The 72089-nt window shown below is 37.5% G+C and overlaps 2 protein-coding genes across 4 annotated transcripts in view; one reads left to right on the forward strand and one right to left on the reverse strand.

Annotated features, from left to right (window-relative positions):
• Window positions 1-34620: 34620 nt before the first annotated feature.
• Window positions 34621-60040, forward strand: LOC105035492 (dnaJ protein ERDJ2). Its single transcript, XM_010911065.4, has 11 exons — window positions 34621-34789; window positions 39008-39235; window positions 39327-39422; window positions 40838-40958; window positions 41055-41161; window positions 41301-41518; window positions 47053-47230; window positions 47571-47690; window positions 53326-53412; window positions 56000-56110; window positions 59079-60040. Exons 2-11 carry the CDS (start codon window positions 39050-39052, stop codon window positions 59898-59900), a joined length of 2046 nt encoding a protein of 681 aa, XP_010909367.2. The 5' UTR covers window positions 34621-34789; window positions 39008-39049; the 3' UTR covers window positions 59901-60040.
• Window positions 60041-68574: 8534 nt separating this feature from the next.
• LOC105035481 (probable transcription factor At3g04930) overlaps window positions 68575-72089 on the reverse strand; it is a 3667-nt gene continuing 152 nt past the window's right edge. Inside the window, exons 1-2 of one of the 3 annotated variants that reach the window (XM_029262275.2) lie at window positions 70678-72089; window positions 68575-68886 (exon numbers count right to left, since the gene is read on the reverse strand). The exon at window positions 70678-72089 is cut by the window's right edge and continues 152 nt beyond it. In XM_029262275.2, coding sequence (XP_029118108.2) covers window positions 70684-72089 — 1406 coding nt within the window. In that variant the 3' untranslated portion in view covers window positions 68575-68886; window positions 70678-70683. Of the gene's footprint in view, window positions 68894-70677 lie in introns of all 3 variants that reach the window. The other 2 variants (XM_029262273.2, XM_010911052.4) reach the window with 2 other exon arrangements.

The following is a 72089-nucleotide window of genomic DNA, read 5'->3' on the forward strand; positions in this document are numbered from 1 at the left end:
TACAAATTTTTAATAATTATGTCTTAAATCATAATTACTAAATAGTAGTGTGTCACTTGTAACATTGATAATGGATTAAACTGACTTAACTCATGTAACCTATTTAATAATTGAATTAGATTAAATTAAATAAAAAACTTTAATGCATCAAAAATTTTAGTTAAAAATATAATATATAATCAATTTTATTAATTTTACTAGCTCTCTCTTAACCAATAAGCATTTAAGATTCTTTTTTCACCATAGTAAGTACAATATATTAATTATGTACCCTTCTATATTAATAAATTAATTGTAATGCATCATTGGTGATTCAGTAATCATTAATGTATATAAAACTATGGTATCATAGATTTAAAAACTCAAACCAAACCCAATCTATACTTCTCTTACTATTTATCTGACATGATCGACCACGTAACTATTTAGTAAATAGGATTGGCCAAATGAAGTTTAAAATAATATATTTAACTTATTAAAAAAATGTTAAATATAAATAGGATATATAACAATCAATGTGTCTAGCTGAAACCTCGTTACTTTTAAAATTTATTAGATATACATAATATTTATTTTTAAAAACTTACATGCATATTTAGTGATTAAATATTATCATTGCAAAAAATCTAAATCAGCTTACAACAACATAATTTATCATAAAAGAAGTTATAAATAATTAGAAATGAAAACTATTAGTTATACAATAATGTATGAATAGTAAAATTTATTTCATTGATTGTTGGGTGGATGTCTGGCCAGGACACCATCTCCCAAGATCCTTTCAGTACCACGCGATGCAGCAGGAAGAAAGAAGAAACAAAACAAAAGGAAAAACAATCAAAATACGTGGATCAGCCACAAAATGGCTCGCCTCCACGGGGCATGCAAACTTCACTATGAAAAAGAAATTTTACAAGAGGAGACCTCACCCTCAACCCTTGTACACCCAATTCTCTCTCACCTGAATTCCCTCACAAAAGCTCTCTCTCTCTTGGAGACCCCCCTGAACCCCTGAAGAGCCTGGCGACCGCTGTCCAGGAGCCTCCTGCTCCTCTCTCACAGCGCTCTCGCCCTTCTCTCTCTCTTCTCGGTTCGTACGGCGGCGAGAAACCGAACCCCACCCTCTTCTGTTCGTTCTCAGGACCTTTTAAAGGCTTAAACATAAGTTAAAACTTGATTAGAGAGTGATTAGGAGTCCTAAACAAAGCCAAAAACCCCGTGGACCGTCGGATCAAGATCGGGAGCCCTCTGGACCGTTGGATCGCGCTCCGATCCACGGAATAGTACCGTGAACCGCGAGAAACGCATGGGAAACGCCCATGCGGTCCACAGACCGCTCCATGGACCACCCGGTCCACGGTGGACCGGGGCAAGGGGCCAGCAGGCCGCTGGGTCGCGCGTCCCGCCGGGCCTGGGCCTGAGTCGAGCGTCCCGTGCAGGCCTGGGTCGCGCGTCCAGCGCGGCCTGGGTCCCGCGTCCCACGCGGGCCTGGGACGCGCGTCCCGCGCGCCGCCGCTGCGGCCGCGCCGCCCGCCGCCGGTCGCCGACGGTCCTCCGCCGCCTCGATTCTCGTGCCGACTTCATAAGCTCGTATCTCCTCCATCCGAGCTTCGTTTCAGGTGATCTTGGTCTCGTTGGACTCCATTTTTCACCGCGAACCTCGCTGTGGGCTCAATGTGGGCTGAATCTCGAGGCGTCAAATCCTAACAATCTCCACCTCGACTCGATATTCGGCCTCCTCCAAACTCTGAGAGCTTCTGGATCTCCTCGCCCTCATGCCCTGGGGCAATCGCCTGCTGATCATGGATGGGCAAACATGGGAGTCGAGCCAGGCTGCTCGATCCCATCTCCGTCGTATGCTGTGCTCCTCCTGACCTGAGACCTGCTCGGGGCATCATCCTGCGGCAATAGGAATCTTACCTTGCGACGTCGCCTCTCGTCCTCCCGAGTCTCCTGTCTCGTGCCCGATCCACTTCCTGGAGCTCCACCTCGCTCTGGGCTCCACCTGGCTCCCGATGCTCCACCTCGCACTGGGCTCCCTGTCAGGTAATAATATCCTCTGCTCCCCTTCTTCCCCTCCAGCACAATCCTATCGTCGCGTAGTACCCTCAGGATTCCTCCACCAGCTACCGTCCTGTAGCCTCTCGAATCCAGTCTGCTAAGTGAGATAAGATTCCGTCTGAAATCGGGTATGTATCGGACCTCCCCCAATCTCCTCACTGCACCATCATGTGTCCTCCAGCTGACCGTCCCAATGCCTCTGATCGCACAGCTCGATCCATCCGGCAGATATACAATGCTCTCACTGTTCTCCAGGGAGTCAAACTGCTCCTCTCTGCAACACACATGATAGGGGCATGCAGAATCTAATATCCACTGCTGGGAAGAAGCAGATATCTCGTCAGATATCTCAAAGACATCTCCATCTAAATCACTGCCAGCTGTCGCTACAGCAGCCACCGTCCGATTTTTCAGTTGAGGGCAATCTCTGGCTAGATGCCCCAACTCCTCACACCGGTAACACCTGATTTTGCTTAAGTCCCTCTTGGACTTAGACCGCCCTCGTTGCGATCTCCTGTCGCTTCGTCTATCGCCTCCTGCACCTCCAGAAGCCACCAAAGCTGAGCTATTGACACCTGAGCTCGAAGCTGGGTTCTCCCTCCTGAGAACCTCGTTCTGGAGTATCGCCGCAGTGACCTCGTCCATCTTGATAGTGCTCTTCCCCACTAGAAGAGCAGTCACCAAGGACTCGTACGAAGAAGGAAGCGACGCCAGCAAAACCAGCGCCCTGGTCTTCTCCTCAACGTTCTCGCCAACGCTGAGAAGGTCGGTGAGGATCTTCTGGAAGTGGCTAAGATGCTCCTGCACGCTCTGTCCCTCAGTCATTCGCAGTTGGTAAAACTGCCTCCAGAGGAAAAGAGTGTTGGTGAGAGACTTCGCCATGTATAACTCTTCGAGCTTCGACCACAGCACCGTCCGGAAAGTCTCGCTCAGCACATGGATCACCACCTCATCTGCCAGGTACATGCGGATGGTACTCACCGCCTGCATCTGTAGCCGTTTTCAATCCCGCACCTCCATGGTGGTCGGCTTCTCATCGCACAAGAGAGCATCGATCAACCCCCATTGGATGAGTACGACATTCACCCTTGCCTGCCACAAGAGAAATTGCTCTTACCATCAAACTGGTTGATCTCCATCTTGATTGTTCCTGTTTTCTCCATCTTCAGTCTTGCTCACCACCACTGCAATCTGCGTCCTTGTACCGCCTTGCTCTGATACCACTTGTTGGGTGGATGTCTGGCCAGGACACCACCTCCCAAGATCCTTTCAGTACCACGCGATGCAGCAGGAAGAAAGAAGAAACAAAATAAAAGGAAAAACAATCAAAATACGTGGATCAGCCACAAAAGGGCTCGCCTCCACGGGGCATGCAAACTTCACTATGAAAAAAAAATTTTACAAGAGGAGACCTCACCCTCAACTCTTGTACACCCAATTCTCTCTCACCTGAAGTTCCCCTCACAAAAGCTCTCTCTCTCTTGGAGACCCCCCTGAACCCCTGAAGAGCCTGGCGACCGCTATCCAGGAGCCTCCTGCTCCTCTCTCACAGCGCTCTCGCCCTTCTCTCTCTCTTCTCGGTTCGTACGGCAGCGAGAAACTGAACCCCACCCTCTTCTGTTCGTTCTCAGGGCCTTTTAAAGGCTTAAACATAGGTTAAAACTTGATTAGAGAGTGATTATGAGTCCTAAACAAAGCCAAAAACTCCCGTGGACCGTCGGATCAAGACCGGGAGCACTCTGGGCGTTGGATCGTGCTTCGATCCACGAATAGTACCGTGGACCGCGAGAAATGCGTGGGAAACGCCCACGCGGTCCACAGACCGCTCCGTGGACCACCCGGTCCACGGTGGACCGGGCAGGGCCAGCAGGCCGCTGGGTCGCGCGTCCCGCGCGGGCCTGGGTCGCGCGTCCCGCACGGGCCTGGGTCGCGCGTCCCGCGTGGGCCTGGATCCCGCATCCCACGTGGGCCTGGGACGCGCGTCCCGCGTGCCGCCGCTTGCGGCCACGCCGCTGCCGCCCGCCGCCGGTCGCCGGCGGTCCTCCGCTGCCTCGATTCTCGTGCCGACTTCATAAGCTCGTATCTCCTCCATCCGAGCTCCGTTTCAGATGATCTTGATCTCGTTGGACTCCGTTTTTCGCCGCGAACCTCGCTGTGGGCTCATTGTGGGCTGAATCTCGAGGCGTCAAATCCTAACAATGATAAATAGTCAGTATTCTACTAGAAAACTATATATTACTAATTAATTACTATTTAATCAGAAAATATTATCCTCATAAGGTACTATCATAACATAAAAAATTTTAATAATATTCACAAATAATTTTTATAATATTATATATTTTTTATGATAACTTTTAAAGTGTTAGAAAATCAGATAAGATGTATGCATAGATTTCAAAAATTTTTTGAATAGCAGCGAAAAGAAATCGGATTAAATCCTTTAACCCCACATGCATTAGATCATATCTAATCCTATCCGAGCTCAGAAATAAAAATATGCATATAATCTAAAAATAAAATAAAAGATGAGAGTGAATCTCTATACATTTATGTAGGTTAAAATTCATCACTATCGATGATCTTAGATCCGAAAGTTCTTGAGCCGTACACGTGTTTGGCCTCTACAGATATCCACTAAGATCAACCTTGAATCTTTCTTTCCATGGTAGATCTTTCTTCTCTAAGTAAGATCTTGACCTCTTTGAATTTTGATCAACTATTGATCTTGACTGCAACTTCAACCCTTGAACTGCAGCCTTTTTCTCTTTGTTCTTTACTGTAGAAGAAAACCTTCTCAACTTAGACATGTGGAAGATGGATGCCCAACCCTTGGGCATAGGAAAGAGAAGAAGGAGAAAGGATGAGGCATGGAGATATGGCAGGACGAGTTTAGAATTCTTAAAATTCAATCTTTTAGAATCCTAAGAGACCATCTTCTTAAATAGGCCTTTCTTGATTCCAAATCATTATCCAATCAGGCTAAAAAGATTAGATCTTATCTCATAAATTCTCTTACCTTTTAATCTAATTTTCTTCGAAAAAATAAGACCTAATTAAAAAATCTATTATTAGTTTGGCAAGCAGATGGAGTGCCCCAGTCAGATAAGCAGACTGAGTGGGCGTCTCTCATAAAAGAGGACAGATAGTTGGGGTGCCTAACACTTGACGCCCTCTTAGGATTTTCATGCAAGAGAGAAGGGGCATGGCCCCTCTTTCTTTCTCTTTCTATGCCAATACAAGAGAGGGGTTGGGCCTCTCTCTCTTCCTCATGCCAATCAAAGGTTGGTGCCCCTTGGACTTTCCAAAAGAGAGGCATAGTACCATCTTTTCTTTCCTATAATTCCACACATAATATTAGAAAATAAATAAAAAGATAATGAAGAGATAATTTAACCAACTAATTAACTTAATCCAATCCTCTTGGGCTGACAATTAGGTGTCCAGTTAAATCCAAATAGTTTTAGGTTAGGTTCAAGACTATGGACTTGATCCAATCGAAGTTCAGAGAAGAATTAAATTTAATGATGTACTAGTATGGTTCTCCTAAACCTAATAGGATTTCAATAAATTCTAACCCAATTACAACTTCACAAGTCTAATTGATAAATTCAAGATTAAATCTCTTAATGTGTGACCCCATAGGTTCCATTCTATCTAGTAGTAAGACATATTGTAATCTCCGTCACAATATCATCGAAACTCTTTTTGATAGATTGAAATAATTTTAACTCTATTCTTTGAGGGTCATCGATCATCAAGATGACATCCGATGAGTCCCATAATCCATCAGTGACACCTAGCAGTATGTAGTGACAATTCAATAAAATAAAAGTGTGAACTCGTAGGTGCAGTTATCGTACAATTCAATCCTTCTATCATGAGTCCTGACTCATAGAGATCATAAAAAATTCGTCAGACCTCATCATCAGTCATATGCAAGATTGGCTCGAGTCGAGTTCATTTGTGAATTCTGTAAAAAAATTTTCAGTATTCACACTTGCTTTGGTCAGAGACTTTTTGAACTCAATCTCGCAAATTGTATAGGACTTCTTATTTTCTATCAAGATCGATAAATTTTATCTAGGTACATCTTACTCCAAACAGCAAACCTGAACCTACTGTAGTCAATATATACAGCAAGAATCCGAATGGCTAGAGACCAAGAAAACGTACAGTCAAACTCAGTAACCTTGCTGTGAATAGCCGATGACACCATAGGTCAAAAGACTACTCACACCACTGCAACATCGAGATAACACTGACAAGTGAGTAGACATCCAAATGATTTTTCATATTGATCACGCTCAGTGCAAGTTGTTCCCTAACAACCACTGGCCTGCACTCTCATCCCAGTGTCTCTACACCGCAGATCTGAGACTTATCTATCCGAAAGAAAGATGATCCATGCATCAATCTCAAATAGATTGATCACTATCCCTATGACGATTCTTTAATTGAGAGCATTTAGAAACTAACCATTAATTAATGCATGTCTCAAATTCTCAACATCTTGAGAATATACAAAAATTATTTTTATTAATTTTTAAGACAAATCATGGACACATAAATATAATTGAAATAAAAATTATTTTTTATTAATAATAAAAAATTTATAAGTATAAAGTTTTGTTCTGAAATTAAAAATGTGTCAACCAACAATTAGCTTCTAGAGCACATATCTAACATAAAATTTTTAGCATACAATTTTATAGGAGTTATAAGATGCCATCACTATATAACAATATTTAAAAACACTTTTGATCAAACATTGTTATATTATATATTTTTTATAATATTTCTTTAAACTATTATAAGAAAGTGTTAGAGTAATAGATGCTCTTGAGTGTTACTAACATTCTATTGCTATAAACTTCATTTATTTTAGTGATATTTGCAATTCAAGTGGGTCTACTTTCCTTCTCTCAGTGGGAAAAATTTTGGTAGATCTTAAATGGTAATTTCAAAAATAATAGGAAGTCTTTATCAAGTTTGACCAAAATCTTAACTAGATAAGTATTGACCATAAGATATTTGATAAAAAATTTATGCTTTATATTATGTTTGCCCTACCTTTGAATATGATTTACACCCTAACTAAGCTAAACTCAGAGATTTTTAACTACTTTTTATAGCACTAAATTGGGTCCATCTAGATTTAATAGGGTCAAAATCCATTTTGATGTGATTCATACTTAACCTAGTTTGAGATTGGTTCTTAATTTAAATATATATCTAACTCATACATCTTTCTTTGGAAGTTGGCTAAACACAAATCAAATAGGTACCAATAATTTTTTTTTTTGTTTTTGTTTTGATATATTTTTACCTATTTTAATTTTCTTTTCTTTAATATACTATATTGTCTTTTATTGCATTTGAACTTTTATAATTATATGTATAAGGCAAGCGGCCATTTGGTATTTTTATATTTTTATATTTTCAAAATAAAAATATTTTTTTATTTTAAAATATAAATATTTGGTATACTAGATTATTTGTAGAAAATAGAAATATTTATTCACAACAATCCGAGATCTTATCCCAAAAAGCTATCTTGAGGGTCTTATTTGGGCTATTCTACCTTGCATAGATATTCACAACCTATCCAATACATGATTTATGTGGAACTAAACACACTACCGTGCAGTCTCTCTCTCTCTCTCCCCCCCCTCACACACACATATAGTATTAAACTATTTTTAGAAATTAAAGATTGATGAAATCACAAGTATTGGGCAAATACTTCTTTTTGATATAACCATCTACTTTTTTAAAAATATTTTTTTTTCTTTTTGATGTAACCATGTGCTTTTTTCCTAAAAAATATATTTTACATGTATGAAAAATGTCTTCACTTATCGATCTATTAATCCCATATATTGTACCTATTTTAACTCTACCTTAAGTAATACAGGTACGATGATTGTGTATCAAGATCCTGTTAGGGGCGAGCTCAACAAATGCGATCAACCACCATGTTTATCTCATAGGCATCATTGTGAGAATTATGGAGAAATTAATGTCCTATCCATTTGTAGACCAAAGTTCAATTTTTAATCCCTATTGACCCAACTTATAACTCTTGGTCCATTACAAATGAAGTTTTAACTTTAAGTCCCTTAATAAGACCAAAATGCCCTCAAATTGAATACTCCTATTTCGTGGCTTCTCTTCAATTTCTTTCTTCCCGACAAAAGCCTCGGAGAGAGCATGGTAATGCCAATCATCACCCTCTTCTCCTCCCAAGCAACTACCTACGATGGCCCCCCTCCCTTCCCAGTGACTACCCGCGATAGCCTCCTCTCGCCACTTGGACCGATGATTTCATGTTCTTTTTTTTTGGCGAACGGAGGGGGTAAACGAAGAAGATGACCGAGGGCAGCTGGAGGCGGCGTGGGCAGCTGGAGGCGGCATGGGCAGCCAGGCGGTTGGGGTGCGGTGCGGTGGCACAAAGCAGCAGTCGAAAGGCGGTGCAGGTGGCCAAAAGGTAGCCCAAGTGACCGGAGAGGGGGCGATGAAGGTCTCCAGGGGCAGCACAGGCGGTGCGGGTGTCCAGGGGGCAGCGTCGAGGGCTGCAAGGGGCTGCCGTGTGGTGCCGGAGGTGCGACGAGGGGTGGCATGCATGGAGGAGCCCGGTGCCGTCAGGGGGGAGGGGGGAGTTTGTGGCATGTGGGGGAAGGAGAAGGAATGAAAATAATAATAATAAAATAATAAAAATAAAAATAAGTATTAAATAATAATAATAATATTTTATTTATTTATTTACTTATATTTTTAAAATATTTCTAGTGAGTCATCCTTTCAAAAAAATATTTTATATATTTTATATATTTTATATATTTATTTATATTTTTTATTTATATTTTTTAAAATTAATAATTTATTCATAAATAATTCTTTCTAAAAATAATCTTAAAAATAATTTCTAAAAATACTTTTTAAAATAACTAAAAATAAAAAAATAAAATGATAAAATAAAATAAAATATTTAAAAATATTTAAAAATAAATTTTTTTTATAATAAAAATAATTATATTTTTAAAATAATGATAAAATATTATTTTTAAAAAAATAGTTTTGAAAAATATGCGGGGGGGCACTAGAGAGCTGTGGCCTATACTTTTAAAATTATTTTTCAAAATTAATATTTTTGACTCTAATTTTTACAGTAATTTCTGTTTAGTCAATTTGGTGAGGAGTTGATGCCACATAAGAGAGACATAAATACATCAGGCATCTTAGTCCATAATGAGTTTGAGTCTGCTCCCGTAACTCTATATCGAACGCCCACAACCCCTCTCCAGTGTCAAAGTCTGAGTCCCCTCCTTCAATGATTTTAATAATAAATAAAAATTATTTTTTAATTATTTTTTAAAAATAATAATAAATTAACTATTGTTGCTCCTAGATTGATTTTGATGATTACAAAGCAGATTGAAGGGATACAAATAATTTTAAATTGAAAAAGTCCTTATGCTCTTCAGGGCAAAATCATAATTTCACTAAAATCCTAATTTGATAGTATCATTTGGTAGAACAAATGGTTAGTAATCTATTGGTGAAAATTTCATTGTGTTTGGACTTATATTTTTGAAGTTATGAAGGTTTGGAGTGCATGAGTCGACTCATGAGTCAACTCATGGCACTATGAGCTGATTGGCACGCAAAAATTTTCCTTGGCACGCTAGTTTTCTGACTTGGCACGACCTGTGAGTCGACTCATGAGTCGACCCCCAGGCATGAGTCGACCCTCATGAGTCGACCCCTGCTGATTTGAGCCAAGAATTTCCAGAAACTTATTCTCTGGTCTTTGCAACAGAAGTCGACTCATGAGTCGACTCCTGAAGCATGAGTCGACTCATGAGTCGACCCCTGTGACGGAAAATATCAGCAACGGCTATTTTTTTGCCTATTTTAATTGCCTTTTATGCTTCCTAAAATTGCTCTAACGGCTCTTTATCTGCCTAAATTGTTTTCTCCTGTTTCTTATTGCTATAAAATGCTTCAAATGGTGAAAAAAATTGCAGATCAAAAAGGAGAGATCAAACCTATATACAAAAGGATCCAAAATCTATACAAGAAAGCCTGAGATCAACGAAATATCCAAAAGAAAAGAGAGAGGATCCACAATATACAAGAGAGATTGTGAAAGAGAAAAGCAAGAGCATTCAAAGAGAGGATCTTTCAAGCCTATTGTTCAACCTTGATCAAGAGATCTTTCAAAGCCTTCAAGAAGTCTTCAATCAAAGATCATCCTCTTCTCAAGCATTCATTCAAGCGTTCATCCACCTTGAAAAATCCAAAAAGATTTCTTCATTTGAGTAAAGTATTTTTATTGTTATATTCGCTCATTTAAGGAGCTGTTATTGTATTAATTTGTGCTCTAAATTTTCTTACTCTTTGTAAGTAATTGTTCTTATTTTTGGAGGATTTCAAAATAAGGAAAGGTTGATCCGAACCTGAAATCGGAGTGTTTTGGGTTGACTTGTACCCGGAAACAAGTAGACTAGCTTGGGATAGCTAGTGTCGGAGTTTTCGATGTTTTTATTCGGGTTGAATACAAGTATAGTGGATTGAAATTCCCAAGTAGAACTTGGGGAGTGGATGTAGGTGCAAGGTTGGCACCGAACCACTATAAATCCTTGTGTTTGTGGTGTGCCTTATTGTTTCTCTTTATTTCTTTATTACATCCTTGCATTCCTGCCTTTGGTAATTAATATTGAATTAAAGTCTTTGTTTTGTTCATCATAAGTAATTAATTAAGCCTAAAATTTTTAGAAACCCAATTCACCCCCCCTCTTGGGTTGCATAGCTGGGCAACAAGTGGTATCAGAGCCCGATACTCTAGCCCTTCTTTGATCTAACAATCAAAGAGCCAAAGATCTATGGCAACCCATATCGGTACTTCTCTAGCCGAGGGCAATCAACAAACCGACCTCCACTTTTTAATGGGTCTAATTACACCTATTGGAAAGCTCGGATGAAGATATTCATACAAGCACTCGACTATGATATGTGGAGTATCATAGTGAACGGTCCTCACACACCCACCAAAATTATAGATGGTGAGGAGTCAACCAAACTGAGAAAGAATGGGATGAGTTGATAAGAAATTGGCACAATTAAATGCCAAAGCCATGAATGTTCTTTATTGTGCACTAGATGCAAGTGAATTTAATCGCATTTCTATTTGTGCATCTGCTAAAGAAATATGGGATAGGTTAGAAGTAACCCATGAGGGAACAAATCAAGTAAAAGAGTCTAAAATAAACATGCTTGTACATAAATATGAATTGTTCAAAATAGAGCATGATGAGTCCATAACTGCTATGTTTACTCGGTTTACTGATATAATTAATGGTTTGAAGAGTCTTGGCAAATCTTATACTAATAGTGAGCTTGTAAGAAAGATTCTCAGGTCATTGCCAAGAACTTGGGAAGCCAAGGTGACCGCCATCCAAGAAGCAAAGGACTTGAACACTCTACCTCTAGAAGAGCTTCTTGGATCCTTGATGACTCATGAACTTAGCATGAAGCAACATCAAGAGAATGAAGTCAAAAAGAAAAGAACATTGCCCTCAAATCCACAACTTCGCCTGATTATGAAACGGATGATACTGAAGATGAAGAACAGGATGAAGAGATGGCACTCATCACCCGGAAATTTAAGAAGTTTCTAAGAAAAAGAAACAGGGGATGAGAAAGAAGTTCACAAAAGGGGAACAAAGCAAAGAGAAAGAGAAAGATCAACCCCTTATATGCTACGAGTGCAAGAAGCGGGACATTTCAGATCCGAATGCCCACAACTGAAGAAAGGTCCCAAAAAGTTCAAAAAGAAAGCAATGATGGCGACTTGGAGTGCGAGTGATGACTCAAGCTCCGACGAGGAAACCTCAACAGAACAAGCCAACCTTGCCTTATGGCACACAAAATGAGGTAACTTCTGAATCCACTAGTGAATTTACTTTTGAAGAATTGCATGAAGCATTCTATGATTCAATTGATGAATTAAAGAAACTAGGGAAAAAAATAAAGAACTGAAATTGGAAAATCAGTCCTTAGTGAAACAAGCTGAAAACCTTTCAGTTGAAAAATCCACCTTAATTCAAGAGAATCAAAACCTAAAGAATGAAATTAACAAGCTGAAACCTATAGTAGATAAGTTCACCTTAAGTTCAAACAAATTAAATATGATCTTGATAATCAGAAAGCTATATATGATAAGGCTGGACTTGGCTATAAACCTCTGAAGAAACAAAAATTTCTGAAGGATATGTATGTAAATTATTCAAGTAACAAGTCACAAATATTACTTGTTTCAAATGTGGAAGAATAGGACATAAATCATACACATGTCTTATTAACAAATATGCAAACACAAAGAAAATATGGGTTCCAAAAGGAACCATTTTGACTAACCTAAAAGGACCCAAGAAAGCTTGGGTACCTAAGACAGAAACTTGACCTTTGCTTGCAGGTGTGTCTAGCATCCCAAGAAGGAAACAGGAAATGGTATCTTGACAGTGGATGCTCGAGACACATGACTGGTGATGAATCACAATTCATCACGCTTGATGCTAAGGATGGAGGGATGGTCACCTTTGGAGATAATGCAAAGGAAAGATCATCGGTTAGGTAACATTGGTATCACTCCCTCCAAATACATTGAGAATTTTTATTAGTTAAAGGTTTAAAGCATAACTTACTTAGCATTAGTCAATTCTGTGATAAAGGGTATAAAGTAGTTTTTGAATCATCTGTTTGCATTGTGACTAGTCCTATTAACGATGGCATTAAAGTTATAGGACATAGGCATGGCAATGTTTATATGGTAGATTTGAATGACTTAGCCAAATTAGACATGCAATGCCTAGTATCCTTGAATGCTAAAATTAATGAGACTAGTTGGCTGTGGCATCGTAGACTTGCACATATTAGCATGCATTCTCTTTCAAAATTAATTAAAAAGAATTAGTTCTCGGTTTGCCAAAATTGAATTTTGAAAAGGATAGAATTTGTAATGCATGCCAATTAGGTAAACAAACTAGAGTTTCATTTAAATCCAAAAATACTGTTTCAACTTCTAGACCTTTAGAGCTCTTACATATGGACTTATTTGGACCAACTAGAACCACTAGTCTAGGAGGAAAATAATATGGCTTTATAATTATAGATGATTACTCTCGTTTTACTTGGGTTTTCTTTTTGGCACACAAAAATGAAACTTTTCATATTTTTACTAAATTTCATCGAAAAGTCACTAATGAAAAAGGATTTTCAATTCAAAATATTAGAAGTGATCATGGAACTGAATTTGAAAATCAAGATTTTGAAAATTTTTGTGATGAAAATGAATTGGCCATAACTTCTCTGCTCCTAGAACACCCCAACAGAATGGGGTAGTTGAAAGGAAAAACAGAACCTTAGAAGAAATGGCCCGTACCATGCTTTGTGAAAGCAACCTTCCAAGATATTTTTGGGCGGAAGCAATTAACACAGCATGTTACATTTTAAATCGTGCTTTAATTAGACAATTTTTAAAGAAAACCCCCTATGAACTTTGGAAAGGAAGAAAACCAAATATTGCATATTTTCATGTCTTTGGTTGCCGATATTTTGTATTAAATAATGGCAAAGAAAAACTTGATAAATTTGATGCAAAATCAGATGAAGCAATCTTTCTAGGTTACTCCTCCACTAGTAAAACATTTAGAGTTTTCAACAAAAGAACTTTAATAGTTGAGGAGTCCATACATGTTGTCTTTGATGAATCTAACGATCTTCCTTCAAGGAAGAATGAGGGTGTTGATGATGCAGATCCACTAATAGAAGGTTTGAAGGAGATCACTCTGAAAGATTCAGCAACTCCAGAAGACAAGGATCAAGAAGACGAACAAAATGAGAGAGGTGAAGAAACTCAAGAACAACCTCAAGGTACAAATGACCTACCCAAGGAATGGAGGTATGTTCACAACCACCCTAAGGAGTTAATTATTGGTGATCCTATGCATGGGGTAAAAACCCGTTCTTCACTTAGAGATGTAGTTAATCATTGTGCTTTTGTATCTCATCTTGAACCTAAAACTTTTGAAGAAGCTGAAAATGATCATAATTGGATTAATGCTATGCAAGAGGAACTTAATCAATTTGAAAGAAATAATGTTTGGACCTTAGTAACAAGACCTAAAGATTATTCAATAATTGGCACAAAATGGGTCTTTAGAAACAAATTAGATGAGCATGGAAATGTAATTAGAAATAAAGCAAGACTGGTTGCTAAGGGATAAAATCAAGAAGAAGGAATTGATTTTGATGAAACCTTTGCACCTGTTGCTAGATTAGAAGCTATTAGACTTCTACTTGCATATGCTTGCTTTATAAAATTCAAGTTATTTCAAATGGATGTTAAAAGTGCATTTTTAAATGGATATATTGCTGAAGAAGTATATGTAGAACAACCCCCTGGATTTAAAAATCATGCTTTTCCTAATCATGTCTTTAGATTAAATAAAGCTTTATATGGATTAAAACAAGCACCTAGAGCATGGTATGAAAGGCTAAGCAAATTTCTACTAAATAATGGTTTTACAAGAGGAAATATAGATACAACCCTATTTATTAAAAAAAATCAAAATGATATGCTAATTATACAAATTTATGTTGATGACATAATTTTTGGGTCTACTAATGAATCCCTTTGTCAAGACTTTGCTAAGCTTATGCAGGGAGAGTTCGAGATGAGCATGATGGGAGAACTCACCTTCTTCCTCGGACTACAAATCAAACAATCAAAAGAGGAATCTCCATCACCCAAAGCAAGTACACCAAGGAACTACTCAAAAGATTTGGAATGGAGAACTGCAAACCAATTGGCACACCAATGAGTCCCTCATGTAAGCTTGACAAGGATGATGAAGGTAAATGTGTAGATTTAAAATACTATAGAGGTATGATCGGCTCATTATTATATTTAACTGCAAGTAGGCCTGATATCATGTTCAGTGTTTGTTTATGTGCTAGATATCAATCTAATCCTAAAGAATCTCATTTGAATGCTGTTAAAAGAATCCTTAGATACTTAAATGGTACTCAAACTCTAGGGTTATGGTACTCTAAGGACTCACAAATTAATTTATTAGGATATTCAGATGCTGATTTTGCTGGATGTAAATTAGATAGAAAAAGCACAAGTGGAACTTGCCAATTTCTTGGAGTTAACCTAATCTTATGGTTTAGCAAGAAACAAAATTCGGTGGCACTGTCTACGGCTGAGGCCGAATACATTGCAGCCGGAAGCTGTTGTGCTCAAATCTTATGGATTAAGCAACAACTCGAAGACTTTGGAATCAAACTTAATGAAACACCAATAAGATGTGACAACACAAGTGCCATAAATCTATCTAAAAATTCAATTCAACACTCAAGATCCAAACATATTGAAATAAGACATCATTTTATAAGAGAACATGTTCAAAACAAAAATATTATTCTTGAATATGTTTGCACTGAAAACCAATTAGCTGATATCTTTACAAAGGCCCTTAGTGAGGATAGATTCTATGAAATTAAGAGAAATCTAGAATTCTAGATCCATATGCCTAAATTTTCTCTCAATTTCAAGAATTGATGTCAAATATTCTTAGAGCTCAATTTCTAACATCTATCCTGGTCCCAAAAGCTCAAATTTATCATTCTAAAAATTGATCATTGAGCAAAATTCCTTCACTCAAAATTTAAATTTTTCTGGAATTTATTCATATTTTTTCTAATTTTTGAACCTCATGAGTCGACCCCCATGAGTGACTCAATGGCAAACTTGTAAATCCCACCAACTTCCCACGGGTTCATTGTTTTTAAACTGGAACCCTGTTCGTGAGACGACTCATCTTCTCATCGTCTCCTTCCAAAAGCCATCTTCTCCAACTCTTTTTGCTCCAAATCCAAGGATTTATTTCGAGGCAATTCTCCCCTCCTCTCCACCAAAAATTGCCACCTTAGAAAGGGATTTTTTGTGCTTTCTCGCATTGCTTGGTGCGGTTGGAACGTGCCCTAGCACTTCACCGATCTTCCAAAATCCACTTCTTTTATCCACCAAAATCCTTCTTTACTCTCTTATGATCCCTCCTCCACTCAATTCAAGTCTCCTTGCCGCTACTATAGTGGATATGGCTCCGAAGATGAAACTTTCCCAAAGAAGAAAGTCAATCCGTGAGCCTGAAGAAATTGTCTGAAAGAAAAGGCATGCTCAGTCTTCCACTGATCCCACTCCAGCTTCAGTATCTACTCAAGGTCCCTCTCAATCCTCCCTAAGCCCCAGTAAGAATCCTCTTTCTGATAGAAAAGTTGAAACCGGGAAGAATATAGATTTTCGGTTCTTTGAGAAAAAGGTTTTACTTTTGCAAGTAAAATTAAAAACAAGGATGGAAATTCTACTGCTCCCTTAAGGAAGTCACCTATGTTGACCTAGTTAGAGAATTCTACCAGAACCTACATTATGGAAATGGGTCAGTGACTTCAACAGTCAAGGGAATTGATATCTGCTTGGATTCTAGGATATTGGGAGAAATACTTCAGTTGCCAAGTAAAGGTTACTCTTATATGGAACTCCCAATTAAAGAAGAGGGAATCAGAATTATTCTAGGAGAAACTTATTCAGGGAGTTTAAACAAATTGGAAGCAAAGATTTTGTCCATTGAGATGAGGGTCCTGCATCAGATGGTAACAAAGCTCTTCTTTCCTAGGAGTGGTAGGCATGATCTACTGTCTGGCAGAGATGTATGTATCATGTTTCATGTCATCACTCAGACCCCCCTGAACCTCCCTGCACTTATGATAGAGGCCATGAGAGAAACTTTGAACAGATCCAAGGCACACTTGCCTTATGGTATGGCCCTTACTAGAGTATTTAGGAGGTTTGGAGTTAGCTGTGAGGGGGAGGCACCTACCAAGCTATCTCATGTGGACACTTTCAACCAACACAGCCTGCACCGAATGGGATTTACAAAGACTGATGGTGGTTGGATCAAGGGCTCTGAAGAAAGAGCTGAGGATAGAGCTGAAACAAGAGCTGAAGACAGAACTGAAGGCAGAGTAGAAGAAGAAGGTCCATCTTCTCCTGTACATGACTTCAGGGCAGCATCACCAGATACCCAGTTCTTTCTGATACAGAGGCTGGCCCTTCAGAGTTTACTAGGATGCCCACACCAGTGTATCAGCCAGAGAGCAGAGCACCTCATTCAGAGTTCAGACTGGCTGACGATCAGATCGAGCATATATCACAGCGTGTGGCTTCTTTGCTGTCTAGTCAGTGGGGTAGTACTACTTTTGCACCAGGAGACACCTCTTCTGATCAGACCATTACTCCTCACATCTCCACTGTGTTTCAGATGATATCAGATCAGTCCATCCGGATCCAGCAGCTTGAGGACACAGTCTGGAGATTGACTGGCAGAGTTCTTGACTTGCAGGGGCAAGTCCTTGCTTTGGCCCATCCCAAGCCACAGGAGTCAACTATTGAGGTCACAGACCTCACTGCAGAGGCTGGCAGGCTCAGAGGAGCACTAGAAGGTGGATATGAATTACTGAGGAAAGAGATCCGAGGATCGAGTGAGCATGCAACCACTCAGTTCACTGCTCTACTTCAATCTGTTTTCAGAGCACTGAACGTACTTGATTCTATCAGACTCACCCTTTCTGTTCAGTCCTTAGCATCTCAGCGTACTCAGCCTCCAGTTCATCTCGTTCTCCTGCTCGTGCCAGAGGCAGACGGGGTAGAGGACGCACTTCTGATCCATCAGCTTCTCATACCATATCTGATGACTCCGATCCATGACTTGTCTTGATCATTATTAGATCCTAGGTGTTAGTGTCTTGTTCTAGGATCTGTATTTTGGGGCCATGTATTGACAATTAGCTGGTTGATTATTATAATATGAACTACGTATTGAAACAATTATGATTTTAATGGAATCATCTTTTACTTATATTTCTACCTTTTGTAATGATGTTGATCATATTTTGGTTATATATATTCTCCTTGTTGAAATATTGTCTTCTCTTTGTTGTTGTTTGCTGTTAATAATTGCTGTATTAAGGGGGAGCAAACATCTGTGATTAACTCTAAAGGGGGAGAAATTAAAGAATGTTTCAGAAAAAGGAGAAGTTAACCATGTCTGATGATGTCAAAAAGGGGGAGAAATTAAACAAAAAGCAACTCATTAAAAGCAAAACCCTAAATTATGAGAAAAAGGGGGAGAAATTAAACAAAAAGCAACTCATCAAAAGCAAAACCTAAAAGCAAAACCCTAAATTATGAGAAATTTGGCATCAAACAAAATTAAACAAAAAGCAATTCAATTATGAGCAATTAAAGAAAAAGCAACCCATCAAAAGCAAAACTACAAATTATGAGAAATTAATTGAAGAATTTAAAGAACAATATCAAAAGTACAATGCTAAGTACAATGCAATTATGTAACTTTTAAATTACTTCCTTACATATGCTCTGATTTACTTTAAAAATTTAAATATGCTCTGATATACTTCACAATTCCAACTTACTCTGATACATCTTAAATTTTTTTTTAACTTGCTCTGATACGTCATAAAATTTGTTCTGATACATTATAAAATTTTTCTGATACATTGTAAAATTTTCTCTGATACATTGTAAAATTATTTTCTTGCTCCGATACATTGCAAAATTTATTTTTTTCTTGCTCTGATATATCTTAAACTCAAAATGAGCTAATACACTTTTAAAATCAACTCTTAAACATGTTTGGCACACATAATTATTTTTTTTGTATCAAAAGCAATTAAAGCACATAATTAATTTTTGCTCTGATGCTAAAACTAAAATCAAATGAAAATGAGCAAATTTTCAAAATACAACTTGCTCTGATAACAAAAAAAGTTTTCTGCTCTAACACCAAAATCACATATTCCAATGAGCATATCTTCAAATCTTTAAGAAGATGGACAAACTATTTTTGTATATGATCATTTATATTACATGCCAAAAGAATCTTACTCTTTTCAAGAATATAAATGTATAATGCATTCTTTTGAAATTATTGATTCACATAAATCTTTTGTTCAAATTTTTGTCATCATCAAAAAGGGGAGATTGTTGCTCCTAGATTGATTTTGATGATTACAAAGCAGATTGAAGGGATACAAATAATTTTAAATTGAAAAAGTCTTATACTCTTCAGGAGCAAAATCATAATTTCACTAAAATCCTAATTTGATAGTATCATTTGGTAGAAAAATGATTAGTAATCTATTGGTGAAAATTTATTATGTTTGGACTTATATTTTTGAAGTTATGAAGGTTTGGAGTGCATGAGTCGACTCATGAGTCAACTCATGGCACTATGAGCTGATTGGACGCAAAAATTCTCCTTGGCACGCTAGTTTTCTGGCTTGGCACGACTGTGAGTCGACTCATGAGTCGACCCCAGGCATGAGTCGACCTCATGATCGCCCTGATTTGAGCCAAAAATTTCCAGAAACTCATTCTCTGGTCTTTGCAACAGAAGTCGACTCATGAGTCGACTCCTGAAGCATGAGTCGACTCATGAGTCGACCCCTGCGACGGAAAATGTCAGCAACGGCTATTTTTTTGCCCATTTTATTGCCTTTTATGCTTCCTAAAATTGCTCTAACGGCTCTTTATCTGCCTAAATTTTTTCTCCTGTTTCTTATTGCTATAAAATGCTTCAAATGGTGAAAGAAATTGCAGATCAAAAAGGAGAGATCAAACCTATATACAAAAGGATCCAAAATCTACACGAGAAAGCCTGAGATCAACGAAATACCCAAAAGAAAAGGAGAGAGGATCCACAATATACAAGAGAGATTGTGAAAGAGAAAAGCAAGAGCATTCAAAGAGAGGATCTTTCAAGCCTATTGTTCAACCTTGATCAAGAGATCTTTTAAAGCCTTCAAGAAGTCTTCAATCAAAGATCATCCTCTTCTCAAGCATTCATTCAAGCGTTCATCCACCTTGAGAAAATCAAAAAGGGTTTCTTCATTTGAGTAAAGTGTTTTTATTGTTATATTCGCTCATTTAAGGAGCTGTTATTGTATTAATTTGTGCTCTAAATTTTCTTACTCTTTGTAAGTAATTGTTCTTGTTTTTGGAGGATTTTCAAAACAAAGAAAGGTTGATCCGAACCTGAAATCGGAGTGTTTTGGGTTGACTTGTACCCGAGAAATAAGTAGACTAGCTTGGGATAGCTAGTGTCGGAGTTTCGACGTTTTGTATTCGGGTTGAATACAATATAGTGGATTGAAATTCCCAAGTAGGAACTTGGGAGTGGATGTAGGTGCAAGGTTGGCACCGAACCACTATAAATCCTTGTGTTTGTGGTGTGCTTTATTGTTTCTCTTTATTTCTTTATTACATCCTTGCATTCCTGCCTTTGGTAATTAATATTGAATTAAAGTCTTTGTTTTGTTCATCATAAGTAATTAATTAAGCCTAAAATTTTTAGAAACCCAATTCACCCTCCCTCTTGGGTTGCATAGCTGGGCAACAACTATGTATAGTCTTAATTAAATGAACTCTGCATAGTTAATTTAACACTGCACATAGTTGATTTAACTATATGTAGTGTTAAATCAACTATGTGAAGGATTCATTTAACTGTGTGTAGTGTTAAATTAACTGTATGCAATGTTAAATTAATTATGTGCATAGTTTATTTAACTGTGTGCAGTATTAAATTAACTGTGTATAATATTAAATTAATTATGTACAGAATTTATTTAACTGTATGCAGTGTTAAAAAAACTATGTACATGATTCATTTAACTATGTTAAATATCAAATTAACTATGTCTAGTGTTAAACTAACTATATGCAGGATTAAATTAACTAACTATGATACACAGTTTAATTAACATGATACATAATAAATGAATACTATATATAACTAAATTAATATCGTATACAGTTAACTAAATATGATACATAGTTAAATTAATAAAATTTCATAGTCAATTAAATATGATACATATATAATTAAATGAATACTATATATAATTAAATTAATACGGTACACAGTTAACTAAATATGGTATATAGTTAAATTAACTTGGTATACAGTAAATGAATATTGTACATAATTAAATGAATATAGTATACAGTTAATTTAATACTATACATAGTTAATTTGACACTACATATAGTTAAATAAATCCTGCACACAGTTAATTTAATACCACACATAGTTAAATAAACCTTGCGCATTGTTAATTTAACAATGCACACAGTTAATTTAACACTGCACATCGTTAAATGAATCCTGCACATAATTAATTTAACATTGAATATAGTTTATTGGATTCATTTAACTGTATAAAGTGTTAAATTAACTGTGTACAGGATTTATTTAATTATGTGCAGTATCAAATTAACTGTGTACAGTGTTAAATTAATTGTGTATAGGATTAAATTAACTAACTATAATACATAGTTTAATTAATATGGTACATCATAAAAAAATACTGTACACAGTTAAAATAACACGATACACAGTTAACTAAATATGATGCACAGTTAAATTAACATAGTACATAGTTAATTAAATATGATACATAGTAAAATGAATAATATACACAGTTAAATTAATATGGTACATATAAATGAATACTGTACATAATTAAATGAATAGATATACAGTTAATTTAATACTACACACAGTTAATTTGATACTGCACACAGTTAAATAAATCCTGCACACAGTTAATTTAATACTGTACATAGTTAAATAAATTTTACGCAGTTAATTTGATACTGTACATAATTAAATAAACTCTGTACATAGTTAATTTAACACTACACACAGTTCATTGGATTCATTTAACTTTGTGCAGTATTAAATTAACTGTGTGCAGGGTTCATTTAACTGTGTGTAATATCAAATTAATTATATGCAATATTAAATTAACTATGTATAGGATTAAATTAACTAGCTATGATACATAACTTAATTAATATGGTACATAGTAAATACACACTGTACACAATTAAATTAATACGGTACATAGTTAACTAAATATGGTATACATTAAATTAACACAATACATAGTTAATTAAATACGGTACATAGTTAAATAAATATTATACAAAGTTAAATTAATATGATACACAATTAACTAAATATGATATACAGTTAAATTAATATGATATACAGTAAATGAATACTGTATATAGTTAAATGAATATGGTACATAGTTAATTTAACACTGTACATAGTTAATTTAACACTATACATAATTAAATAATCCTACATATAGTTAAATTAATATTACACACAGTTAATTTAATACTGTACATAATTAATTTAACACTGCACACAGTTAAATAAATCCTATACATAATTAATTTAATACTCCATACAATTAATTTAACTATGTAAAGTTTTAAATTAACTATATACAATACTAAATTAACTGTGTATAGTATTAAATTAACTGTATGTAAGATTTATTTAACTATGTACAGTATTAAATTAACTGTATGCAGTATTAAATTAACTATATACAATGTTAACTTAACTGTGTGCAATGTTTATTTAATTGTGTGCAGTGTTAAATTAACTATATGTAATATTGAATTAACTGTGTATTATATTTATTTAACTGTGTATAATATTTATTTACTGTGTACTGTATTAATTTAATTATGTATCATATTTAGTTAACTGTGTACTGTATTAATTTAACGATGTACAGTATTCATTTAGCTATATATCATATTTAATTAACTGTGTACCATATTAATTTAACTGTGTATCATGTTTAGATAACTGTATACCGTATTAATTTAACTATATATAGTGTTCATTTACTATGTACCATGTAAATTATATTGAAAATTGTATCCTAAAATAATCATGTGAGATTAAGTTTCTCTTTATATATGAGTTATTGAAAAATGAATAAAAGTTATTCTGATATTTTTTTCATCATAAAGTTATATTTTTCTTAAACTCTTGTGCTATGATAAAATCTTTAGAACTATGTTAGTGTATGATAAAGAAAAAAATTATCATATACTTCTTAAACATATTCGCGATCAAATGATATGTCATTACAGGATGATGATATTTATTGAGTGAAGGTCGTTGTGTGCCATATGAATTGATTGTCTCTTAACCAAGGAGTGTGATGACACTGGTATGACATACAGATGAGATATAGGAATACATCATCACTGAATAAGTGACTCATCTGCTGAGTATTCTACTGTCAAAAATTGCTCGCGAAGCACATGGATATAAGTATTTTTCAGACCTGAGATCACCATAGTAACTTGCAAGTAACTCACTGTGCTTTGATGTCGGACTATCTAAATTTTTAATGCAGTGATAGAAGGCTACTAGGTATAATCAAGTACTTACAAAATCTGTGTGTGGATCAAGATGAGATTGACCCCTCCAAATTATTGAAGTTGATGTATCACTATATTTCAATTTATTAAAACCTTGACCAGGATAATTCTTGAGATGGATTTGAAAGATTAAAATACAATATGGATAAAGTAATCTCGGTTGACAGTTAACTTGAAACTATCCTAGAGTATTCAGGATCAAAATGATGAATTATACGGTAACCATATGTATAGATTTTGAAATATTTTGACAGTTAACCTGAAACCATCCTAGAGTATTCAGGGTCAAAATGATGAATTATGCGGTAACCATATGTATGGATTTTGAAATATTTTTTTATGATAATTTGACCTATCTAGACATCGAAAATCATTGCTAGATGGTATCTCGATTAGTGCAGGAATCAATTCCTATGCTACCAGTTTAGTATTTAAACCTATGGAGTCACACACACAAGTCAAACACCATAATAAAAAATTGGTCTATATTTATGTATCTAATTTGAAAGTACTTGACTTGATTGAACATATAAGCTAACTTGATTGAGAATTAAGTTATGGATTGAACAGAATTGAAGAGTTGACTATGTCTAGCTACTATTACCCATGAAGTTCGATTCGATCTGGAGATGAACAGTTTTTGATTTATGATCCATGGAGCATATGAAAGATTGAATTTAAGTATTAATTAATTTTATATTAGATCTAAATTAATTAAACTTGATTAGATTCAAAAATTTAAGTTAGACTTGATACAAAAGTCTGAAAGAGCTTGGGATTGACAGCCTTTCGAAATTATTTCGAACCAGCTTCAAATTGAATTCGAATCAGACCCATTTTGGATGAGATATAAGAAATCATTCTTATATTAGGATTCCTCTCTCTTATGGACCGACCAACACCTAAAAGCTTTCTCATTGTAGGCGTCCCATGTGGGTGAGGGATTGAGTGCAATTTGGTTGTCATATGTGATGGTAATACTATCTCATGTAGGAGTCCTTTCTTTCATGAGTATTAGACTGATTCAAAGTATGTTTGAGTTAGGAGTCCTACACTTATTGGGTCATAGAATTTATCTATAAATCAAGAGAGTCTCTACCTATGGATACATAGCAAACAAATCAGATTGAGAGAAGAGAGAAAGAGAGAGAGAGCCGTGAGAAGAGAGAGGCCCTTCCTTCTTCTCCTTGGCCTCTCCCCTTTGGTGCCGCCCTCCTCCCTTGGCATGGGCCCTCCTTGGATGTCCCACTTATTGGTGTGAGGTGTCACACCAGCATATCTCCTTCCTCATTTGATTGGATTGCGAAGATCGGAGTTTATTTCGCTTTCCTGTGATATCTGACATGTATGTGAAGTAGAGGTCTGCACATCCAGACCTCCACAAAAGATTGTTTCAATTTTTAAAAATTTGATCTCTGATTTCACTGCTAATCAGATAAAGATTTGATCTTTATTCACGTAGATTAATAAAAAAAAATTTAAATGCAACCTAAGCTATCCGAAGAAAAATAGTTTTTCTTTCCTTCAATTGTATCAGAGTAGATCTTTGATTCATGATCGTATAATTAATTTTTTTTTGAATTAATTATATATTATATATAACTAAAATTTAATGTTAGATATTAAATCTGATTTAAATCTATTTATATAAAATTTTTTATCTAATTTTGATTATATTAGATGAGCCTAATCAATTGTTGATTAAGATTGTTATAAGTTTGTTATAATAGAATTTTACTGTTGCTAAATTTTTGATGAAATAAAATGTAAATTAAAATTTATTTTAAATTTATTTTAATAAAATTTTAATTTGTTGTTTTCATTATGAAGTAAAATTTATTTCAGATCTAAATTAGATCCGTTTCAATAGATATTTAGATCTGAATCCTATCAAAATTCAGTACTACGCAAAAATAGATTTTATCAGAAATTTATTCCTCATACATTCATGTTTGCATCTAATTACTTTTCTATATAATATTAAATCTAAAATTAATATTTTATAATCAGTATAAGATGTGTTTCAGATTTGATATGATGTATCAAATCTAATTAGATTAGATGAAAAATATAATTAATAAGATCAAGGATATGTTCATGACATAAAAATTATTTTATCAATAATTACATATTGATGTAATTATATATGAAATTAAATTTTAGATCTTAGTAGTCTAGTACTTGGATTGATGAGATCACTAAACCATCCGTCATAAGAGATCATAGAGATTAATTTCTCTTTTATCTATTCGATGGGTTCTCTTATGATGTGTAGGGGTGTCATTGTGATCCGATTTCATGAAAAAAAAAGTGAACAAATTTTTATATATTATTTTAATCAAAATATATTTAGATTAGATTTAAAATAATTTATAATTAATTATAATAAAATAAAATTCAGATATAAAATTATTTTAAATCTGAATAGCATGTTACATAAAATGTAATCGGTATTGATCTAAAAATTATCATGATGCATGAGATGTATGTATGAAGTTTAGATCATACCTATATATGTTTAATTGTTGAACATATTATAAAAATTTATTTTCATGAGTTGAAACATATGGTATACTTCACTTGAAATGCTGGTAGAATAGTTCTACAGATTAAAATACATGTTTGACACAATTTTGAATTAAGCTTTGAATGATCTAGATTTGAGAATTGAAGATCATTAAGACACTACATAAATTAATAGGCAAAGGATTAGTTTGAATCAGATCTTTTTAATGGGTTAGACCTAGGGTTAGAAATACATATAGATCAAGTAAAGAAATTGACTAAAGCTAATTAAGTATTGAATTAGATTAAATCAGAATTTTTTTAAATCAATTTCAATAGTTGAAGTTTGATCAAGTCCATATGTTTGATCCTAATAAATGGATCATGATCATGGCTCCGTGGTTGAGCCCGAATCTTCTGATGGACCAAATCGAAACTAATTAACCAGTTGGTGTCTAAGGTAAGTTTGACAGATTCGATCAAGTGATTTTTAATTGGGAGCTATTCACTTAGATGTATTTACGGTGAGTTAAGGATACATTCCTTCCACTGATCTCACTTATCTGGCCAACATGGTAAATTATATTTTGATTAGGTCACTAGTCTATTCGTGCAGACCCATGCTATTAAGGTGAATCAGTGTGACTGATTTAGGTGTCTTTAAATCAGTTTGTGTTTAAACATCTATATAACTTGATGAAGTTAGTGGAGGATTTGCAGCTTGTAGGTCATCTTCTTCTCTTATTCTTAGGTCAATGAAATCAAATCTTCTAAATTATTAGGTCCATAAAATGATAAAGTTATGAGATAATTTGATCATAGCCTCCTATTAAGGTGCGTGATAATGAGTCGAATATTTCAAATAGGTATTGAAGGCGCCACATATCTGGTGTCTATTACGTATTATAATTATCATTCATCATATGACCATCATGATATACTTTCAGATCAATACTCAGGTTGATCGAGCCACACTCGAATTTGAATATCCATTTGTTAGATACACTTGATGTTATCATGTTAATAGTTAGACCTAACCAGGATGTTTAATGGAGGTGCCACACGCCTGCTGAAGGAAGCCTGGGTAAAACCTAATTGCTAGAAATTATTTGAAAAAATAATTGATTATGAACCTACCCATGGATATACTAGGGTTGGTCGAGCCACAGTCAGATCCGAATGCAGTCTTGTGGATTCTAGTACCCACTAAAGAATTAATGTAATTTTCGAATTGGAGGTAGAGGCTATCAATTCATAAAAATAGTGGGAGGACCTTTAGACTAAAGTCTATATCTTCAGGATTAAAAATAATTCATATACTAATAGGCTTATATTTTTTTTTTAGTATGGCCAACACACTATCCCTCCGCACGCTGTTGGACAGCGATAAACTCACTGGATCCAACTTCGATAGTTGGTATCGAAAGTTGAAGATCGTCTTGAAGCATGAGAGAATTGTATATATCCTTATAGATGAAGCACCTGAAAAACCTACAGTCAATGCTCCTCGTGCCGTGAGAGATACTTACATGAAGTGGCTCAATGACCGTACGGCTGTACGTTGTGTGATGAGGGCAGCTATGAATGACAAACTTAGTCGTAAGTTCAAAGATGCGCAGGTAGAGGAGATCATTCAAATATTGAATGAGTCCTTCAGCATCTCAAAGGATGCGGAGAGACATAAAATCTTCTGTGTAGTGTTCAATGTCCGTATGCAAGAAGAGGCTTTAGTCACCAATCATGTACTGTACATAATTGAGCAGATTGAATATCTTAACAAATTTGACTGTCCATTGCATGAACAATTAGGCGATGATGCTATCCTTAATTTACTACCGAAATTCTACCTACCCTTTTTTAATCATTATAGAATGACGAAGCCTGTGGTGAACTACTATGGTTTACTAGGATTACTGTAGACTTTTGAGAAGAATCACCAGCTCCAGAAGGAGTTAGTGAATTTAGTGAGAGGATTATCTACAGGACATCGATCCTTTAGGAGAGAAAAAAAGAAAAAGATACAGAAATCCCATGCCACCGATCCTAAGCAGAGTAAATCATCAAAAATTGATAGAAAAAAGATAGAGTGCTTCTTCTGTAAGAAGCTGGATCATTGAAAAAAAATTGTCCTGCTTATATATCCACTCTTGACCCAAACAGACCTAAGAATAAGATAAAGAAGCAAGCTATTGCTTCACAAGGTACTTATATGATAACACCTTGTAATTTCTCTATTTGTGATACTACTATCTGGGTATTGAATACCGGAAGTCCTATTAATATATGCAATTCATTGCAGGGACTACAGATAAGTAAGAAGTTTCGAGAGGACGAGCGGTTCCTTAATGTTGGAGATGGAAGCTTTGTTTCAGTTCTAGTCTTGAAAACTTTACAGCTTGTCTTCTAATCCAGTAGTGTCATGTTAGATAATTATCACTATTGTCCTTCTTTTTTTATGAATATCATCTCTGTAGGCCTTTTGGCCAAACTTAGTTACAAGTTTATAATAAAGGATGATTTTTATAATATCATTATGAATATACTGCAATTATGTGTGGATAATTAAAATATGGCATATACATAATATCACGACCTGTTAGTATAATGTACAGCCAACAAATATCCTAAATTAGATAATGTCAGCGAATCCTACCTTTGGCATTGTAGACTTGATCATGTGAGCAAGAATAGGATTGACAGGTTGATCAAGAAACATATCCTTGAGATAGATGATTGTGAATCATTACCAACCTACGAATCTCGTCTACTTGGTAAGATGACTAAGTCACTTTTAAGAGAAAAGGTGAAAGAGCCAGCGATATCCTAGATCTAATACATACTGATGTATGCGGATCTATGAACATAAGTGCCAGAGGAGGATACTACTACTTCATTATATTTACAGATGACCTATCGAGGTATGAGTATGTCTATCTTATGAAGCATAAATCAAAATTATTTGAAATATTCAAATGATTTCATGCTGAAGTAGAGAAATAGATTGGAAAGGGTATTAAGACCCTTCGGTCAGACCGAGGAGGTGAATATCTCACTAGTAAATTTCTGACATATCTAGAAGAAAATAGGATTCTCTCACAGTGGACCCCTCTTGGAGCACCACAACATAATGCGATATCTAAAAGGAAAAATCAAATCTTGTTAGATATGATCTGATCCATGATGGGCTTTGCGAGTCTGTCAATCTTCTTTTAGAGATATGCTCTTGAAACTGCCTGTTATATTTTGAATAAAGTGCCGAGCAAGTCTATCGATAAAACTCTATATGAGATATGGACTTGGCGTAAGCCGGTGCTCTCACACCTTAGAGTTTGGGGGTGTCTAGCTTATATTAAGCATTTCAAGATAGATAAGCTTGGATCGAAGTCTGATAGATGCTTATTCATAGAGTACCAAAGAAAACTAAAGAGTACTACTTCTGCCTCACTACAGAACAAAAGGTGTTTGCAGTTGGACAGTCTTTTTGGAAAAAGAGTTCTTTAGTGAAAGAGCTAATGCCTGTAAAATTGAATTTGATGAAGTTCATGAGGTGGAAGAACTGACACACACAGAATTGAATTTGATTGATGAATCAAATCTGGAGCCAATAGAGGTGCTATTAAGGAGATCCGGTAGAGTACCGCATCAGATGGATAGATACAATGATTTTTTTGATCCAGAATGATGATTCCATTAAATTGACAAAAATGATGAAGATCCGATCACCTATATAGGGGCCCGACTCTCAGAAATGGCTTAAGGCCATAAAGTCCGAGATGGAGTCTATGGAGATCCATGTGTATGGACACTAATTGATCCATCTGAAGGGATAAAATTCATAGGATGTAAATAAATTTTCAAGAGAAAAAGAGGAGCGGACGAAAAGATAGAGACCTATAAAGCTCGTCTAATTACTAAGTTTACCATCAACATTATGGTATTGACTATGACGATATATTCTCTCCTGTGGCAATGCTCAAGTCCATTCGAATTTTGTTTGCTATCGCTGCACACTTAGATTATGAGATCTGACAAATGGATGTCAAAACCGCTTTCCTAAATGGAGAGCTGGAAGAAGAGGTGTATATGATATAATCTGAAGGGTTCACATCCATAGATGAGTCGAAAATGTACAAGCTAAATAGGTCTATTTATGGACTTAAACAGGCGTCTAGAAGTTGGAACATGCATTTTGAAAAGGTGATCAAAACATATGGCTTCATTAGGAATAGAGAAGAGCTTTGCGTCTACAAGTGGGCTTCCAATTCTGTAGTCATCTTTCTTGTACTATATGTGGATGATATACTATTACTAGAAAATGACATCCCGACTTTGTAGAGTGTAAAGCTATAGTTATCATCATAGTTTTTCATGAAGAACTTGGGAGAAGCATCCTACATCCTAGGAATGAAGATCTATAGGGATAAATTTAGAAGATTGCTTGGATTATCCTAATCCATGTACATCAATACATTGTTGAAGTGGTTCAACATGGATAATTTCAAGAAAGCTATCTTCCGATAGACTATGGAATTACTCTTTTCAAAAAAGATTGTCCGACAACTCCTGAGGAGAGAGCGCATATGAGTACAATACCATATACTTTGATAGTGGGATCTATCATATACATCATGAATGTATGAGGCCGGATGTGGCCTATTCAGTAGGGATAGTGAGTAGGTACCAGTCTGATCCAGGAGAGAAGCATTAGAAGATTGCGAAAATAATTCTTAAGTATCTGAGAAATACTAAAGACTAATGGCTTATCTATAGAGATATTAACCTGAAACTTATGGGATATATTGATTTCAGTTTTCAGTCAGATTATGATGACAGCAGAAGCGTGTCAAGCTATGTATTTATCTTAATGGAGGAGCTATTTGTCAGAAGAATTTCAAGCAACATACTGTGATCGATTCTGTATGCAAAACAGAATACAATGCTGCATCAGATATTGCAAAATATTCTACATCGCTATTACTTGGTGCGAGAGATCATGAACCGAGGTGACGTCGAGCTTCAGAAAATCAATAGAAAGGAGAACCTAGCCGACCCCTTTACTAAAGCTCTCGGGATCAAAGCGTTCGATGACTTCAAATGGAAGATGGGTATAAGATACTGCCCCGATTGACTTTAGTCCAAGTTGGAGTTATTGGGAATTGTATCCTAAAATCAATCGTGTGACGATTGAGTTCTTCTTTGTATATAAATTATTGATAAATGAATAAAAATTATTCTGACATTTTTTCATCACAAAGTTATATCTTCCTTGAACTCTTGTATTGTGATGAAGTCTTAGAACTATATTAGTGTACGATAAAGAGAGAATTTATCGTATAGTTCTTAAACATGTTTGCGACCAAATGATACGTCATTATAGAATGCTAACATTTATCGAGTGGAGTCATTGTGTGCCATATGGGTTGGTTATCTCTTAATCAAGGACTGTGGTGACACTGATATGACATACAGGTGTGATATAGGAGTACATCGTTACTGAACAAGTGACTCACCTGCTAAGCATTCTGCTGTCAAGAACTACTCATGAAGCACATGGGTATAAGTATCTTTCAGTTCTAAGATCATCATAGTGACTTGCAAATAATTCTGTGCTTTGATGCCAGACTATCTGGATTTCTAATGTAGTGACGGAAGGGTACTGGGTATAGTTAAGTACTTGTGAAGTCTATATGTAGATCAAAATGGGATTGATCCCTTCAGATTATTGGAGTTGATGTATCGCTGTATTTCAATTTAGTAAAACCTTAATCAGGATAATCTATGAGATGGATTTGAAAGGTTGAAATACAATGTAGATGAAGTAATCTCGATTGACAGTTAATCTGAAACCATCCTAGAGCATTCAGGGTCAAAAGAATGAATTATACGGTAACCATGTGTATAGATTTTGAAATATTTTTTTTGATAATTTGACCTATTTGGACGTCGGGAACCATTGCTAGATGGTATCTCGATTAGTACAGAAGTCGGTTCCTGTGCTACTGGCTTAGTATTTAAACCTATGGAGTCACACACACAAGTCAAACACCATAGGAAAGAATTAGCTTATATTTATGTGTCTAATTTAGAAGTACTTGATTTGATTGAACATATAAGCTAACTTGATTGAGAATTAAGTTATGGATCGAATGGGATTGAAGAGTTGACTATGTCTAGCTAGCACTACACATGAGGTTCAAGTTCGATCACGGAGATGAACAGTTTTCGATATATGATCTATGGAGTATATGAAATATTGGATTTAAGTACTAATTAATTTTAGATTATATCTAAATTAATTAGACTTAATTGGATCCAAAAATCTAAGTTAGATTTGGTACAAAAGTCCTAAAGAGTTTAAAATTGACAGCCTTTCGAAATTGTTTCGAACCAGCTTCGAATTGAATTCGAATCGGACCCATTTTGGATGATATATGAGAAATCCTTCTTGCATTAAGATTCCCCTCTCTTATGGGCCGACCAACACCTGGAAGCTTCCTTATTGTGGACGTCCCATGTAGGTGAGGGATTGGATGCAATTTGGTTGTCATATGTGATGGTAATACTATCTCATGTAGGAGTCCTTCTTTTATGAGTATTGGACTGATTCAAAGCATATTTGAGTTAGGAGTCCTATATTTATTGGATCATGGGATTCATCTATAAATAGAGAGGGTCTCTACCTATGGATGCATAGCAAACAAATTAGATTGAGAGAAGAGAAAAAGAGAGAGAGGCATGAGAAGAGAGAGGCCCTTCCTTCTTCTCCTGAACCTCTCTCCTTTGGTGCCGCCCCTCCTCCCTTGGCATGGGCCCTCCTTGGGCGTCCCACTTGCTGGTGTAAGGTGTCACACCAGTATATCTTCTCCCTCGTTTGATTGGGTTGCGAAGATCGAAGTTTATCCTGTTTTCTTATAGCGTCTGGCATGTATGCAAAGTAGAGGATCTGCACATCCAGGTCTCTGCAAAGGACTGTTTCAGATTTTTGAAGATCTAATCTCTGATTCCGCTGTTAATTAGATAAGGATTTGATCCTTATTCATGTAGATTAATAGAAAAATTTTTAAATGCAACTTGAGCTATCCGAAGAGAAACAATTTTTCTTTCCTTCAAATTAAACTATATATCATAGTTAATTAACTATGTATTATGTTAGTTTAACGACCGTTCCATTTGATGAACAAGTATCCACGAAGAATAATTTAAATTTTATAATATTTTATTTTATAAAAATGATTATAAAATTAATCATAAAATTAATTATTAAATTTATTAAAATATTTTTTTAATAAATCGATCGCAAAAAGTCGCTAATTATTTTAAAAAAATTTTATTAATAAAATGATCACAAAATTGATCGATAAGTACTTTTAATTTTTTTAATTAATTTATAGATCGTAATATCAATCACTAATTTTGTAAAAATATTTTTTTATTAATAAAATCGATCACAAAATTGGTAGCTAATTATTTTTAAAGTTTTTAATTAAAAAATTGATCTCAAAATCAGTCATAATTTTTTTATAATATTTTAATTTTCAAAATCAATTGCAAAATTGATAAATTTTTTTATTTTTTTATTTTTATATTATATTATTTTTATATTATATTTTTTTATTTTTATATATTTTATTTTTATTATCAAAAATATTTTTTATTATTTTTATTATTTTTATTTTTTATATATTTATATTTTTTATTATTTTTTATTATATTATTTTTATTTTTTATGTATTTTATTTTTTATTATTTAAAATAAAATTGCGTGCAGTCCATCGAGCGAGGCGTGGACCAAAGGGCATTTCGATCTATTTCTCGCAGCTCATGGTCCTCTCTGTGGACCAATGAAGGCCAACACCGATGTCAATGGGGAGCACAACGAGGGTAGGCCATCATGGGTGGGCCGACGAGGGGAGACCATCCTAAGTGGTCACTGGGGAGGTGAAGAGGGGTTTCAAGCGCTGGGGAGAGGGGGGCATCGTGTCGCGGGCCGACGAGGGAGTTCGTTGCTGGCGGGCGGTCGCCATGGAGGGGAGGGAGGGCGATCGTCGACGGGGAGGGGAGGGAAAAAAAGGATTTCGATTGTTGGGAAGGGGAGGGGGCCGTCGCATCATGGGTCGGTGAGGGGTGGCCATCACGGGCGGTCGTCGGAGAAAGGAGGATGGGCCAGAAAGGAGAAGATGGGGTTCGGGTGCAGCATCTGTTGGGAGTCTTCCTTCTTTTTTTTTTTTTATTTGAGAGTTTTAATTTTGATCAATGGAGAGTTTTTATTGTTATGGCGCCAACCAAGAGATCGGTAATTAAATATCTAAATTATTTAAACACAAGAGATGATAGGGAGAGTGGCTATTGGACTGGTCCACCGGACCTGGTGCATCTAATACTTGGACGTTCTTTACCAGTCCACTGACCGAGTAATGCTGTAGCGCTGGCACGCAAAAGTCATCACGCGACGTTGCACGAAATGATTGGCCAGATGTGGCGCACTGGCGAGTAGAGAAGTGCCACGTCATCACCTGTGCGCACGAGGATCTTCTGTGGCGACGGGCTTGGCGCCCCATAGAGTTTGTCGCTACCGAATTCCGTCACGGCCTACTCCGGTCCCAAAATTGCAGCTCTGGTCCCCCAAAGCTGCTTTTATATCCCGCGCCTCCACCCTTCCCCACCGCTTCTCTCTCTGTGTTTCTACTGTTCCAGCTTCGGGTCTCCCAACCGGCCACTGCCGCACCACCGCGGCGGAGACTCCGCTGCCTCACCAGCTCCATCCCGCCTCTTCTCTCCCTGCCGTCGGCTCGGCTGCCGTTCTCTCTTGGCTGCCAGGTAAAGACGCGTTCCCTTGTGTCCTTCCATTTTCCTTCGCTTTTTGAGGCGGTCGAAATAGGATGAGTGGTAGTTTCCAGGATCGAATTTTAATTCGGATCAGAATTATTCAGATCGAGGTTAAAATGTTAGGCGCGTCCTAAATTGAATTTTGATCTGGATCTTTTATGGATGTTGACAATGAATTTTGTTCTTTGGATCTAATAGTCTCATCTGTAGGTTGTGGGCTTGATCTACGGGATTCTTTGATCACGATTCAATTGTCCGTCTCCACTACCTTTTTATGTTATGGTTCCAAAACATTTATGTTCCGCTGATTATCACTAGATTGATTGCATCGCAAAGTGTCCGCTATTTTTTTTAAAAAAAATTGATTGACTGACCTAGATGACTGTTATTATTTTTATTCGTCCTAATTCTTATACACGTCTTGCTTGTTCGTGGTCCCTCAATAGTGATCATGCACAACCAGCCGAACATAAATTTTAACTTGTGGTTGGAAAGAGTGGGCTGTTCTTGAAGAAATTCAATAAATTGCAGGTTTATGTGTGTGTACCAAGTGCTACGATTCTCGTTGCTGGTAGGCTTTGTGTCCCTTATTAAAGAATCATTAAGGTTAAAAAAATGCAACTCCGTTCGGCCACTTCCCCATCAAACCTAGAATGCAGTGATCATTTTCTCAATTGTTATAATGGTTCATGTGAGATTCTTATCTTGTGCATTTGAAGAATGATGGTGCGTCCAAGAATAGGGCTTTTCATATGTCTTTTTGGGTCTTCTTTCAACTCCCTGAACCCTCAATACACATTGCATTGCTTTTCTTTTGGTTGGCTAATAACCTAATTAATTGTTTAAGGCTAGATGATGATATTGTATAAACTTTATTGAATAAGGAAACTGACAGTTGGCTAAGGATATTTCCTTTAATTCTTCCTTCTCTTGTGGCTAGATAGTTTCTCTGCTAATATGTTTGTATATTTAGTTGTGTACAGCTGTGTCTGGTTTTTTTCCTTTTTATCGAGGGAAGTGTATCTGGTTTGGTCAAGATGCATTTTTCTTCTTTGATTTTCTTTGCTTATCCTTGTATGGTGCTAGATTCTAATCAGTGTGCCTTACAAAATTTCCTAAACATAATGGTGGAGGAAGAGCAAGGGATGCTGGACGCTGCACTAGCTAAAGGACATTGAGTTGGGATGTTCAAAATCCACCAAGCTAGCCATCTTGGACGAAGAAACATAGATCAACACCATTCATATCTGCATATTATGTAGAGATTTGCGAGATCTTATCATCTGGGATGCTTTGTTAGATTCTTGGAGTTCAGATTTTTGGATCCTTGAAAATATCTTCTCTTTTAACAATCACTAGGATCAAAATTACCCTTTGCTCTTCAACCTAATCTACTTGATCTATTTGTGGAATTTGAACATCCTTTATTTTCTTTCTTTAGGGACTTGATCTCTTAGCCAACCTGTTATATCATCCAGCAATCTTTGAGTGGTGTTTGTGCTGCAATGCATCATGGCTGATTTCTTCTCTTTGATTCCTAGCCTCTTTTTGCATGTTTATTTGAGTCATTAGAAATTTTTGTTTGTAGATCAGCTAAGACATGTTTTGTTTCTAGATTAGCTAAGACCACTGTTAGGGTCAAATGTCATGCTGTCCCTTCTAGATGGTTCACTGGATGATCTTATCACGAATCCTTCTTCTTTCTCTGGATATGATGTTGTTTTTCCCTCCTATTAAATCATCCCATTGTTGGATTGTGTCTCCTTGCACTTTGAATATTTCATTTTAATTAATTTCTAACATCTCTTGCCAGACGTAAAGCTTCTGATCATGATCGATATTCATCATCATGTTGTTTTAGGTGCCTCAACTTATACTATCATGGTCAAGATTGTCAACCTCTTATAACCAATCTGGCACAACCTGGTCTTCTACTCTATTTGCACCTTTCTCTTCAAATATGAGAAACTTTAGTTCACAGCTTATGAAGAGTATATCAGGTTGATCCAGCTGTAGATGCTTTGATCAGTAGAATGTTGAATATATGACTTAAAGACAAAATCTGGAACAAAAAAAAGAAAAATGTACAATGAATAACCAGATCTTTTCTCTAGTTGAAAGGAGCTTTTCCCTGTAAAGATAATTATAGAGTAGAGCCAAGGGAAACCATGGTCAATTACTGTATATAAATTATTCAGGTCTTTCTAATCACTTATTTTATCCAGATCAATCCATCAGTTTTTAGTTTCGCCCTATACAATTGATTATCTTGGGCTTCGCACAAGTTCCTAGTAAAATTGTTTGGAAAATTCAGACATGCAACTTAAACTAAAATACCCAAAGTACGTTATTAATCTTGATGAAAAGACTTATGTAGAATATTGTTCTTTCCAAGGAAAAAGGACTCGGTCATCCAGCCCTGATAACAGCCTTAACTTTTGGATCAATTACCCTGATCAAGGTCCAAAAGCCATGAGACTGCTTTTAGCCAAGACATCGATGTGTTGTTTAATTACTGCCAATGATTTATCATACGGTGCATGAGGCTGCATATGTGGCTGCTTATGCATATGTGGTCACTTGACCATACCAAATTGCCTATATGCGCTTAGTATATGCAGCCATATCTCTTATGCTTCAAAAAGGCAGTCCACTAAGCACTGTGCTGCCATACTTGTCTTAATTAGCATCATGTGGCCACATATGTTGCCCAATCTTCAGCTTTTTGGTTTACCTCAGAAGGATAGTGGAAAACATTTAAACTTAGGGTCAGATAATTGGTGAATGAACTATTTGAAAATATTGTATCATCAGAAATATTTCATTCTGTATCATCTAAAAGCTAAACATTAGGATAAAGGTCTCATGTTGTCTCTTCTGGTTGATTATGGTCATAATATTGAGTCTTGACATAGAATATGATGATGTCTCTTCTAACTGATTGGTTGCATCATTATGGGGAACTTGATCTTGACATGAATCCTTCATGTTTCTCAGTGTGGACATGACCTTGGTGAGAGTATCTTGTTGGACCACTTAATTATGGGATCCGTCTTTTCAAATTTTGGATATTTAATCATGAGAACGTTTATGAATTGAACTTCATCCCATGTTAATGTTAAACAACCTGTTATTGAAGATTCCTCAACTTGTGTTATGATCATGAAATTCTTGATACTTCAATGATTTTAGGCAGTGGCAGCTAGTAGATGTTTTTGTATTGTTTGGGACCTCTTTTCAAGGACTTTATAGGTATTGTTTTAATATTGAATTTAAACATTTTCTTTCAATTTGGACTAACTTTGTTTAGACTTTCAGGTTAACAGAATACATACTGATGTAAATGCGTACATATCTAGACATATTTATATTCATATTCATGACATGATATTTAGGCATGAGAAAAGGCAAGAAAGTGACAGGTGATAATTCTTTATTTATTTTTCATAGAAAATAAAAAGAATAGCTTGGATTTTTGGGGATGCATCATTAGTTTCATTTCCTGACTAGTGGCAGTCGCTAATGCGGACTGAAGAATCTAGTTTGGAAGTGAAGAACCCTTGTAAATCCTAATTTTCTCTTGATTGATGATCTTGGTGAAAGTCCATAGATACAACCAGCTTTAAAACCAACAGTGGAAGTTGCTTGTAAAACGTTCCTGTTGTGCTGTGCATGATGAAGTTGTTTTCTCTCATTACACTGATGTAAGGCATATATATGGATATGGAAGGATATCAGGGTTTCTTATCCAGGTAAAAATTGAATTGTTCTTGTTGCCTTTCACCTGCTAATAGAGAAAGGAAGCTGTTAGATTTGTTTCCCTTACGCAAGTGTCATTGGAGTTTTGGAAGGAGAAATAAACATACTCTAGGGGAAGGTCAAAGGAACAGGATTTCTGTTAGAAGAGTTGATCGATTTGTTGTGCACGATCTAATGTTTTATGTGTTACATTCCAACTACTAGTGAGGGTGGGTGGCTTGTTATTTTTCTAGGTGTTTTTCTTGTGTATTAGTTTTATCCTATACCTGGTCATGTCCTTTTCGCAATAAATTATAACAAGCAAGAGACATTTTTTTTCCTGTAGCTAATTATTCCATAATTGTGATTGCAACCATGATTATTTTATCTGTTCTGTTAGATATACATTCTTCATTTTTAATGCCAAGTTGCAGTCATCTCTTTATTATGTATCTTGACTCCCTTTTGCAGATCATAGTAGTTGTTTTATCTTGCCAACATCATAAGGCATCAATGGCTGCATCAGAGGACAACAGCTCTCTGTTTCCAATCTTCATCTTAACAATAATGGCACTGCCTCTAGTGCCTTACACAATTCTGAGGTTATTCCGTGCTGTCTCTAAAAAAACAAAGACCATTCATTGCCAGTGCTCTGTATGTTCACATTCAGGGAAGTATCATAAATCAATTTTCAAACGGGTAAATATTAAATATATGGTTCCTTCTAGTTTATACCTGGAAGTTGTCACATTTGGTTTAGCATAATGTATATCTTTTGATTTATTTGCAGATCTCAAACTTTTCAACTTGCAGCAACCTGACACTTCTGCTGCTCTGGGTCATCATGGGGATTCTTGTTTATTACATTAAACATATAAGCCGTGAGGTATTGCAAGTACCGTAACTTTTATGGACTTGACTATTTATTGGATTGCATAGTTGTTAAAAACAAGGTTTTCTGTACCAACCTGCATGGTACTGGGTTTCAGCTTGTCCCTATGTAGGGACATTGTACAGCTGCATCCCAGCTCCAGCAATGGACTTGCATCAACATGGGATCTTTGTCACAATTATCAATGGTAGCCCCAGGCCCCAAGTCAAACTGGAGCCCTGCTCAGCAGACCACCTCTAGCAGCACCATCCCTCACCTCACTCCTGCTCCCCAAACTACCACTCCACCTCACCTTTTTCCATCCACTGCCTTTTCTGTATGCCTTCTGGTGCTTCCCACTCCAGGGACCATTGCTGAGCTTTTGCTTGTTTTTTTTTCCTTTTGTTTATTTTTTGGTGTTTCTGGGAATTGAGTATGGCCTTCTCTAGGAGGCGTGGCTTGTGTTTTTGTATTATTCATGATGCTGTAGGTGTTTAGCTATCTACTTTTTGTCACCTCAATACCTCAGGTGGTGCTTGTTTCTCGAACAACTACTACTAGATTTTTTAATAGCAATCAATCTTCATAAGTATTTAACCTTTTCTTTGCATAAATTTAGCCCCACCAGTTCAACCTTTTTTCACATCGTTGCTCAAAATTTGTGTCTTGTTCTCTTGTGTCTTGCTGTTTTTATTCATGGTCCTTTAACGCAACCTACCAGGCCTTGGCATAACCTTCCTTGGACCATAGTTTCTTCTGTTCAAAAGTTTCATTTGGTTTTCCATTTTACCATTTGTAATATCTGTTAACTTTGGGACTTATTCTGATATACCAATTTCCAATCTTGGTTTAACCCCATATCCACTTTATTATATCTATTTTTAGAGAATATCTATTACATTTTCTATGCTCTCAAGGGCATTCTGGGATTACTAACACTTCAAAGGAACCTTAATGAACTCTCCTTAATTTAGTGAAACATGCCTTTGTCAAACCTTTTGTTGTATATGTATTGGACATGGACCGTTGTGATCTCAATTCATGTTAGATGATTAATGCATCTTGACTTTTGGTTGTCAAAGTTATCTTATTCCTCTCTTAATCAAGGAAAGAAAAAAAAGAGCTAAACCAAGGTGGTTGCATCCAAAAATAATACATATTCACAAAAATTCCTTTAAAAGTTGAAAACATTGAAAGTCTACTGAAGCAGATATCTGGAGAATTATCTTTATATGATAGTAGATATATCTTGGTTTGTCCCTCTATTCTTTATGTGATAGATCCAAAATAACAACATGAAGGCAGTGCTAACTTATGTTAACAAATTGTTGATAAATCACTCAAGGCATCTTAACCACTATAAGTGGTATCTTCATGCCAATATGATTTTGCTTTGATTATTTATGCTTGGCTTGGCTGCTGTTCTTCAGACTCAACCATTTGAGCCATTTAGCATTCTTGGATTAGAGCCGGGAGCTTCAGATTCAGAAATAAAGAAGGCATATCGAAGACTCTCAATTCTGTACCATCCAGATAAAAATCCTGATCCAGGTTGAAGATCTTCCATATGTTAGACCATCTTTATATCATTATTTAATTATGGATGCTTCTCCTTATTCCGACTTTGATCACATGCTGATGTTCCAGAGGCCCATAAGTACTTTGTGGAGTTTATATCCAAGGCATATCAGGCTCTGACAGATCCTATTTCTCGTGAAAATTTTGAAAAATATGGCCACCCTGATGGCAGACAGGTAAAACTTCCCCTTGTGTGAGTTTCCTTGTTCACAAGTTTGTATCTATCTGATTGAAGGCTTAATTTTCTATAAATTTTGTATTATTTTCAGCATTTGCTTTTGAGCTAAGGTACATCATTTATATTACTTTGTTTAGGGATTTCAAATGGGAATTGCTTTACCTCAGTTCTTACTGAATTTTGATGGAGCATCTGGTGGAGTACTTTTGCTTGGGATTGTTGGAATTTGCATACTTTTGCCTTTGTTGATAGCAGTTATATACCTCTCAAGATCATCAAAATATACTGGAAATTATGTCATGCATCAAACTTTGTCCGCATACTACTATTTCATGAAACCTTCTTTAGCTCCAAGGTATGTAGCACCACCTGATGTTTTCCCTAATATATTTAATGATTTCATCTGTATTGTACTCTGTCTGAATTTAATTATTATAAGTTGCCAATAATGATAGTTGCATAAGTTTGTCAGCTGTGTTCTTAAGTGATGGTGACGAACTGTTGCTGAGTGGGCATCGCCATTCTTAAAGCATTTGAATGTCAAGTGTTAAAACATCTGGAAATCTCATTGGGGAATTTACCAGCATATATACCTTAGCAAATGACACACTCCCTATTAGCAGGAGCATAAGTCACATATTAAGTGCAATAGACCTGTATAAACATTAATATTGTTATCAATTCATGTGCAAACTCATATTTTAGAATGAAATTACAAAAGGCACAATAAACAAACTACGTGTATACATTACCATATGCTACTATAATTATCTCTCACACTACTTGGCATGTGCTAGCTCTGCACTCAGACTCAAGGTTGTTCATTGCCAAGAGTCTGCCTTTAAAGAGACTAAATTATAGTATATGGCTTGTGCAATGCATCTGCTAATGAGAGGATGAGAATGGTAGAGCTTTTTGTACTTTATGCCGACAACGTTGTGGATGACTCAGTAAGGTGTGACTGAGATGATACTTGAAGAAGGTGGGAGGACAATTGGATTATCTTGCAGGAAGCAGTTCACCTTACTGGACACAGCTATCAGCAATATGCACATCCTAGACAGTGAAGTAGGATCAATTGCTCCTATAAATTGTCATGAATTGGTTGCTGCCAGCAGGTGGGGGTCCATTAGTACTTGCATACTAGGTCTGGAGAGGTAAACCACATTTTATGCTGTGAAACATTAGTGAGACAATTGACTTGAGACAACCAACAAATTGTAGGCATGCTTTATGTGTTAAACATGTGCAACAAGAATGGCATCTACCATAAAGGAAGATGGACAGGCCAGACTCGAGGAAAGATATGATGACAAAATTGTGAGGCTAGCAACAACATGTGGATCTCACTATTTCATAGGGGATTGCAAGAACTACAAAGGCTAAAATGAACGTACAAAAAACTTAATGGGCCCTAAGTAACTAGATCATATTGAAATTTAATATTGCAAAAAAAAAAATGACATTGCATGCTAAGCCATAAGTCCCAAGCTGTTCTTATGTGGAGTAGGAAGCAAGAAGTTGCCCATTCTTATGGAAGCACCAAAACCCAAGGAGGCAAATATTGAGCACTTGATGGGCCAAAAATATGGAAATGGAGTGTCAAACCCAAGGAGGCAAAGGAGGTCTTGGTTGTGATGAATCATACGAAGGCTTTGTCAACTAAAACAGGAACCAAAAATGAAGTATGACAATTAGCAAGTATCATTAAAAGAACAAAAAAAAAAAAGGGTACCTAACAGATTGTAATCCTGAAAAACCATAGTTAAAGCCTCAGAAAGGATCATTTTGAGGAAAAACCTAAGAAGGATATTGTAATTTTATATAAAAGAGGTGTGTATAGAATTGAACCGAATTGGTGTGTCTCTAGCGGTTCATTGGTGGTGGTGGTGGTGGTAGGCGAAAGAATGTACCAAAACTTGATTGAGACAAGTAAGGGCTTCTTGGAGGAAGGGTTCAAAAATCATCCAAATGAATCAAACTGCTAGCTCCAGGTAAAAAGTATAATTTTGAAATGGTTGTGTTGTAGGAGGTCAAAAAGAATGGCAATCTAATATAATCATTCAATACATAAAATTTCGTACTAGCCCGAACCAACTGGTACACCCTGTACCGAGTCGAACCGATGGGGAAATAGAATGGTTCGGCTGAGAAAAATGGTTCATCGGAGGAGGGAGAGGAAAGGAGAGGAAGAGAAAGAGGAGGAGAGAGAGAAATCACGACGCCGTCGGAGGCCGACGGTGGCCTGCTGTGGCCATCAGAGGGCCGCGGAAGCCTCCGTGGCTCGATATCGCCCAATAGGGCTTTTAAATGAGCGAGAAAGAGAGAGAGAGGGAGAGCGATCGTATTGGAGGGAGGAGCGAACGGTGGAGGAGCTATCGAAGGGCGTCGGGTCGCTGCCGTGGCCACCGCCCACCGGGCAGCGGAAAACATGCGGATGGAGCATGGAATAGGGGCGACCATCCTTGTTCACTCATCGGCTTTTTTTAAAACGATCGATGAATGGTGAAGCCAGGCCTCACTTTTTAAGATTTTTTTTTTTAAATTAAAAACTATGAAGTCAGCAATAGGTTTGCTAGTTTCACCGTAATCCGCATTTTTAAAAAAAAATCCGTGAAACAGGAGCGAGCGCCCTTGTTTCATGCTTGCAACACCACAGGTATCAAGTGCGCCGTTCTGCGGCCATAGTAGCCTCTCCGACGGCTTCCCCCTCCTTTTCTTTCTCCCCCCCTTTTCTTTCTCCCCCTCCCCATCTATCTCTCTCTTTCTCTTTTTTCCTTCTGATTCGATTCTTTTGCTTTATGTCGGTTCGCGCCGATCCGGTCTAGTACGAATTTGTACTGACCCATACCGCCGGCCGGCCGGCACGAGTTCCAATACCGAGTCCGCGAATCTTGATTCAATATTTAGAACTCACAAAGATATGAACCAAAAACTAAAACTTTTTTCTTATAGGCTATTATAATAAGGATTACATGTTATTGTGCATAAAAATCATACTTATATTTAGTGTTAATTCATTATAGTTGTTCTTGAACTTTTTACTGTTTATTATGCATGGTCTGGAATTATTTCTCAGGCAGGTTAATGGGTCTCATAAGATGTTATGTGAACTGGCAAAAATAAATCTATTTCAATTTGAAATTTGCATATTGAAGATGATCATTGTTGTTAAGAGTTGCATGGGAACTACTACTGATATCAAAGCTTTTTTAGCTACCATATTCTCAGCCTCTTTTTGGCTTCAAGTTCATTGTTTCCTGTAGCAGTACAAGGATTCTTATTTCCTCTCTTCATCAACATCTCTTGTGAAACCTGGATAGGAACCCCATTTCAGTTGGGCTCCTGGAACAGCAAAACTTATTGGAAACATCCAGAATATTCAGGAAACCATGAGGAACCAACCAGTACATATTTCCATAAAAGATTGCCATGTATTTCTCAATATTTTCTCCATGGATTTTTCATAAACTTGCCTTGGTGCAACGTTAAGGTTGCTCCTTTGTGACCTGGAGCTCACAGGTTCGAAACACAAAAATAGCCCCTCCGCGCTGGGCCCAAACTTGCATGCTTTGACCTTCCTCAGACCCCACAACGGTGGGAGTCTCATGCATTTGGTCACCCTATTTCAGAAACTTAATGTTCCAACTTTCTATTTCCAAAAAATTATGCTTTTTAGCCAAACACATATATCTTTTATATGAATGTCTAATCATGATAGATGGTTATATGATCTCCTGAAGAAAAGATGTATATAAATTCATAGGGAGCTGGGCCTACTTCTTAAGTTCATAAATTGACTACATTCTAAAGGATATGTTATACTTGATAACTATAATGTCTGTCAGTACAAGTGCCAAATGTAAACATTGATAATGGGTACATGATTTGATGGTCTGGAGTGTTAGGAGTGTCATGAGTTGTTGCGTGTGCCATAGTAGGGTTCAAAGTTTCTAACGTAGACCTGCCAGCCTGGTCAAATCTACTCAAAACTACCCAAAATAAATAGGCTTGGGTGAGGTTCTTTATAATTTGATTGGGCTTGGGTAGCCAAGATCAACCAATTATAAGTGGGTGGGGTATGGATTTGACTGTCTAACCTAATGGGTCACAATGGGTGAAGCAAACTCTTAAAATCCATTCTTGAACCTTTATAGTAGTCGAAATTGTGTGATGGGCTATGGCCTACTCAAGGCCTGATTTGGTTGGTTAGGAAGGCTACGCAATTATTTTGAGAGAGAATTGGGCAGACCCTGATCCAATTTATTATGGAGTAGAAAAGAGACATTAGACCGAGTGAAAGGTTACAGATCCGACTTAAAGATATCTAGAACAGGTTTAAGTAGTGCTTGACTCCTCTTAGCGGTAGCAGCCGTCCAATTGAAAACAAGACAAAACAGAACTCTTCCTAACCTTCTCCATTGTTGTAGCTTGATTTCTGAATATTTTTTTCATTTCTTTCAATCCAAATACTCCAGCAAAGTACTGAGGCAATGCATCCACCCTAGATTGGGAATTGGTTCTAACATTGTGCTGTCTCCACTCCTTCCATATTTTACCCACCGATTTTGGCAGATCTTCAACGTTAAGTTTATATACAAAATACTCAAATATTCAAGAGGTAACATCGCTCAAGGACAAGTGATATGTAATCTCATCACTTCTTCCACACAGAATGCAAAGCCGGGGAAATGCTGAAAAATTGATCATCAGGAAATGAATAAAATATAATGAAGATATGTTAAAGGGGTAGCATATTGAGGATTTATTACCCTTTCATCATTTCAGTTTCTCCTCGGTTTCTCACTTTATTTGTATTCTCCATACTAGACCCTCAAATTTTAGCTTTATAATTGACTAGTAAGGCACTAATTGGATTGGCAGGTTGGCTATGGGGTCCATACTCATATAAAATAAATGGGTTGGGCATGGGTTATTCTTTCCACTCCAATTATAAATGGGTCAGATATGGGTTAAGAATTTCTTGACCCAAACCAAATTTTACCCAACCCAATACCCAATCCATTGTCACTTCTATTTCAGGTATCTATAACCTTGGCAAACTCAAAATTTGGAACATCTAGATAATACATCAGTGTCCAGACCTACTGTGTGTGCTTTGTAACACATTCTCAAATGAGAGAATTTTTTTTTAGGTGAAATAGCAGAAAACATGTGAAAGAGAAAATGACTAATGTTTGTTTTTATAACCCTGGTGAGATGATCATCCAGCTCTTTGACTGGTAAGATAATTTTTTAAAAAAAAATAGTGATGGAAATAATGTAGTTGATCAATAAAGCATGAGATCTCTTCTTACAGGAATTTGTTGCAGAGATTGGTGATTGTTAGACTTATCACCATTTTGCACTTCAGCTTCTGCAAATGATGCTAATGCCTTAGAAGGTAGCTAGCAAAGGATGACCTGTGAACATGCTACTTAGGATTTTCAACCCCAATTTAATGTCATCTTAGGTTTGTCTTGTTGGCAAAAAGTTGGTTTCTTATCTAAAATATACTCGTCTTGGTGAGGCTTGTTGGCAACACTGCTTTTATCTCATCTCTCTGTGTGATTTGGTTTTCTTACAATAAGATCCAAGAAACTGCTTTCTTTAAGAACAAGGGCCATCCACCTGTTCATTTTCGGTAGTTATAATTCCACCAAAGAATTGATATAATAAGACATTGATAATGCCTGTTTATGGAAAGGTGTTGTGATGAGGGACTCGCAGATTACTTAGCTAAAGCTGGCGCACAGATACATTGTAACTTGAGAGCATCCAGTTATTTTCTGGATATTAACATCTCCACATAACATCATCCCTTATTAATTCTAGAAGCTGTTTTCTAATTTTTTCCTTCTGTATCTGATGAAATAAATAATGATACAGCAAGATTGTGGATGTCTTCATCAAGGCTGCAGAATTTATGGAAATACCAGTTCGTAGAAGTGATGATGAACCCCTTCAGAAACTGTTTGTGGCAGTTAGAAGTGAATTGAATCTGGACCTAAAAAACATCAAAACAGAGCAAGCAAAGTTTTGGAAGCAGCATCCGTCATTAGTTAAGGTAGTATTATGTATCTATATTCAGCAATTCATCTTATTGTGTGCTGAAGATGCTGTAATGGCATACAACTGTCGGACCATTCTTCAGCCCTCACGCTATGATCACATTAGCTTCATTCACAGCCCATAAGGGCATAGCATTCCAACAACTATTTATACTTCAGAATTCAGGTGGTTGCCAATGAGCCCATCCTACGCAGTTCAAAAGGAGTAAGACATAGAAATCAAACACTTACATCTCCTTGGATCATTGGCCTCACCAAGAATAATGATAATTCTTGTCTTTATTTTGTACTTGATGTTATCCTTCAAATTCTGTAGTCCTTTTTTGTTGATTTCAGATGGAATTGCTGATTCAAGCCCAATTAACCCGTGAATCAGCTTCTTTATCTTCGGCTCTACAAAGTGATTTTAGACGTATGCTAGAACTTGCACCCCGTCTTCTTGAAGAACTAGTGAAGGTGATTATGAATTCTTTCTTTAACTCCTTACTTCTTATGTGTATATATTCTTCCATGGTTAAAGTTACCAGCTTCTTCTGTTCAATGTAGATATAAAGGTTGTGATTATAATGTGCAGTTCATCATCTGAACAAAGTCGTTGACTGATATTATGGTTTTCTATGTTCTGAATTTTTAGGACTAACTAACCTTCCAGTTTCTTTCATAGCCACAGCAATTCTTTGGAGGATTATTAACTTGTCTAGTCTTTGACCACAACTTGGTGGAAAGTTTGTGGATAAATTTTCTTCAGATTATTTCCTTTTATGGAATTTCGGTTGAATCGTGATACAGCACAGCCTTCTGCACTTCTTATATAGTGATAGCTAGTTGCAGTTGTAGAATATATGAAAGAAGGGTGCATGTAATTGTTGTAAGCTTGTAGCTCTTGTCTGTTATATCTTTAGTTATGGATGGACCCATAGATATGAAGTAATATGATAGACAAGTGAAGAAAAGTAAGATATAAGTTCAAGCAGAAGAAGAGGCAGGCAAATAAATGTGTAACCCGCCAAAAATATTTATCTTAAAATTCCAATATCATTCATACATTACTTATGCAATATTTAACTTCATTAGTAAACTCATAGCAGTCCTGATATTGCACGTCAAATCCTAAAAGAAAAGATATTTAGAGCTGCCTTTCTAACACCTGTTTCTAGCTCAGATTAGGCTTCCAATTATGGACTGTCATACCGCCCTGTACCATACCAAGTGGGAACTGGTATGAAATCAGGTTTGTGCCGGTGCAGGCTTTATACTGAGGTGTACCAAGATGTATCGGATGGGTATCGACTCATACTAAGGCATATCGAACCATACCAAAACATAATGAGATAAAAAGTGAGAAAAATGGTTAAAAGCTGTCTCGGTACAGGGTGCATATCATACCATACCATAAGGTATTTGAAGTATACTGAACTGAAAACTTCTCTAGAAACTAGACTTTGTCCTATAAATTAGACATCAAATAAACTGGACTCTTTTTACTACATTTGTTGCTCGAACACTAACCTGTGAGCCAAATCACATGTAGAGAGGCAAGTGGTTGCGGGTGCTGGGGACTTCCGTTCAACCAAAATTATATGATACTTTCTCATAGTTTAGAACAGAAAATACTACAGATAATTTGATTAGAATGTTTCATCTCTTATTGTTCTATATAATTGGAAGATGCTTCTCTTGTTGGTAGGTGCTAAATAATTAGTTTAATTTAAGCACATGTAATGCATGCGACCAGGTGTGGATAACATTCAAAAGGTGGCCATTATATGCAATGAACCACTTCATGAAATACTTTAACTACTACCCCTTTATTCTGTTAGGAATGCAATGGTTTTAAGCAGGTACATATTATCACAAATTAGGATATTGGTGCAAACATTTCTCCAGGTTGTTTGTGAAATTTTTCCATTGCAATAAATTTATCTAAGTTTTAATGACTTGTAATTGAGTCATACATTAAATAGTATATTCTCTCTTACATATATTTTGCGTTATCTAAACTTTTGAACAGTATTCGGATAATCTTCGAAAAGTTCCTTGAGCTAAATAGGTTATTTGCCAGATAAACTTGAATTATTGAAAATAGTTGTAAGATGTTAAAGTCATTGAAAAAAAATTAAGCAACAAGAGACGTAAATATTATTAACCATGTTTGTACACTAGGTTAATGATGTTGCATACTTTAAGCCTCACAAACATTGATGCATATAGCGAGAATCATTCAGTACTCTTTCCTAGCCAAAACCTCAACATGGTCATGATTGAGATATTACATACAAGAATCTTTTAGAACTCCACTTATTAAACGTCCTATTAGGATATAATTATGATATCTTTATCTTTCAATGTATAAGAATTTCTATTAGGATAATAACTATGATATACTTATCTTTCAATGTATGAGAATTTATCTCAATTAAGAATAGATTACTAATAAGTAGTAACAATTAATGAGATTCAAAAATTGCAAGCAACCATACATGCAGGACAGATCCGGTTGTCAACTCTTGATGAGTATGCACTTGATAAGTATATTCTTCTCAAGTCTTGACCAATGAGTTTGTTGCTCCATAGATCATGTGATCCTAGGTCTAATATATTGATAATTGTTTGAATCCTGAATTTTTATTGTCTTTGACAATATGGCCCAAAAATGCATATCTGCATACCAGTATAAAATAATCAATGATGTATAGCATTTTTAGGACCTTAATTTTATCCTAATGAAGGATATTGAACCCTTCTTTAGTTATTGAATTGGTGGAAGTTGATAAAAAAGTTAAGTGCAATTAAATCAAGCTATTTATGAATCATCGGCACACCTAATGACCTAAATCACCATAAATCCATCATATTGATGTATTGCAAGTTAAAAAGAAAATATTCTTCCAAGAATTTAGTGCACAAATGGTAATTGGAATACTCATGTGAAATTTTTTTTTTTTAAAAAAAAAATTAAAACTAATGCAAATAAGTTTTTTTGACTAACTGTTCTAATCCCTTAATTCATGAAGATATGGCAAGTTGACTAATCAAACCCATTGATATAGGAAAATTGAAGCCTTCATTCCGTTCCCTATCTCTAACGCCACACAAAGTCCAACATTATCTATCTTTGATGAGCAAAGACAGTTGGTTTTTGGCATGCAGAAATTAAAATTAAAATTTTAAAATCGTACATGAGTGTCTAAGTCACGGAGCATTCTAAAGGAACGAAGACACCAAATATGTGCAATTTATGACTTAAATAAACAAATTAAAACTAAAAAATAGTTCTTCTTATGAAAAAGAAAAAAAAAAGAAGAGAATGAATGTAGGTATTGTCCTTCCCTTTTCATTACTGTCCATCATGGAATACTATACCGTCCCATACCGCCCGTAGCATACCGTACCGATCTCGTATCGGTACGCCATACCGAAGCGTACTGACATTACCATACCGTACCAAACCGCGTACCGACATTAAACAGAATTTCATCGATACGGCATCCGGTACCGGTACGACGAACCTTGCTGTCCATTGTTGTCATTAGCTCAGATGCCCGACCAAAGAAATAATGAACACCGATAAGAGTTCTAGATATCGAGAAAAGGAATGGTAGAACCTATCATACTCTCTCTTCTCCTACTCTTATTTCAAAGATAACATACTAACATCTTATATTTCATTCCGTGATTGCACTCCTACTCTTCTTATCTGAAATTCGAAGATGGCTTACTACAGTTTTATTAAGAAACTTTTAACAACTTAATAAAGCATCAAATGCTAAACAGTATGAATGTTATCATCATTTTTCCTAGCTCTCAAGAGACTTCACATTAAGTCACCTGCCAAATCTGAGTGAAAAAAAGGGGCATGGTGTCAGAATCACTAATTACCTAGTGAAGAATGCTATGGGGCAATCATTTTTCATGCATAAAGTTCCTAAACCGGCATTTGATGAGACTCAAGAATTTTGCTGTGCACTCACTGAAGTGGTCTAGTCCATATTAAGTTTCATTTGATAATAGGTGATTGGACAAAGCCAAGACTATAAATGTTGCATCAGGTGCTATCACCTGTTGCAAGACATGAATGGCCCATGATTTGAAAATGGACCTCTTCTCTTTCAACAAAAACTGCAAGAGAATTTAATGCTGTGTTTATAGGCTTAGTAGTGGAGCCTATTTAAAGGCCTAAGCATGCAGCTCAATTTATATAAGGTTGTATGTAAAGCTATCAGAGGGTTAATAGAGCCTAACATTTTAATTCTGAAATCCTATCTTCTTAGTCTTAACAGCACTTTTACTTTACCATGACAAGGTCCCACAAGTTGGAGGTTTCTTAGTTAAGAGTTCACAAAATGGAGTGAAATATTTGTAATACAAGGAAAACAATCTAATTCTGTGGAGAGAAAACTAAGAGTTAGACATAATCTGTATATTGAAAAGCATCCACCACACCATTTAATTGAGAATAATGAAGCAAGAAACGTTTACATTTTTATAGTTTATAAAAAAAAAAGATTTTATATATGAAAATTGTACAGCTGAAAGCCAAAATATTTGAACCAGATCTGTGCCTAAGAGAGAATGAGTAACTAAGGGAGAGAGAGTAATGAAAAATATAAGCTCTTTGGGATTTTATCTTTGAACCAGATCTGTGTCTGTGAGAGAGAGAGAGAGAGTAATTGGGGGGAGGCTGTGCGAGAGAGATTAAAAATAAGTGCTCTTTGGGATTTTCTGTCTTGTGAGCCCCACACACATAATGGTAACAAAAAGAGGTTCTGAAATTAATTCTTACTGGAGAAGCAAAGATCGGAATATGATAATAAGAGGGTACAAGTAGAATTTTTTCAATGTGTAGAACCACATGGAAAATAAAATGGGATGGACAAAAACCAGGGTGCCTTTTTCCTTCACATAGTAGTATAGATATTGTGCATAGCAGTAGGATAATGTCACTTTTGATTTCAAACATGTTTATGACAGTGACATGTCTGACATGTATGCTAAAAGGTGCAACACAAGTAAGTTGATAATTATCTCATAGACCTAAGCTGTGGTGATATTTATTGATCTTGATATATAAGATTACTTGCTCAATTCAATGACAACTCCAGAGCATTGGTATTGCAATGATGAATAAATGGGAGCATAATAGGTTTGTTTTAAAAAGCTTCATAAGAACTAAAGGGTTAGTGTCAAGAAGAATTCTCTTCACTGGTGTGTTAGATGCTTAGACATGTATAACACGTCCAACTCAGTGTTGTGTCTCAAGTTTTTAGGGCATGCGAGTGCGAATGATTTTTTTTAATAACTCTGGTCTTTTGTGACAATCTAAATGGTTAGGTTTCCTTGCATTATATATGGTGCCAACTTCATGCAAAGCATAAGTAGATATGAAAGTGGAAATATCAAGGAATTCTCTTCACTAGTGCATTGGTGATGTGGTTAATGCCAACCCTTTTTATAGGAAGATGATAGAACAAGTTGCATTAGTACTGCAAGAAAATTTTTGTTGTTTGTTCTACTAGCTTGGTCATATTGACATCTGCACAAACATTGGTACCTGTGAGATTCTCCAAAATGTATCCTCTTAGTTTATATTAGCTCACTTCTGGCCTTATAGTTTGAATGTTGTGGGAATAAGGCCTTATAGTTTGAATATTGTGGGAATAAAATATTCGATGTCATACCAGATTCTCTACCATCATAATACAAAATAATGGATAATAATTAATAACAGCAAGATAACAGTGTTATGTCATTATGTCACTTCTCATAGAAAAAAAATATTATTTTCTGAACTGCATGGAGAACTAATCTCTCCCTCTCTCTCTCTAACAAGTCCATTTAACATTTTAATTTGATCTTATTAGTCAAAACACTTTGCTTTATTTTTTGCCCCTGCTGTCTGAGAAAAGCTTGGCAGTTTCCTAAGTGATCAACATGTACTGCTAGATCTACATGTCTGCCATCAGGCTCATTCTACAACTTTCTGATCTTTTGATTTAACTACTTTTACATTTATCTTGTACTTGTGTAATCTAGGATTTTTTTTACCAAAGAATATGTTGTACTGCATCCTAATGTGTGTTAGTACATGCAGATCGCTGTATTACCACGCACTTCTCAAGGACATGGATGGCTGAGGCCTGCAATTGGGGTGGTTGAGCTTTCTCAGTGTATTATTCAGGTGCTTAATTAGTTGCATTTCCTATCAATTTTTTTTTTGTATATACAAAACAACATGCCAATAATAAAGAAGAACGAAACAATGTGATTTCAAATGTTTATAATTTTGACTAGTCATGCAAACTTCTTCTTTCTTTAACCTGACTTGTGATTTGAAAATATCAATTTCTCATTTTACAGAACCTTAATCAATTTTGCAGATGTGTATTCTGCATGCTACTGATTTTGACATTCAAGTGTATAATAGTTCCTTTTGTAGTTTCTACAAATCTCAGGATCATTGATCTCCAATTTGTGGTTTCCGTTATCTGAATGTTTTCCATAGATGTCACTGTTCCAGATAAATGGTATTATGCTCTGCTTGTTATGGATCTCATCAAAAGCTATTCTCTTTAGCTTGCGGAGGCATCATTACTTTTCCTCTTCATTTTCCTCCTGGTTGGGTGAACCTTTTTCATTAAAAGAAAAAAATAATGAAATCTTTTTCCTGGAAACAGGCATTTAGCATTGCCTCTTCTCATGCTTGACAATAGTCATATATTCCCTTATAGAAAGCATCTGGCAAAAAGTAGCACAACCGCAAAAATGCTGTATGGAATAATGAGCATGAAGAAATGCTAACACTTCCCTGATTCCTATACTAAATTTTGGAATTGGTTTTCGCACCATGTATTCATGTAACATCCTTCATGCTTTGGCAGTCATCTGACTTTGGTTGCCTCTTCTTCTACGTGGATTAACTGATGCAAAGTGATCAAGAAATCATCTGTCCTGTGATTAGAATGTTTTGTGAATTTTTCCTTGGTTTTTCAATATTGTTGAACTTGAAAGCAAGCTGACTAGTCTTGAGCAACCACCAAGAAAAGCTACCTTGGTTCAAATTTCTTTCTTCACTGTTTTACAAGTAGTGTTCCAACAATCCTAACTTGTATGCCTTATCATCAGATGGATGCTACAGTTCGGTCTGTACATTCATATTATCTGTAGCAAGTGAAGAATTTATTTGCAAAACAAAGAAGTTAAAATAGATAGAACATTTGGTGGATCTCAATTTTGTTGCTGCTGATATTGGCGACATGACTTGATTATTTGAGCTTGTACCAGAGCCTTACTCTTCTTGAATTCCTATTCAAATTTCAAAATTCTATGGTCGTTTCAAGTTGCAATGCAATATATCTTTGAAAGTTGATGAAAGTATTGTAACTGTATGTTTTGGATTTCAGAATTTTTTTCTGGAGGTTGTTTAATTTCCAGCTACATGATTTTAACATTTGCATCAGCAAGTATCTTACAGTGTATCTGTAAAAGTTGATGAAAGTATTGAAACTGTATGTTTTGGATTTTAGAATTTTTTTTTTTTCTGGAGGTTGTTTAATTTCTGGCTACATGATTTTAACATTTGCATCAGCAAGTACCTGATTTGTCAATTTCATGGTTGTAAACAGGTTTTAAGATGATCTTAGTCAACTATTCGATCATGAAATCTTTAAGGGGCCATAGCTTGAATTTATTTTCCATTCAGGAATCAGGATCTTTGAATATTTTATCTATTTAAATTTTCTGGTGATCTTTTCATGTAAACAGGCTCATGTTGATCGTGCATTAGAAGTTCTTGCTCCTTACCTGGGTTCAATTTAAACGTCTGATTGTTAATTATAGGTACTTTTGGGAAGTATTTTGTTCCAATTGGCTTGGTGATCTATAATTTTTGCCTTAGAAATGGATGCAATTCCTAATGTCAAACCTTGTCGTTTTCCCTTTTCATTTGGTGGGTATTCTTTCTAAGCCTCAATCAATTAAGAAGGTCATTTGTTGCATGATTTCAACATTGTGACTAATAAGTTAGGTCATCCTGCAAGGGTTGGTTGTTAGCTTTCACTGCAAGCCTAGTTTCCCACAAAGTTATCTGAGCCAGGATTACAATACCAAGACTGGATTTGTCTTCCAGTTAAGAGCTAGAAGAATATAATCCAACTCTAGAGGATCAAATCGTGTTCCACAAAGGGTCACCCTTGGAGATAAGACTCGCTGGTTGTTTATTAAATGTCCAAACAATAATTTGTTGCATCAACATCATTAAACATCTGAATTTACAACTTTTTACATTTGAAGTTCGTTTCTGGATGATATCATGCATGCAGAATATTTCGGAAGTGTTGAAGATGGAACTGCATATTTGAATTTTACATGTGCTTGACTAGCTTGATCTGATTATGGTCAATTCTCGAGAGGTGTATTCAACTTATTGATTTCTCCAAACCTAAGATTTGTTTCCTCATCCTTCGTCGTGTCCAATACTTCTCTCTGTTGTCTAATTCTTGACATGTTGAACTAGTAATTGGTGTTTTTTTTCTTATTTTCCTTTATTTTATTTTTATTTTTTTACTTTTTTCTCTGCTAGTTGGTAACTTCAATGGGTAACTCCCTTGTTAATATGTATTGATATTTGCAAGACCACTGAATAGTTGCACTATATTCATCAAGTTTTCCTAGCATTTCTGCCCGTTCATTTGTTTAAGTTTGATTCTACTCTTTGCTGGATTCTTATGCTGATCTGTTCAACAGTCTAATCCTTTTACAATGCACAGGCTGTACCTCTCAGTGCGAGAAAAACAACTGGAGGAAATCCTGAGGGCATTGCACAATTTTTGCAGCTCCCGCATTTCAATGAGACAGTTGTGAAAAAAATTGCCCGCAAGGTAAACAAAGTATAATCAATAGTACATAACATCTTTTGCTCCTCTTTTTTTGTAGAATGCAGTTAACCATAATATGTGCATTTGACATTCAATTATTGGGAAGATTAATCTTTTACATGGTTGACCTCATGTGGGGCTGAACTTGAGGCTTGGTTGGCCTGAACTGAACGTGGCCTAAACCCAAGATGTAGATTAGACCAAGGTGAACAGTATCTGTTTAATTTGGGTTGGGCTTGGCATGAAAACATGTCAGCTGATTTGAAGTTGAGCAGGGCCAAGCTAACTGCCTGATTCACTCAGGTAGGATTGAGACATGTCACTAAGACCTGAACTTGACCTAATATGTGGAGCTTGAGTCAAGAAAGTGATCTGTTTGTGTAAATTCAAACTATCAAATTCATCTTTCTTCACCTTTGGCCCTAGGATTCCACTCATGCCACTGCATGATGTAAATGATGCAATGTTCAGAAGGTAATATTTTTGGTTGATTAACTTAACAAAACAGTTCTATAATTTGTCATAATAGCTTACATGCGTTTACTATCTCCCAAATAAGTTTATGTCCAACAGTGGATATGGATGTAGGATTATAGATAGGGGTTGGGTCTGACATATGTACTTTGGCTTTCGGATGGATATGGCCAAACGTTAGCAGAACCCTACCAGTTGCCACCCCTATACTGTGTGCAGTTTGTAGGCACTTCCTTGTTCCAAATGCTTTTTAGAGTTTGACTTCGCCAGTCCAGTACACATTTACTCCCATACTCACTCCCAGAAGAGGTAAGATTGATCCAAAATGTTGACAAGTATATAATTTCATGATTATTATAGGTAATTTGATGGCCTGGAATGGAGAAATGCTAATGTCAGTGGGCATGTGTATAGTCTTGCATGATGCAAAAGAGCTTAATTTTAGGTGTTGGCATGGCTTTGTCCAACGGACTGATAGCAATCAATTATCATATTTGCTTTTGAGACTTTCTCCTACATATTGCCATAGAGACTGTTATGCATCTTGATGTGTTCTTGTACATAATATATTTAGGACAAAGTTCATGCCATGTAACGGTCTTGGAATGGACATTGCAATGAACTCTTTTAATTTAGAGAAGTCAGGTTAAGTTTATTAATCTCATCTGAATGGTATCGTGTAAAGATTAGATTATATCAACAATGCCCTGTTTCCATTAGCAGCTTCACTGAAAATTTAATTTAACTGAGCTTTATATACTAACTGCTATATATATTATTAATTTAAAATTTGAAAAAGAGTTGGTTAAGATTTAATTAACCATTCATGACCACAATTGTTTTATTAACCATTCAATGTTTAACAACTTCTCTGTCTGTTAGGTAAATGTGCACATGACATCAAACAACTCCCTTGAAAAGTAGAGTTTCTTTCTTTTCAGATTTCAGAACAAGTGCCTCAGTTCTTCATTGGAAAGGAAAATTTGTCATCTTAAAATCAGTATATATCACATTCCAGATTCAGACAGAAAGCTTAGTAGTAAGTACCCATTTCAGGTCCCTGATTCCAAGTACAGGTTCCACCTGATAACTTGGCTAACTGAAAATGCTTTACCTGGTTTGCCTCTGACATAATCTACTGTGAAATTGTTGCGTTCCTCAGTTCCTTCCACTTATTCTCTTTATGAGGTGCCTATTCTCTGTCATTAGCACCTTTTTATTTTTTTTATTTTTATTTCCTTTTTCTTTGGTATTGTGGGAGGCCAGAGGCTCAGTGTCTAACAAAAAATGCAACCAAAAAGATCAGCATGAATGAGTAACAGAAGCTTAGCTGGAATAGGATTGCTGTGACTGAGATCTAGGTTGGTCTTCACCTGCTGGACAGCTGCTGCTTGATTCCCCTCATGGTAGACATGGCTGGCCTTGAAGAACATTAGGGAGAACAAAGGTTCCTATTCTGTCATGAGCCCCTTCTGTAACATATTAATCAGTCATGAATCTGATTTAGGACACAATGTTTCTAACCAATCCTTCCTCGTCCACCAGACTTAGACCTTGTAACATGGCCTGTTCCTTGATTTCAAGAGGATTTATTGCATTACAAGGGCCACCAAGACATATAATTTGATTCCTAAAGCTTCCCCAGCAGCACCTTTCATTCATGTATTAATACTTATTTCTCTGGATGACTCATCTGTGAAGCTGCAACAATTCCCAGAAACTGCTTTATACTTCTCTTTCATCTTATCTAACATTTAGCTCCATCATCTCAGCATCCTGCACAATAACCTAATCTTCCTGGACTCATCTTACCCTTCTAAGTTATATATAATGTATTCATTAGTTAGGTGGAATTGGAAAACCTTACCTTGTTTCAGCTTATAGGCATGTCGATTCCCTTTCTGATTGAATTGGTATAAAGTTAATGACTCACACCAACATGGATGCAAATGCATATTAGACCTTTCAAATTTTTTCATGAGATTGTTGCCTATATTTTACCTTTAACAAATGTAATGTTTATTCTGACCTCTCTATTGCTGGCGACTTCAATGATCTCCAAATTAAATTTTGAAGCTTTTGATTTCTGAGCGTTAATTATGTGATATATATTCCTTCGGGTGCATGTATCTGAGGCAATCAGCACCATGACAAAGATGGTGTGTGTTGAAACTACAAAATCAAATCCTTCAATTCCATGTACTACCGGCCATGAAGTATGATCCTTGGGGCAGCAAATTTCATCGATATAGCTTTCCATCTACAGTGTTAGTGACCGATATGTATCTACCTGGAAATTGTAATCTGATTCAATCAAAACCTTCCCATCCTTCGTTGTAAGCAGTCTTATTGTTGTATATGAATGTACAATTCTGCGGTTTCCTAAGTCATCAATTGTGGGCATTTTTTTTGTCAATTTTCTCAAGCCATATTATTTGTGATTTTCTGTCATTTATCAGGTGAATCCTTAATTTTTGATTCTGTGCATCTTCTACAGAAAGTGCGGACGCTTCAGGAGCTACGGGACATGACTGTGGAGGACCGTGCTGAGCTGCTGACTCAGGCTGCAGGGCTTTCTGCAGCTGAAGCACATGATGTAGAGCTTGTACTTGAGATGATCCCTTCAATCACAGTTGAGATCACATGTGAGACTGAAGGGGAAGAAGGTATACAAGAGGGAGACATTGTCACGATGTATGCTTGGGTAACACTGAGGCGTGGGAATGGTCTAATAGGTGCCCTCCCCCATGCCCCGTACTACCCATTCCACAAGGAGGAAAACTTCTGGTTGCTGCTTGCTGATCCCATCTCAAATGATGTGTGGATGTCCCAAAAGGTCAGTTTCATAGATGAAGCTGCTGCCATTGCAGCTGCATCCAAGGCCATTCAAGAAACGAAGGAGAGTTTGGGTGCAGGTGTGAAGGAAATAAGTACTGCCGTGAAGGAAGCTGTTGAGAAGGTGAAGAATGGATCAAGGCTGATTATGGGCAAGTTTCAGGCACCTGCAGAAGGGAACTATAATCTGAGCTCCTATTGTTTGTGCGATTCATGGATAGGTTGTGATAGGAAGACGAACGTAAAGCTAAAAGTTCTAAAGAGAAGCCGGGCAGGAACTAGGGGCCATGTGGCAGAGGAAGGGCCAGCAGATGAAGGTATTGAAGAAGAGGAAGAGGAGGAGGAAGAAGACTATGATGATTACGAGAGCGAGTACAGTGATGATGAAGATGATGGGAGGGATAAGAAGGGCAAATTGGCTAATGGTGTTGCCAAATCAAAAGGAGACTCGAGTTCCGAAGGTTCGGGCACTGATGAGGAGTAAAGATCTGTTACCTTCCCATGTTTTGTTGTTATCATGCTGATTGACAAGTTAGATGTTTTAATACATGTTTATTCGTGGTAGTTTGATTAGAATCACAGAGGTTCTTCCTGGATGTTATACAAATAGAAATCCTTGCATAATTTCCTATTTTGTGCTGATAAAAGGTTTTGTAGGTGTTCCGTATAAAACGTCGAATGGAGAGATGCTATGGCTGGAATGATCGTGGCATGGGAGATCTCCTATAAAAAAACGAATTGGAAAGGAGAGAAATTTGAAAATAATTCTTGCCACATTTTTTGTCTAAACTACCAATGCACGTACAAACAGCTCCGGGTCTCCTTCCGTGCGAGGCTCTGTTTCTCTATGCGTTCTTGCCATTACAGGAAACCGGTGTAGGAAACAATGCAAGTGCGCGGGTAATGGATAAGATGCTGAGAAGAGAATTGGATGATCAAAAATAAATTATAAAATGGGAAAAAAAAATATGCGAAACAATGTGAAGCATGCATGGAAATCACCGATTAACTCATTATTAAAGAAGCAAAATTGTATTGTTGCTGTTTTCCTTATTAGGATCGATCTGATAGATCGCTACAAATTGATTTATGAATAATGATAAATTTTCTTTGTTAGCATTTATACTCTTCCCAAAACCAATAAAATCAATGATTTATCAGAGTGGTTTTATCAAAGAATATCAAGAAAAATTTTCGGTTTGATTTTTCTATGCTCCCAAAGTTCTCGGTTTGTAGGAAATTGTAAAGTAAAATTCTAACAATTTTTTTAAAAAAAAATCATTAGATTCCTAGTTCAATTTCCAACGTTTTTCTCGTAGAGAAGGAAAGAATGAGGTAGAAAAGCATTTCTTGAAAAGAAAGTTCTTTCTACCAAGAAAAAAAAAAAAAAAAGAAGTTCTAGAAAGGTAATAAACTTGTTTTGAAATATGCCGAGAGTACGACGTGTGGTGCCTCTCGTGTGTCCAAAATTTGAGATTGGGCTCCAGAGACTAACGTTTTACGAGTCACCGTTGAAATAGATGATAAGTTCAAATTCAAGATGTAAGTACGAGGGATGTTGCAAATGAAAGAACCAACGGAAATATTTGATAGCTTTTCAAACACGGAGGAGGCATCTTGGCAACCTTGCTTGCGGAGGTCCTCAAAAATCGTATCGATTGGATGGATAGGAAGTGTTTATCCACACATTCATATTAGTTAATGATATGGATACGGAAATCAAACATCCACGGTCTAGGGTGACTCTACGAGTCCAAATATTAAAGAAATGGGATAAGGAAGACAAGAACTAAGAGACTAAATCTTTTATTTGTTCATCAAAATTTAATAAAAGACTTAGTCTGTTAATTCGGCCATATTTTAGGATAATTTTAAACATCTTTATTAGTTCCTCAAAATTTAATAAAAAACTTATTTAGGCTCACAGGATGCCCGAGATTTTTTTTTTTTAATAAAAATGAAAACATTCATATAAATCTTGTGTGAATACATCCCAAAAAGGCAGAAAGTGAAACATCCTTGAAAGCCAAGGAATCAACCTCGGATCAGTCTCCAAAAATTCATCGGAGTGTTCCACAACGAACGTCGCAACCTAATCAACTATACCGTTGGCCTTCCGGAGAGCATGTCGGATAGAGAGACCACCACATCCAACTAGCAGGATGAAGATGTCCCATAAGATATAATGAGAGAGAGCTTCTTGCATACTTTTTTGCATCCATGATACCACCACCGTGGCATAATCACCCTTAATAACAATATAATCCACGTGTAGATTCCTTCGAGCATACACAATCCCAGTCCAAGCAGCTTGAAGCTCCGCACCTGAAACTAAAAGCTTGAAAAGCTGGCAATCAAGCTGAAATCAGATCCACAGAGTACAAAACCTGCACCTCCAAGCCTGCCGTGAACGCTACCATCAAAGTTCACCTTAAAGTACCTCGGAGGAAAGGACTCCCAAATGATAAACACCTTTCGGATTGTTCTAAGAGCAGAGTGGGAGTCCTAGATTGCCGAGGAACTCAAAGTAACATCAATCATCTCCGACGCAAGGGTTGTGGCTCTCTTCAAAATGAACCATGCCGAGGTCATTCTGGATTCAAAAACCAGCTTGTTCCTAGACAGCTAAATATGCTAGGCAATATATGCAGCATTGATAACTACATTGTGGGATAGAACACCCCCTACTCTTGATCTTAGTCGGTCTAAGAAGGCCCCAACAGGATCACCCACCTGAACAGCGCGATGATGTAAACCAACCATCCTCCAGATATGTCTGGTCAGTGGGCACCAAAAGAGAGAGTGTGCCAACGTCTCCTCCTCCCTAGCACAGCAGGAACACTCTAGCTGGTATCCAAATCTCTCTCACGCAAATAAGACCTGATCGAAAGACATCTCCAAGCTACCTTCCACAAGAAAAGATTAACTCTCGGGTGCACTCCGAGCCTCCAAATCCATCCACCATCCAGATGCCTGGTCAACTCCTGATGATATAGTCGATAGAGGTCAACCATCACAGGCCTCGAGATGTAGGATGATTGCCAGACCCTAACATCCGAGCCATGATGAAAAGGTGTAGGAATCCTCAGTACTCATCGGCCTATAAGTTCTCGAAAAAGACTAATCACCACATCAGTCTTCCAACCCTAACCGTTAGTGTGGAGAAGATCACAAACCCTCATAGTTTCGATCACCTGGGTACTAATATATGTCGGCCAACGAACCAATGGGATGTCGGCTATCCATGCATCAAGCAAAATACTGACAGAATGACCATCACCCACTAACCATCTAGTCTGAAGGAACACATTAGGGGCATGCACACAGATCTCCTACCATATAACTGAAGCACGATGATTGATTTGTAGCTTGCCACTGGTCGACCAAATGCCGTACCTCGCCGCATCATCATGCTCTACATCGACTCAGGGTCAAGTAGAAGCTTGGCAGTATGTCGAGCAATCAATGCCTCCCGCCTTGTAATCAAGGACTAAATGCCTAGACCATCCTTCTATACTAGTTGGCAGACCATATCTCATGCTAGCAGATGTACACCACCATCCCTTTAGATTTGGAACGCCACAAGAAGTGCCAGAACTGCAGCTCAAGCTTGCTCATAAAATTTTTGGTGAAAATAATGTTCGAAAGTAAATAAACAGGCATAGAAGTGAGAATGGACCTCATCAAGATAATCCTACCCATCATCGAGAGAGCCCGGGACTACCATCCTTCCAGACGCTCTCGAACTTTCTGCTCCATTCCAACACAGTCCGCCATCCTCAACCTACGACCAAAGATAGGAATCCCCAAATACTGAAGAACCCCGTTATGCTCGGCCACACCTAACCGATCTCGAATCAAGTGCTGCAATTGCACCGATATCTTCAGACTAAAGAGTATCGCTAACTTGAAAAGATTCACATTCTGATCCGAGGCACCATAGAAGTCCTCCAAAATCCTCCTAAAGCCAATAGCATTCCAGAACGTGGCCCATCCCAACAGCAAGCAATCATTTGCAAATAGAAGATGCAATATTGGCTAAACCCCTAGGACAGGAACATAGGGGTCCAAGCTCGTCCCAAGAGAGACAGCACGAAGAGCTCGCGAAAGGACATCAGCACATATAATAAAAAGATAGAGAGATAAGAGGCAACCTTGACGCAGGCCAATAGTGGAGTAGAAAAACTCTGATGGCATCCCATTAATCAAGATACAAAATGATGGACTCCAAACGTATGCCATAGTCCAATCTATCCAATAGGGATGGAAGTCAAAATCCGAAAGAGCCTCCTTCATGAAGCGCCAACTGATACGATCACAAGCTCGCTCCGTATCGAGCTTGATCGCCATAAGACTGCGGTGAAGTGTGGCACGACTGAGATCATGTATGAATTTCTGTACTATAAGAAAATTGTAAGAAATACCGTAACCACCCACAAAAGTATCCTATATTGGAGAGATCAATCATGAAAGGACAGGCTTCAATCTGCATACCATCAGTTACCGACCTTGTACATAGTTGTGCATAGACTGATCGGGCTGAAGTGGCCCGATTCGGTTACATCCTGTCACTTCGGTAACAAAGCAATAAAGGTCTGGTTCTAGAGCTCCGATATTTGACCAGTTGCAAAGAACTTCTGCACCATAGCCACAACCTCACCATGAATAATAGGCCAATACCTTCAAAAGAAGAGTGGAGGGAAATCGTTAAGTCCAGGGGCCTTGTCCTCCGTCATAGACCAAAGAGCCTTCCGCACCTTATCCTTGGAGATAGGCCTAATAAATCCCTGTTCTCCTGCTCCGAGACTATATTGCTAAACGAAGGAGGTCGAAAAGATTGGCTCACCTCCAGCGGCATAGTCCATCTCAACCTGAAGAACCCACAATCTCCTGCCTCAAAGCTTCATCACAGTAACCCACTAACCCCCAGCCTCCTTGAGCGCTCTGATCTAGTTCCTGTGCCTCCAAAGAATAGTGGCTTGATGAAAGAACTTCATGTTTCGATCTCCTTCTTTGATCCATTGCATCTTAGACTTCTGCCTCCAGAACACCTCCTACTGTCGCAAAAGAAAGTGGTGGGCAAAAGCATACTCCGAAGGTCAGCTAGCTCACAATCTGTGAGCCCACCTTTCCGATCCTCACACTCCTGGAGATTCGAAATAGAAGCCTCAATGCCCTCAACCCATCGAAAAATGCCATCCACCACTCTATTCCACCTCAACAGCTGCCTCCTCATCAAGTCAAGTCTGTGAGACATCAAGCATCTGGCATCATCCGAATTGGTATCCTCCAAACCTCCCTCATAATGTTCCCAAATCGAGGATAGAAAAGCCAAAACTTCCCAAATCGAAAAGGGTTCGAAAGGAGATGGCTGTATCCGTATCAAATAGGATCGGACAATGATCAAGGCAATCTTGAGAAGGTGCTGAATCATGTAAGCTGAATGATGCTGAATCCAACTGACAGTCGCAAAGATCCGATCAATTCTCTCCCACACCTAGCCCCACCATGACAGCTGTTACACCAAGTGAATCGCAACCTATGAAGCTAAGGTCAATCACGCCATTCACTTGTATCAAGTCCCTGAACTCCTTATGTTCTACTTTCTCCATTCAGGGTCTACCCCCTTTCCTCCTGAGGTTCGAGAATACAACTGAAATCATCTCTGGCCACCAGCGGAACCCCCTAGGCAATCAAAGTCGACACCTCCTGCCACAAGATATATCTTTCTCTATACTCAGTACTAGAATAGACATCAGACAAAATCCAAGTGAAACTATTTATTTCAATAATTATAATAATTACTTGCTGAGAACATGGATGAAAAATATCTATAGAGGCAACACCAGTCTTCCAAAAAACAATAATACTTCCGACAAATCTTGAGATTCCACTGCATAGCCCCCGGCTAGTGGGAACCTTCTCCGAATCCGAGCAAGACAAGGCCCAACAGCCTCGTCTCCATTAAAACACAAAGCTCTGGAACATGCTAATGCATCATTCTTCAAAAAGTGAAGAGAAAAGATGGTTTGCCCGCACCCCTCACATTCCAAAGTAGCACCTTCATTGCGTATCAGAACAGAAGGCTGTAGGGCCCCGGATCAAGATTGCCGAAGCCCCACCATCATCCACAGATCCTACCGCATCATTTCCGAGGTAGATAGGTCGTGGCCTCCTTCCAAGGCCTACTTCAGGCGCCCACTTTGTCCTCATGACGTACCACAGAAGCTTCAACCAAGCACTCCATCTCCAAATTGTGCTAAGTGACAGCTCCATCCCCCTAGACTGCTTCTCCACCGCTTGTAGACACGATCGGTTGCTCCATCAACAGAACCACCTCCTCAAGCTCCTTCCCATACTGTGACTCTCGAGGCTCCTCTTTTGAACTCCTTGCAAAACTCCTCTTGCCGAACATGGACCCAGAAGAGGCACCGAAAGTGGCGCCAAACACTAGCTTGGGCCCCAATGACATCACTAGCTTGAAGAACCCCGCTTCGACTCTACCCTTTTCGGTGCCAATCCGAGCATCTTTTAAGAGAGTTCCCCACTAGAGCTCTTGACGAACTTGCTTGGGCTGACCTATGGGTTGGACTCCATGCCCGTTTCAGCCTCAGTTCACTGACATTAGTCATGTAATAGTCCATTAGATTGGCCCATCTCCCAGCCCATAGCAAACTCCATCAATTTTGGATCCGAGTTAGCCAATAATTGAACCCGTTCATTAGTCAACTCGCTCCACGATCCAAGTCTGAACCATCCCGGCTCTTCACCGATGAATGTCATCGGGCTACCTTCGATGGCTTCTGCCAACTGTCGAAATCCGACAGTGAGTCGGGGAGGTCATCGGTTGTTTAGGTGAACATGGGTGAGAGGAGAGGAACTTGGACTGGAGGAAGACATATTGGAAACCACCTCCTTCCTCGACTTCATCGAAACCCTAGCTAATTGGGGTTGGTGAACTCGTGATGCTGCAACCCACGACCCAAGATGAGGCCGCGTCATACTGGGCACAGATCCACCTCCGGTTGAGAACCCTCCATAATCATCGAGCTTTCACAAAAATTTTCAAGTTGCAGCGCCCGCCCTGGCACGCCTCCATCTCTGGCATGAAACTGCTGTCTCCGTCACCTTGACCCATTCGGCTGCACTTGTAGCACACGATTGGGACGTTCTCGTAAATGAAGGGCTGCCAGAAAGCCCTTGTTGGCCCCCGATCGAGACACCACACTTCAGTGGCTCTGTTGAATCAAGCTCCACCCTAATCCTAACAAAGCCGATTTTCTAATATATATATGTGAAGTCATCCGATGCCACCAGAGTCCCGACTTCTGATACGATCTCCATCAGTGTATCTGCTTCCTAGTGCTCCATCGATAGACTAGAAAGCCGCACCCAAATCACACTCCGACGAACAATATTGGTATGGAGGACAAAGTCGGAGACCCAAAGCTCCACAACTCAGAGTTGGCAGCCAACAAACCACGGGCCTCCAGTAAGAATCCCCTTGCAATCTTCCATGGATGTAAAATGAATCAAATGATGATCTTCACCAAGGCGAATAAATCATGATCATATTATAGTTTCCTCTTGATCCTGAATTCTTCCACGATCCATTCCGTTGGCACCCACCAACCAAGACTCCACACCTGAATTCTTCGCAATCCATTCCGTTGGCACCCACAACCAAGACTCCACACCAACACTGAGACACCCTCCCATTTCTTTCGAGACTTTTTCATCTTCGCCTCTAGAAACTCTAAAATCTTGATAAAAAAACTCTAAACTGCTCTACCTCCTTCGACAAATTTTATGCACCATCCATCGAGCCATCCGAGTCCCCGTGCCATTCTTGCCGTCGGAATCTGATAGTGAACAGCCACCGCCGCTAACGCTCTTGCCCTGCTCCACCATTAGACCCTCTGTAACACCGCCTAAGAACTTCTATAAGCTATTTGACAAAAGATCCAAGAGCACACGATGCTTGACAAAATCACCCTATCGCACGAAGGCGCCCGTGTGTAACTCGGGGATACTTCTTTCATGAAAGGGTGAAGGAAAGCAAAGATAAAAAGAGGAAAACATTTAGCACTAACCGTACTAACAAACGATTTACCAAAAAAAAAACGGTACTAATAAACGTGCAGGTTATTGTTAGAGTGAATGGAGGAACTGTCTCAACAATCGAGTCAATTACACCAGCCAGCCATCTAGATTCCAAAATTGAGAAGCTGGACAATTGACAAAATAGAACTGATTTAATTCGTGCACGTGTGTCACTTTTAGCTAAAGTATTCCGAAGCTAACCCTCACTAGGATACGCACCTTTGTGCAGCTCCACCCTTCTAGTAGCTTCTTAACTCTCGTTGGACCCGTCACAGGGCCATAATTTCCATAAAACATTTCCAAAGAACATGTTCTACGATATGCTAGAATTTATAATCAAAACAAATTTGGGCACCGAGATGGCATTTAGCTCGGATCAATCGAATGAACAACTACCAGATCAAATGAATTACTTGCCTATCCATTTGTCAGTGATTGACTTACCATAGACGCCTCATTGTCTCAGCTTTTTAAAACGCGAAACTGCCAACTTCCTGAGACCAAGATCTTAATATCTTTTAATAATTTTTAAGATAATTAATATCCTAAAGTTATACATTCAAACATCAACCTACTTGATACTTTCCAATATGAGAATGCCCATTCAACATGGCGAACACACTCTTCAATCCAATCCACAGATTACCACCTGAGTTATAGAAGAATGATAATATTTCCTAAAACCAGACACGGCACCTCCATATTTCATAAAAAAAGCACAATCATTATCATAAACGCACATATGCCACTTGCTAATACTGTCATTACAATTACAACTTTCCCATCCACCACCGTTTAATTAAAATTTTGAAAATAATAAGAAGAAAAAACACAACAAAAAAAATGATAGCACAAAATAGAAGCAAGCTATCACAAAATTTTAGAGTGTTTTGGATAGTCTGGAGATATTAAACGGATGGTCCTGGTATTCTTGGACCGAAAGTTTGAATTAATAAAAATATTTTAAACAATTTCAGAAATCAATAAAGATGCTAAAGAATTAGATCATGAATCAAAATACAGTATAAGAAGTATCCAAGTGCATGATAAGCTGATAGAAGTCCAATTACTATTAAATATGCAGATATCCATAAAGTAGAATATTCAAATGCCAAATAGCATAAGCATATGACAATTCTCACCGCATATGTGAACATTGTATTTACAGTCCAAAAAAAAAAAAATTGAGTAGATAAATTATACTGCATAGGTTTGAGCCAAAATCCGACAAATCCACTCTCTGGTGGGTTGCTAGCGGCTTGCGTGGCCGGTGGGAGAGATGAAATAAAAGTGGAGTCCAATCGGCAGTGGAGCCAAGTCCCAAGTGTTTGGCATTACAAAGAATAGAAGATAGACTCTAGCATCTTCTGTCTCCTTAAAAAAAAAAAAAATTCTCTTAAAAACCCCAATACATCTCTTGCGTCTAGAAGACATGCAAACATTCTCTTAAAAGTTCTTGGACTTGAAATCACAAATTGCATCCAGCATCTTCAAAAAGAATTGCTGTAACAAGCCCACTGGGACAACTCTAGACAAATAATTCCTTTTGTCCAGAATTCCTCTTAGATAACAAACATTCCGGAACATGAACTCGTGCTATATAATTGACTTGAAAAATGAAAAATAAATGAAAATCTCTTTTCTACACAGTTTCTCAAGTGCTCATTGTTAAATATAAAGGCACCAACCAGATAATTAAAAACATGATTTAGAAGCTAAACAAGAATAAGAAATTTAAATGATGCTTCTTTTTTCAGAATACAAGGAATCCTTAGTTTACTTCCGCCAACTCATACCAAAATATTGTAATCCAATAAATAAAGGTTTCAACTTTCAAGGGCACATAGTGACCCTTTACTCTTTCACTCATAGGTCAATCCATGACCTCTCTGAATATCAATTATTTCTCGGCTCATTCCACCATCCCACCCAATGAGTTATTAGAATTCCTGTTCAATGATATTCTTTTTCCAAAGAACCCTAACAATTACTAGGAACTATTTCAGGTTGTTTCATTTAGTTAGCCCATATTCAAGCAAAAAAAATAAAAAATAAATAGAGAAGCAAAAATCCATGGAACAAAATATGTTTCAACTTCAACTCATAAAAATTTATTGAAAAGATATAAAATTAAATTACACACACACACACACACACGTATGTATTAACATAATGTGAAAATCAGTGTAGTGAGAAGTAAATTATAAATAACTAGTGTAAATGAATACTAAAGGTACACATGTTCATGTGCAAAGCATATTACTATCTAGGAAGTATTAAAAAAAAAGGCACTTTCATCATCAAAAATTATTTAAGAAAACTTAGGGTGAGGACCACTTGACATCAAATGCTGAATTGCTTCAAGGCTATGTTTTATACTCTTGATCTTCAGAAATTGCATGCTTCAAAGCATTTACCTTTCCATTTACAAAAATCAACAGGCCAAAAGCACCCATGTCCATACTATGTATTTATCCTTAGATGTCATGATAGATTTATAACAACCAGAAGCTTCCTTCCACGTTGCATTCTGGATTAATTCTTGATGTAGAAGGGAGGAACTTTGTACCCTCCAAGGATACCTCCCACAGCCATTTCAGACACTACAGTTATAGGCTAGAGGTGAACCATTGCATTAAGAACAATTACCTAACACTAGTTCACCCACCTTCACATCTAATTTAGACGACTCTTCTCCGTCAAAGCATATTATGGACTTGCTCAAAATTCGCTGGACCATGGTGAACATGAATAACTCCTTTCATTTGTCATAAAATAATATAATATTATACCACCTGAAAAAGAAATTTCCCCGACCAAGACACATCCCTCTAACATAACGATCCACAATAAGCATCTAAGACTAAGACTACAGGTATTCACATGGCAAATTTATTACAAGGCATAAGTGATGATGTAGTAGAGAACAATGCAGGCAAATTCTTTCAACCTATTCCTCCAGGTAATCTTTCCTGTAGAGTAACAGGTCAAAAGTAACTAAACTGAATGGAGATTACTACTAACTAAAAGAGAAGAAAGGATAGTTATTTCCAGAGTCCCTGTACCTTCTAATTAACAAGACAGAATTATCCAAACTAATAATTACGAATGAAAACATCAGATCCACAACTTAAGAAGTACAAGTTCTGAAAGGAAACCTCTTATCAGCTCCCGGAGGACTTGAGCTCCTCCAACGTAGACTTGATCTGGTCTTGCAGGAGCTCTATCCGCTTCAAGTACACCTCCAGCTCCAGGATCTGTTGCTTCTTCCATTTCTCATCCACCGCCGCCCCTGAGCCTGGAAGACTTGCCGGGCTTCCGCCGAGGCAGAATGGTATTGGGCTCAGTGCCGCTGCACCACCGCCTAGCCCTGGCCCTGGTCCTGGCCCTAGCCCCAATAAACCAGCCCCACCACTGAGACCTGGACCCAGCGGCCCCCCGGTTGCCGAGTATATCAGCTCCTTGAACAGCGGTGAGAGGCAACTCTTCACCGTCTCCTCGATGATGCCCGGGATCGCAGCAGCAGCTGACGACGAAGGCACTTGGGTTACCGGGACCGAGTTCCCTACCGGAACCCCTACTGTTGCGGGGCTTGCTGATGCTGCCGTTGCCGTTGCCGCTTCTGCTGTTCTCCTTCTGAAACGCCTCCGTGATCTTGACATCCGTCTGTCTGAATTCATGGCTCCATCGGGAGCGGAGACGGCTTCAATGGCATAGGCATTGTTCGGGGTGTTGAGATCGTCGTCGTCGCTGTCACGAGCCCTCTTCACATTGGCACTCCAGATATTGCGAGCTATGTCGTAGATGTCCTTTTCATGGGAGCTCCTAAAGGCGAAATCTTTCCCCATGGACCGCATCCGGCTGACGACGTTCCGGTACTTCTTCTTCAGCCGGCGGAGCTTCTCGATGAGCTGGTTCTTGGTGAACTCCAGCTGGAGCCGCTTCTTGATCTCCTCGTAGAACGGGCCGGTGTCGTACTGGTGGGAAGCGAAGGTGGTGCCGCGCCGGGAAGTGAACTCGAGAAACCCTTGCAAGATAGTGATCTCCTCCTCGTCGGTCCACAGCCGCTGGAAGAGCCGCCGGGAGTCATCGTATCCGCCGCCGACAGCGGCGACCGCGACGGGGAACGGCTTCCTGTCCTCGTACGGCTGGGTGACGGGATCGGAGGAGGATGGCGTGCAGAGGCCACCAGCCGCCGTCGCGGCGGGAGTAGAGGGCGCAGCGGCAGAGAGGGGAAGAATAGGGATGGCGCCGTTCTGCGGGGCGAAGCCGGGATCTGCGGCGGAAGCAGGGTTGGGGTTAGGGTTTGAGGGGGGGTTAGCGTTTGGGGCGGCGCGGTCAGAGGAGGATGTGGAGGGGGTGGTGCCATTGAGTCCCTCCTCCGCGGGCTTCGCGAGGAGAGGAGGCGCGGCCGCCACTGCCACGCCGGCGAAGGCAGGTGGCTGCACGGCCTCAGCATCGTCGTCCTCGTAGTCTTCCTCTTCCTCCTCCTCGCTGTCGTCGCCCTCCATGTCGTCGTCGTCGTCGTCGTCGTCGTCGAAGAAGGCGCGCTCCTCTTCGTCTTCAGCTG

The sequence above is a fragment of the Elaeis guineensis genome, chromosome 1 (genome assembly GCF_000442705.2).
Source record: "Elaeis guineensis isolate ETL-2024a chromosome 1, EG11, whole genome shotgun sequence".
Taxonomy (NCBI): Eukaryota; Viridiplantae; Streptophyta; class Magnoliopsida; order Arecales; family Arecaceae; genus Elaeis; species Elaeis guineensis.

What these genes read in the sequence shown, in the direction of transcription:
- LOC105035492 (XM_010911065.4), top strand. Translation starts at nt 39,050, where the DNA reads ATGGCTGCATCAGAGGACAACAGCTCTCTGTTTCCAATCTTCATCTTA. An exon ending in AGATAAAAATCCTGATCCAG is followed by an intron (nt 40,959 to 41,054) that starts GTTGAAGATCTT and finishes CTGATGTTCCAG; the next exon opens with AGGCCCATAAGTACTTTGTG. An exon ending in TGAAAAAAATTGCCCGCAAG is followed by an intron (nt 56,111 to 59,078) that starts GTAAACAAAGTA and finishes CATCTTCTACAG; the next exon opens with AAAGTGCGGACGCTTCAGGA.